The 72089-nt window shown below is 46.0% G+C and overlaps 1 protein-coding gene across 1 annotated transcript; it reads left to right on the top strand.

The window, feature by feature from the left end:
- Positions 1–26001: 26001 nt before the first annotated feature.
- Positions 26002–45943, top strand: LOC126541287 (uncharacterized). Its single transcript, XM_050188001.2, has 4 exons — positions 26002–26149; positions 36682–36749; positions 44628–44714; positions 45671–45943. Exons 1-4 carry the CDS (start codon positions 26067–26069, stop codon positions 45805–45807), a joined length of 375 nt encoding a protein of 124 aa, XP_050043958.1. The 5' UTR covers positions 26002–26066; the 3' UTR covers positions 45808–45943.
- Positions 45944–72089: the final 26146 nt, after the last annotated feature.

Below are 72089 nucleotides of genomic sequence, written 5' to 3'. Positions count from 1 at the left end.
CTCCATGACTGCTTAGGTTTCGACTGAATCAAACACTTTCTCGTAATCAATGAAAGCTATATATAAAGGTTGGTTATATTCCTCACATTTTTCTATCACCTGAATGATAGTGTGAATATGGTCTATTGTTGAGTAGCCTTTACGGAATCCTGCCTTGTACTTTGGTTGACGGAAGTCTAAGGTGTTCCTGATTCTATTTGCAATTACCTTAGTAAATACTTTGTAGGCAACGGACAGTAAACAGATCTGTCTACAATTTTTCAAGTTTTTGACGCCCCCTTTCTTATGGATTAGGATTATGTTAGCGTTTTTCCAAAATTCCGGTATGCTCGAAATCATGAGGCATTGCGTATACCGGGTGGCCAGTTTCTCTAGAACAATCTGCCAACCATCCTTCAACAAATCTGCTGTTACCTGATCCTCCCCAGCTGCCTTCGCCCTTTGCATAGCTCCCAAGGCTTTCTTTACTTCTTCCGGCGTTCCCTGTGGGATTTCGAATTCCTCTAGACTATTCTCTCTTCCATTATCGTCGTGGGCGCCACTGGTACTGTATGAATCTCTATAGAACTCCTCAGCCACTTTAACTATCTCATCCATATTAGTAATGATATTGCCGGCTTTGTCTCTTAACGCATACATCTGAATCTTGCCAATTACTAGTTTCTTCTTCACTGCTTTTAGGCTTCCTCCGGTCTTGAAAGCATGTTCAATTCTATCCATATTATACTTCCTTATGTGAGCTGTCTTACGGTTGTTGATTAACTTCGAAAGTTCTGCTAGTTCTTAGCTGTAGGGTTAGAGGCTTTCATACATTGGCGTTTCTTGATCAGATCTTTCGTCTCCTGCGCTAGCTTACTGGTATCCTGTCTCACGGAGTTACCACCGACTTCTATTGCACACTCCTTAATGATGCCCACAAGATTGCCGTTCATTGCTTCAACACTAAGATACTCTTCCTGAGTTAAAGCCGAATACCTGTTCTGTGGCTTGATCTGGAATTCCTCTATTTTCCCTCTTACCGCTAACTCATTGATCGACTTCTTATGTACCAGTTGCTTCCGTTCCCCCCTCAGGTCTAGGCTACTTCGAGTTCCTACCATCCTATGGTCCCTGCAGCATACCTTGCTGAGCACGTCCACATCTTGTATGATGCCAGGGTTAGCGCAGAGTATGAAGTCTATTTCATTTCTAGTCTCGCCGTTCGGGCTCCTCCATGTCCACTTTCGGCTATCTCGCTTGCGGAAGAAGGTATTCATTATCCATCATTATTCATTATCATTATTCATTATTCACTATAGCGGCTCCACAGCCACCGTAGTCCTCCATAAAGAAAGTAACAAAATCCCAATAAAGAAAGGCGTCAGGCCGGGAGATACTATCTCTCCGATGGTATTCACAGCGTGTTTACAGGAAGTATTCAGAGACCTGGATCGGGAAGAATTGGGGATAAGAGTTAATGGAGAATACCTTAGTAACTTGCGATTCGCTGATGATATTGCCTTGCTTAGTAACTCAGGGAATCAACTTTAATGCATGCTCACTGACCTGGTGAGGCGAAGCCGAAGGGTGGGTCTAAAAATTAATGTGCAGAAAACTAAGGTAATGTTTAACAGTCTCGGAAGGGAACAGCAGTTTACAATAGGTAGTGAGGCACGGGAAGTGGTAAGGGAATACATATACTTAGGACAGGTAGTAACTGCGGATTCGGATCATGAGACTAAAATAATTAGAACAATAAGAATGGGCTGGGGTGCGTTTGGCAGACATTCTCAGATCATGAACAGCAGGTTGCCATTATCCCTCAAGAGAAAAGTTTATAACAGCTGTGTCTTACCAGTACTCACGTACGGGGCAGAAACCTGGAGGCTTACGAAAAGGGTTCTACTTAAATTGAGGACCACGCAACGCGCTATGGAAAGAATAATGATTGGTATAACGTTAAGGGATAAGAAAAGAGCAGATTGGGTGAGGGAACAAACGCGAGTTAATGATATCTTAGTTGAAATCAAGAAAACGAAATGGGCATGGGCAGGACACGTAATGAGGAGGGAAGATAACCGATGGTCATTAAGAGTTACGGAATGGATTCCAAGTTAAGGAAAGCGTAGCAGAGGGCGGCAGAAAGTTAGGTGGGCGGATGAGATTAAGAAGTTTGCAGGGACAACATGGCCACAATTAGTACATGACCGAGGTAGTTGGAGAAGTATGGGAGAGGCCTTTGCCCTGCAGTGGGCATAACTAGGCTGATGATGATGATGATGATGGTGGTGATGATGATGATGATGATGATGATGCCAGTGCCATGACACGCTCGGCGCGTTTCGATTTGGTCACCTGGACAAGCTCAATCGTTGCAATTAATAGCAATTGTGCGTGTTCCCGACGTCTTCTGCACTTCGAAGAGCATAGATTGCGCTGAAACTTACAATAAGATTGATATAGCGTAATAAACAAAGCCACAAGGACGTCTGAATCCGCAAGCACGAAGATCAGACAAATCCATGCACTTCCCATAATTCCCATGCTGGTACAACGACTGCAGCGCCAGAGTTCCCTCTAGTAATTTTTGTAGGAAACTCTGTTTGACAGTACACAAGTATTGCGGCCATTGTTGCGTGGACGCATAGAGTTTCATATTAGTATAACTAGAGAGAAACCATCATGGGAATGATGGGAAGTACAGGCTACGGATTGGCATTCTGTTGACTGGCAAACTAGTCTACAAGTATTTTTTGGCCGTTTTGGTTTCGCTCCAAGCGGAATTGCTATAACCTGCAGTGGGACAGTGCAACGCAAAGCTTTGTTATGTTGTTCGAAGTGGCGATAGCGCGCTGGGCCAGCGTCTGTGACGAGGTTTGTGTCTAGGCGTTGTGTCAAAGCCCTGACGAGAAAGCGACGACATCGTAAACGATGAAAGAACATGTTTTGATCGTTTGGACCTTCATTTGTTAAGTGCGTTCGGTTGGTGCTCTAGCGTTACGTGCTTTATGAAACTTCAGAATACGAAAAAGAAGGCACTACTGATAGAACACATAGACCGTTGTACTTCTAGTGGCTTGACAACCAAATTTTATTGAGGGCTTCATTATGCATTGCTCGTTTATGCGCTCATTGGAATGCGTGTTTTAGGATTTCGAGAACACAAACTTACTTGTGGTAGGAAAGGTTGCTGCTTCCTGGTTGTAGCTTAGTGTCGCAAAATGGGTAAGTGCAAAGCCACGCCGGAACGCTTCGGCAGCGGTACGTCAATATAAAATATAGTTACGTGTAGAAAGACACAGATGAAAGAAGCTATTTACAGGATATTTACACTGGAGCCAGACAGCCAGGCCGACACTCGCCTGCGCCAAGGCACAGACCAACTTCATCGTCATTCTCGCGGCGGCTCGTCTCTTGAGTATCTCCCGATAATATCGTAATACTACCCCCTCGGCGGCAAAAGCGCCGTCACGGTGCTGGTAAATATCCAAGGCGCGTGGAGAGTTGTAGGGCTTAAGTCGGGCGACGTGGACAATGTCACTGGTTGTCACAGCGGAGGACGTAGTGGGGGTGGCTAGAACGATGTCATAGGTGACATCGGTCACTTGGCGGAGCACGCGATATGGGCCTGTATAACAGGAAAGCATTTTCTCACAAAGGCCAACTTTACGCCATGGTGACCAAAGCAACACGAGGGTGCCGGGCACAAAATGGACATCATGGTGACGGAGGTCGTAGCGTTGCTTCTGTTTGTCTTGAGACACTTGTAGACGAACGCCCGCAAATTGGCGAGCATGGTCAGCTCGCCCGATTGCATCACGGGCATAAGCCCTAGTTCAAGCTGTGGTGTACGGAAGCACAGTGTCTAGTAGTAGCTTCGGTTCTCGGCCACACAAGAGGTAAAACGGGAAAAAGCCTGCAGTTTCTAGACGGGAAGAGTTGTACGCAAAGGTAATGTAAGGTAGAGCCAGGTCCCAGTCACGGTGATCGTCTGAAACGCATTTCGATATCATGTCTGTAAGGATGCGGTTTAAACGCTCAATGAGGCTGTTTGTTTGAGGGTGGTAGGAGGTGGTAAATTTACGCTGTATTGAGCAGGCACGCATGATGTCGTCACTGACTTTGGCTAAAGACGTACGGCCACGGTCTGTTAGCAACTGACGCAGAGCCTTACGCATCAAAATGGTATGATGTAGAAGGAAGTCCGCAACATCAGTTGCGCAACTGGTCGGAAGAGCGCGGGTTACGGCGTAGCGGGTCGCGTAGTCAGCTGCGACTGCAACCCACTTGTTTCCTGATGTAGATTCCGGAAATGGCCCGAGAACCCCTAAGCCTAGCACGATGTAAGGGCTCCGTCGCAACCATTTTGTTTATGTTGGGATTAGCGCCCGAGGTTGGCGCGAGGGGCCTGCTAAGCTGGCAAAAACCATCGGTTGATAACGCTGCCACGTGATGCTCGCCGAGACAGTCAACGTTGGCAAGTCAGATACCTTGCAGTAGAATTTGGTTTGCCAATCAAATGTTAAAGATAGGTATGCGAGTGCGGTTCACAGTAATAGTAAGTATACTGTGAGCCACGGTAACGTCATACTGTAGTGAAATGTCGGGCAGAGGAGTGACGAGGTACTCGCCATCAGGAACTGGTGGGGAAGACAACAGTTCAATAAAGGCTATTGACTTTGGCGGCACTCGAAGAAAGCCGGTGGGGCGTAAGCGGCACTGGGGTGCGTCAGAAGGGTACGCGAGAATCGGCAACTCAAGGCGAAGGGTGCTGGCAGAGTAGTCAATAAGAGCAGAATGCGCGGAAAGAAAGTCGAGGCCGAGAAATAGGTCGTGGGGTCAATGGCGAGGCGACCGCACTTTGCCGCTAATAACGTGAACTTCAGCCCAATAAACCGATATTAGTAATAAGTATTTCATAGGTGTCTGTGGGGGTACTAGCAGGAAGTGAAATTTTATAGCACTAGTATTTTTTTTTAAATATCGAAAATTGTGTCTAGTTCATTATATTTTTCAACGCATGCCAAGCTCAATCCAAGCGATATAGAAACTGAGCACGCCTCACCACTACGTCACACGGAAACGTCTCCTGACTAAGTTTGAGGGATGGCATGTCGAAGCAACTAACGATACTGCACGTCGCGGCATGGGTTTGCCAAGCAAAACGGGCCACATGAGTATTTGCCGCGATGTTTAGTTTCAAACTCGGTCGTACGTCTCTTTACGAATCGTTTCTATCTGACATGATAGCGGGGCTGCCTTTTCTGTGCTCCCGGTGTGCTTGTTTTCGATATTGCGCTTTATTGAGCGTTGAAATTCGTTGATGAATATCTTGAGTGAAGGGCTATTTTCAGGATTCTTTTGATGAGCGCGCATTAAAATTTGACTGGCTCCAAGTTTCTCATTCAAACTACACTCAAAACACTAATAAAGTTGCAAACTAGAACGAATTTGTTAAGTGTTCTAAAACTAATACTATCACCGGCAATGTATGTCCGCCTCACTTAAGAAACTCCTCTACCGAAATTCCAAGTTCGCTACGCTTAGAGCTTGTTTTTATAAAGAATATGTATGCCAAAAACACGCTGTATGGCCGGCAACGAATGAACAGGGAAGCTGCCAACTGGGAAGCTGATTTTATTAAATAAACAATATGCGCACACAAGAAGAGTGGCAGTAATCTAAATAATGCTTACTGTTTTTTGAACTTCCATGCAAATTTGTTTGCTAGAACATCAGTTTGTTTTCTTTGTCCATCACTGTCTTGCTGTGCATGATCTAGGTTCTCTTAGAGCCTGCTGTGTCGCTTGATTCGCTGGTTGTGTTGTGTCATTGATTTCGCAATAATACAGTCAGCTTAAGGTGTATTTGTGCTAGTCACTGTTAACATATGCAATAGGCGAAATTTCAATGTTACTGGCATTTGATTCATTTGAAAAGATTGTTACCGTTACTTGTCATTGTTGTAGTGTTTTTACGCACTCTCTCTCTCTCTCTCTCTCTCTCTCTCTATATATATATATATATATATATATATATATATATATATATAGATATATATAATGAAAAAGCCAGTGCGCAAGGGCAGGAATTCGCTTGCATATAGTGACACGCAAACTGTTATGCACACTACTAATCTTCTAGTTTATACATTATTTGTATCTCAAGAACAAGAATAATTCTCCTATTTGGCGATAGTAATCTTTAATCTTTACTGAGCATTTACTGCATATAGTGAAGCTCACTCTACCACTAGAGCTCTTGTCCCATTTCAGGTATATATGTGGCCACTGTTGTCTTGTGAAAACCTTAGTTCGGTATGTGCCATTAGGAGTGTGTGTACGTATCAACAACCTTTTATATCGTGAATTAAGAACTCAGCAAGCTAAAATAGGCACAAATAATTTATTTATTAAGAGCAGCAACAGCACGCGCTCAGCTGCTACACAATAAAGTCTAACTTCATAAAGAGGAAATATTGAATACATGTGTATTAGGACGATATGTGCAGTGGTTCAGCTCTCGACAACAAAGAAATTACGAACATGGGTCACTGAACACACTGTACGGTTTAACAAAAAAGGCAAATCGTGAAAGCTGATTACGAACTACATCACAGTAGGTAGTGAATTAAGAGAACAAAATATGATATCAACATGAATGGTATGACATGGCACAATAGTATGTTACTCGAGGAGGATCACTCGACAGCAAAGACGCCATAAATCACACAATAAACACGAATTGCGTAATATATTTAAGACACCTTGGCTAAATAATAAGAATGTGTGAAAATGACGTATTCTGAGGTTTCTACGTGCCAAAAGCACGATATGATTATGACGCGCACCGTAGCAGGGGTACTCCGGAATAATTTTTTACCACCTGGGGATCACTAGCGTGCACCCATTGCAAGGTACGCGTTTTTGCATTTCACCCACATCGAAATGTGGCCGCAGTGGCTGGGATTTGATCCCGCGCCATCGGGCTTAGCAGCACGACACCTAAGCCACTACGCCACAACGGCAGCTTATCACAAAAAAATGTTCAACTGAAAAATTGACAAAGCAAGCTTAAAAGTGATTAGAGATGACACAGTTTGACATGGAGCTCAGTGCTGAGAAAATGAAACAGATACCAGACACCATGCAGTATACGTCTAAAGTAAGGGAACCGCTAATTTCATTCTTATATAACACAATACTTTACAACTGCTTCAACGTAACGCTACATGCCTCAGTATAAAGTGCAAAAATTGTCCTGGTACTCATTGACTGAAGCACTGCAGTGCCCATCACACACAAATAATGTTACTGCAACTATGCAACTTAAACTAAGATAACGATTTATCTCTGGCAACCGTCCTTATAAGCCACGGTTGGCAGTATGCATACAAGTTGATAAAACACATAAATAACTCACATATACTACATGACATGATTAGGACAGTTACAGACATTGTTTTTTACAATAAGGCTTCCTTTGAAACTGCACTAGCCGCACCGGTTTCGCAACCTGCACGGTGCCCAATCTGAAAATTATGAGAGGCCCCTTGTGAACCCAACCAGCTGTACTTTGCTGTCGGTTACATATAATACTTAGCATAAGTGAATCAAGAAATATCATGATGCTAACATGGATGGTTCGTGAATTTGTATATGATCTAACGTGAAGAGAACCACTAGGCTGCGATGGAAGCCACAAGTCAAGGAAAATATTTCAGTGGTATGATGTGTGACAGACACTTTGGCTAAAGGGACTAATAATAATAATCATACTCAATATCATCATGAGCCTGTTTTATGTCCACTGTAGGGCGAAGCCGTCGCCCTGCGATCTCAAATTACCCCTTTCGTGCACCAGCCGATTCCAAACAGCGCCCGCGAATTACCTAATTTCATAGCTTAACCTAGTTCTCTGCTGTCCTCGACTCCGCTTCCTTTCTCTTAGTACGCATGCTGTAACCCTAATAATCCAACGTTTATCTAACCGGCACATTACATGACCTGCTCAGCTGTATATTTTCTCTTGATGTCAATTAGAATATCGCCTATACCCGTTTGATCTTTGATCCAAACCGCTATGTTTCTCTCTCTTAACGTTATACCTAGCAATCTTCGTTCCAACGCTCTTTGCGCGGTCCTTAACTTGTTCTCAAGCTCCTCTGTCCGTCCCCAAGTCTCTGCCCCATATGTCAGCACTGGTAAAATGCGCTGATTGTACACATTCCTCTTCAATGATAATGGTAAACTTCCAGTCAGGATCCGACAATGTCTGCCGAATGCGCATCCACGCATTTTTATTCTTCTCTAAATTTCCTTCTCAATATCAAGGTCCCCTGTGAGTAAATGACCTAGGTAAACATACTCCGTCACAGACCTTAGACGCTGACAGGCCACCCTGAGCTCTTGTTCCCTTGCCCTGATATTCATCATTAACTTTGTCTTGTGCATAATAATCTTCAACCCCACTCTTATATTCTCTCTGTTCAGTTCCTCAATCACTTGTTGTAGCTCGTTCCCAGTGTTTTTGAATAGGACAATGCCATCTGCAAATCTAAGGTTGCTGAGCTATTCGCCGTCGATCGTTACTCCTGAACCTTCCCAGTTTAATAGCTTGAATACTTCTTCCAAGCATGCAGCGAATAGCACTGGAGAGATTGTGTCCTCCTGTCTGACCCCTTTCGTTATAGGTATCTCCCTGCTTTTCTTGTGTAGAATTAAGGTAGCTGTAGAACCTCTGTAGATATCTTAAAAGGTATTTACGTAGCGTTCTGTACTCCTTGATTGCGCAATGCCTCTATGACTGCTGGTATCTCTACGGAATCAAAAGCTATTCGTAATCTATGAAAGCCATATAGGAAAGCTTATTGTACTCTATGGATTTCTCGATGACCTAATTAATGACATTGATGTGATCCATTATAGAGTATCCCTTACTGAAGCCAGCTTCTTCCCTTGGTTGACTAAAGTCCAGGGTTGCCCTTACTATATTGGAGATTATTTTGGCAAATATTTTATCAAATACTGGGAGTAAGCTAATGGGCCTATAATTTTTGAACTCTTTAACGCCTCCCTTTTTGTGGATTCGTATAGTTTTTGCATACTTCCTCTTTTCTGGGACCTTGCAGTCCATAGACACTTCGTATAGAAAGCCGCCAGTTTTACAAGCATTATTTCTCCTCCATATTTGATTAAATCGGCTGTTATTCTATCTTCTCCTGCCGCTCTTCCTCGTTTCATGTTCTGCAAGGCTCCTCTGACCTCATCGCTAGTTATAGAAGCTTGTGTATCCTGTTGATTACTGTTTCTAATAAAGGTACCCTGACTCTTCTGGGAACTGTGCAGGTCAGTATAAAATTATTCTGCTTCTTTTACTATACTGACACGTGAACTTGTTTATGTTTTACTGGTGAGCGCTTATAACGTCTAAGGAAAGTTATCGCTAAGTGGCAGGACGCGTCTACATGTATCGGAAGTTTCTAGAATGCTATCGCTGCGTCTATCCGCTGTCTGTTGTCGCCGGACCTTGTGTAATCGGATTGCATGTATGCGCGACGCGAATGGTGTAGAACTTTGTGGAAGGCACGCGGGTCCCAGCGGATACACTGGAACATTTGACGACTGACCTATAAAAACCGACGCGCTTGACCCGCTGATCAGATTTTGACGATCACCGACTATGTTCGCCGTTGTCGCCGTTCTTTAAGAGTAGCCTGTTTTTGTGGGCACAGGTTCGCCCTATAAAAGTTAGTTTCGTTGTTCACAGTATTACTTCTGTGTTCTTCATACGTCACTCCACGTGACAATATCTGCGAGATTGCCGGTGATATTACCTAGTATTAGTGCATACATGTTCTTTTTCCTCTGCGAAGTTTGTTTCTCACTGATTTCTGGGTGGGTCCATTTTTTACTGCTACTTCAGTCTTTTGTAACGTTATAGCTTTGAATATCACTTATTTTCGCCTTGTTGAGCAGTTTTCACAGTTCCACGAGTTCTTTCACTTTCATTCTTTGTCCTTTCTTTATTAGCTCCTTTGTTACTTGGGAGAACTTGCCTGCTGGTTACCTTGGTGGCCTGCCTCCCACTTCAATTGTTGCTTCTGAAACCAGCCTACTTCCGGTTTCATTATCTCCATGTCATTTTTATCTCTCTGTTCTAGGCTGCATATTTGTTTGTAAGTAACAGCCTGAATTTGTCCGCTTTTACCCTTACTGCCTCTAGGTTGACCTCTTTCTTCTTGACCAATTTTACTATTTCTCTCTACAAATTGAGGTGAATCCTAGCCCTCACTAACCTATAACATTACTAAGTGTGGGCAAAATGAGAAATATCACAAATTGTCAACCAGACATTGTTACTGTCACAATGTAAACGGAAATGTCGCACTTTGACATGGCATATATCTCACCCGGTTTAAAAGTTAGCAGTAGATCCTCACTAGTTCGCTGTGGAACAAGAATACGAGATAAAAAATACCAAGTAGCGTAGTGTCCATGCGTTAGGATGATTGAAAGTGTAATGACCCATTCTTTTCAAGTTCTTCCTAATTACTTTCTTTCTTTAAGTGGAGAACGCACTGCCACTAAACTCCAGAAAAAAATACCGCCAAGCCTCAGAGCGCCCTAAATAGTTTAATATAGTAGCTTTTCTACTGCTAAACTCGGTTTCGTTTCTACTGCGACATAGCATGTGGCCATGTAAAAGCCGGACATCCTGATATTTTGACCCTCGCTTCGGCTCACTCTGCCATCCACTATGTTGCTACACCGGTTGTCAGAACGAGTAACAGCATACACTTGACAGCAAGTGTCAAAATGTCAGAATGTCCTGCTTTGACGTGACCCCCTACCGTGTCACGACGTCAGACAGTACCCTCCCGAGAAGACAACAAAAATGGCAAAAAAATCTATTATAACAAAATAGCTAGAGTTTGTGCACTCGGAGATTTATCGCAATAGATTCTAGAGCTTAAGGATAGTTAGCAATACCATGTCAGTACCGCTTTAATGCCAACGCAGCGAAAAAAATTTACTTGATGAACACTCAAGTAAAGAAACCTGCTTGAGTTTTTCATAAAGTCTGTATGTTAATTTTTTTCTCTGCTATGTCTTTAGAACTTTGTGTAGGATTTCTTTTCTTGTGTAAGATGGAAAAGTTAAATACAAAACAATAAGGGCGTTTTAGCTTTTAAAAATCTCTGTACAGACTTTATGAGGCTTTTTCAAGTCTTGCTGTGAGATGCTAAGGAGCACGTTGGAGCCATGATGTGATATGTGCCTCAAACGTAGCTGTTGTTCAACCTGGCAGCCAACTTCCTGCAGTTGAAATTGAATCGAGTGGAAAACAATGCAGTACTTCAGGTTGAAGTACCCGGTAGCTGGAGGCATGTGAATAACTTCAATGAATATTATTAAATAACAGATACAAACTCAATACACGGTTAATTATCGGTTTTCATTAACTAAGAATTAGCGGCATCGCCCCAAATGCATGTTACAGTATGTTTTTGAATGTGCCTATGAGCAGCGATTCATTCACAAAAGTTGGCTTCGAGAGAGCTGTACATGCCCCTTGTACAAATGGTGGAAGATCACCAGTCATGAATATCGCACTGAATTGAACAGAGTTGTGTTTTGGAGTTTTCGGCTAGAGCAGTCCCATCCATGTTTACCGTGATTCGGGTGATAGAGGAAAGTTTTCTGCGTGGCTAAGCGCATGCAACAGGCGCTTTCAGGTCACACACAAATTCAAAGTAGATTTACTAGCTTGCTCATGGCAATACCTGAAAACTTGTCGCTGCAGGTTTTGGCGGAACCTCTTAGGAGGTCGTCCCTGTCGTTTGCATCGTACGGACGATCCCAGAAGCCCCCATTAATACAAGTGTCTTCCGCCCAGCGCCTTCAGGAGTTTCTGCAACTTTAACCAGTCACTGCAGCATGCTGCATACCGAGTGAAAGATCGCGCGGCGCGCGGCTCGAAAATTGGCGTGGCACAATTTGTTATCGCATCGGCCCTGTCGCCGCTACTATCACTGACATCCTACTGTCCGCTTTCGGCACAATGCTCGCAGGCGCCGTTGTATAATGTTCTCTCCGGAAACCTGGCGTGGCTTCCGAAGTTCAGCTTTGAGATTTACTTTGAGGGCCTCCTATTAAAACAAGTGCCGTCAGGAATCCATGTTGCACGCGCGTGCGCACGCGCGCGCGCCCGCACGCCCGCACGCACGCACGCACGCCCGCACGCACGCACGCACGCACGTGCGTGCGTGCGTGCGCACACACAGTGCGTGGGCACACACAGTGCGTGGGCACGCACACACAGTGCGCGTGCCCACGTCCACTCTGTGTGTCGCCAACGGATCTCACACGGTATATATGCAGAAACCGGTATGCAAAAATGCATGATTAAAATTTCTAGCCAGTGGACCGCAAATAAAGTCTGCAATGGTTTACTGAAAATAGCGATGCTTTATCACACCGAGAGCTTCACTTGCATGAGACAGAAACATTGACGACATAACATCTCCTCACAGTCATTCGAGTGCCGTCATACCATCATCGTCACGCCGTGATCGTCGTGCCATCATGCCGTAGTTGTCCCACGGTCGACGTCGTATAGTGATCACCGTTCCAGCGTCGCCGTACATGGGATGCATATGTTCGAGCACCCCAATTTTATGCTCAGCTAGCCCTTTCCCTGGACATTGTGTGTAAGTTGGTTGTGTGTTCTACAAACAAGAATTGCATCGACAACTGAATCTGGCATTCACGAATTCTAACAGAATAGTATCTGCAATCTTAAACAATGAGAGCAATTAAGAGTTCGAAATTGCGTTTGCTTTGTATTTCTCGCTATTCTATTACACTCACCACTACTGTTATTGTCATCGACGGCCGAAAGTGAAGATTTCCCGTCCCCGTCAGGCAACCTCGTAATTTTCAGCTTTTTCACTGTCAAAGCGGCAAGAAAAATAAAGCTTTTCCTCAACCGGTTCCACTAGGATTCGAACCCATGGTATTACGGCAATATGCATTTGTGAGACCAGCGCGTTAACCACGTGTTATCGTCCTACAATTGTGTTGGGCAATTAGGGCAAGGTTTTGTGCTCCACACAGACAATATGAGAGCAGTAGAATCAGTGCATGCATTTCTGCGGGCATAACGAGCAATACCATGCGGGACGTGGGTTACGCTGTGTTGCGCATAGGCACTGTTATTCAAAAGGTGGTGGTGTGTTTACGAGTGATTTGTCTTTGCCACGCTCATGAAATCAGCGTTTGGGGGCACAAAAAGTCTACATGACAAAGATGACAATAAGCTTGAAACATGGCACATAACAACATAGAGGATGCGCCGAGAATAAGGTTGTTAATTGAAAGTAACGTCAAAAGTATCGACAACATCAATGCCAAGCCCACTGTCATAAGGAAAGCGCCACTTTGTTTATACAGTAATGCAAAGAATTCACACGCACCAAGTGCCTAATAGCAGTACGGCAAATGCAGACAAAAATGTATATATATATAGAGAGAGAAAAGAATAAATGAATGACCGGTAGAAAATAAAATTTCTTGAACTTTGTAGGTGGCACTGAATCATTGAGCTCGTCACATCAGTTGCAAAGTTTGGCCTCGGAGTCCGTAAATTCAGGAGGGACATTCGCAACGAGTTATCCTCACTTAAAAGCATGAAGCAATTAACACAATCTGCCTCTTCACCTGCAGCATAAATTTTGATTTACGGAACTGAATACAAAACAACGATGTAAGGAGGCAAATTTTGGATAATGAGAAATACCCCCTACAGTCAAAGTCAAGCATGTAGGTGCTTTGAAAATGTAGTACAGCCCAACGGAAAAAAGGAAACGTGACTGTTTTACATAAAGCAAATAAAGATAAACAGGCTTTACCAAGGTCATCGGAATGAAATACATTTAACTTGTAAAAGGTTCCAAAGCTGCGAAAAATGAAAGGTACAAACAAGCATTTGGCCGAACAATTGAGACTAATACATCTCAAGAGCTATGCGTTTTGTCTAAATAAATAAAGCCTTCTTAGGCAAGGGGAGTCTGAGAATACTAAAATATCTCCCTGTACGTAGGTTTGATTTTCACAATATGGATTATTATGCCATACAGAAAGAGGATGCGCGCATTAGAAAGAACAATACGTGAGAACTTATTTATTGCACACAATATCGCAAGTTCTATTCACCCTTTCAAATGTTATGTTAAGTAAAGTGTTTATCTGCATCCTTCCTCCACAAAAACACCCCAATCACTGGGGTTTTTACTGTTCCGCGTATTTGGTGGATGAAATAGTTTATGAAACAAGCAGGTAACCAAAACAAACAACCAAATAAGATGCCTGTCTTCCCTGCTGGTGAATGCTGCTGTCGAAGTAAATAAGTTCTGAGCCGAAGAAACCCATGAAATCTGCTCTCTGTTTTGTACTCTCTATTCTTGATCATGTGTTTAATTTCTTTGTGGGCTTTTATGGATTTAGTGTGCGCGTTCGTGACTTCTGAGTTTGAAATCTGGCATTCACGACAATTTTTGTTAGTACCTCTATAGGAACACTTGTATTTTGTGAATTTCCAAGTAAATTCTTTATGACCATGCATATGAACTCCTCAATTGATTTCGCTCAAAATTTCACTCTTATCCTTGTGAAGTTCCCATTGTTTTTTTTTTCACATAGAAGAGCAGTAGCCGATTACTCCTATATGTGGCAATACCATTTCAGTACACATATAAAAATATTGCTAGGAGAAATTCCAGTCACAAATTTTAAACAAGCTTAGATTTGTTTTGGTCTGTTGTTGAGAATCATATTCTCTCCTAGCTTGACAATACTCTTGTCGCTAAGATTTCAAGGTATGTTAACTTTCTTACTGTACTGAAAGGTTTGAAGCCTGAGAGAAGTGGCTCTGCTGTTAAAAATGTTCTGTGTGTTCTTATATAGTGCGTAGTAGGACTAGTTCACACTTGAGTTGCCAATTCATGGCCGCCTGCAATGCTTAGATATTCGTATCATTCTAAACGATAGCTCAATTTGTTCGCTGTACGCTCCTAGGAGTAAGAAGCTCTTGCTTGACTACCGTTCGGCGCACTAGAAGTTAGTTGATAGAAGTTAGTTGACTGCCTGATAGCTGCTCTCGTCAAATCTTGTGTGCACCAGGTTCTCTGCAGCGTTCAGCAACGAGTGAGCCCTTTATGTAGGGCCGGGTATCCCGATGGTACCTTGGTGTCAATCACTGAGAGGTTAATTGAAGGCGTAACAGCTGACTCGGCAGTTCCGCGATGCAATAGGGTACATCGCCGTGGGCGCCCTGTAGCTTTGTCATATACGTACACAGCGTGTGACACCGCCTAATAAAGGTGGTGAACAACTGCGGTGTAAGTGTTGTGGTTTCAGCGCAAGTAAAGATCGCAGGGATGTGCAGGTTAGTAAGAAACGCCGGGAGCCATGGCACATGCACTAAAGAGCACGTCACACGCGTTGTTAAGTGCAATATAGGGTGGTATACAAAATTCCACATCGCTGAGTGAAGTGTTATATAGGACAAGCAGGCACGTGCCTCGATGACCAGCTTAGGGAGCACCGGGACGCTGTAAACACTTTAGCAGGCGCTGGCCACTTGGCTGACCACTGACGACGATGTAATCGTAAATGCTCTCTGTGTTTTTTATAACACACAAGTGCTCAGACGGTTCGCTAGGTAGTTAGATGAGGACATGTTCCAGACATTTTGCATTTCAAAAGCTGCTGATGAATGCGTAAGTGCTCCATCATTGGCACTCGCTGATAAAGAAGTGCAGTGGCGGCGTAGAGGTAGAGCATCCACCTCGCGTGCAAGAGGATCGTGGTTCGAATCCCGATGCCGCGAATTTTCCACCAGTATAAAAAAAATCCGCGTGTTGGTAAAATTGCATAAACAGGCCTGGAGTGCGGCCTGATCCCGGTGAATAGAACCGGTAACACCCCCTCACCAGATCAGGATTGGCAACCCTGGTTCTGTGCTGGCCCCCAACCTCCTATGTGAATACAACAATCAAACCCCGGCCCTCAGTCCCCTACAGCTGCGAAGCAACTGACCACTGCGGCGGTCAAACTTGTGACGCCGCAGAGGGTGCTAAGAATTCCTGCGTCCGGACAGGCCGCCATCGGTATCTGAACCTGGCAACGTTTAATGCTTGAACGTTATCTAGTGAGGCGAGTCCTAGCAGTGCTATTGGAGGAATTATAGGGCAGTAAATGGGATATAATAGGTCTCAGTGAAGTTAGGAGGACAAAAGAAGAATATACAGTGCTAAAAAGCGGGCACGTCCTGTGCTACCGGTACTTAGCGGAGAGACGAGAACTAGGAGTCGGATTCCCGATTAATAAGAATATAGCTGGTAACATACAGTAATTCTATAGCCTTAACGAGAGGGTAGCAGGCCTTCTTGTACAGATTGAAGGTCGTACAGGTGTTCGCCCCTACATCCAGTCATGAGGACCAGGATGTTGAAAGCTTCTATGAAGACGTGGTATTGGCGATGGGTAAACTCAAAACAAAATACACTATACTGATGGGCGACTTCAGTGCCAGGGTAGGCAAGAAGCAGGCTGGAGACAAGTCAGTAGGGGAATATGGCATAGGCCCTAGGAATAGCAGGGGAGAGTTATTAGTAGAGTTTGTAGAATAGAATAATATGCGGATAATGAACACCTTCTGCCGCAAGCGGGATACCCGAAAGCGGACGTGGAGGAGCTTGAATGGCGACAATAGAAAGGAAATATACCTTATACTCTGCGCTAACCCTGTAACCATACGAGATGTGGACGTGCTCGGCAAGGTGCGCCGCAGTGACCATAGGATGGGAAGAACTCGAATTAGGCTAGACTTGAGGAGGGAACGGAAGAAGCTGGCACATACGAAGACTATCAATGAGTTAGCGGAAAGACTTAAAATAGAGTAATTCCGTATCAAGCTATAGAACAAGTATTTGGCATTAACTCAGGAAGAGGACCTTAGTGTTGAATCAATGAACGACAATCTTATGGGCACCATTGAGGAGTGTGCAATAGAAGTCGGTGGTAACTCCGTTAGGCAGGATACCAGTAAACTATCGCAGGAGGCGAAAGATCTGATCAAGAAACGCCAATGTTTGAAAGCATCTAACCCTACAGCTAGAATAGAACTGGCAGAACTTTCCAAGTTAATCAACAAGCGTAAGACAGCTGACATAAGGAAGTATAATATGGACAGAATTGAACATGCTCTCAGGAACGGAGGAAGCCTAAAAGCAGTGAAGAAGAATCTAGGGATAGGCAAGAATCAGATGTGTGCCTTTAAAGACAAAGCCGGCAATATCCTTACTAATATGGATGAGATAGTTCTAATGGCTGAGGAGTTCTGTACAGATTTATACAGTACCAGTAGCACCCACGACGATGATGTGAGAGAGAATAGTCTAGAGGAATGTGAAATCCCACAAGTAACGCCGGAAGAAGTAAAGAACGCCTTGGGAGCTTTGCAAAGGGGGAAGGCAGCTGGGGAGGATCAGGTAACAGCAGATTTATTGAAGGATGGTGGGCACATTGTTCCAGAAAACCTGGCCACCCTGTATATATAATGCCTCATGACCTCGAGTGTACCGGAATCCTCGAAGAACGCTAACATAATCGTAATCCATAAGAAAGGGGACGCCAAAGACTTGAAAAATTATAGACCGATCAGCTTACTGCCGTTGCCTACAAAGTATTTACTAAGGAAATCGCAAATAGAATCAGGAACACCTTAGACTTCTGTCAACCAAAGGACCAGGCAGAATTCCGTAAAGGCTACGCAACAATAGACCATGTTCACACTATCAAACAGGTGATAGAGAAATGTGCGGAATATAACCAACCCTTATATATAGCTTTCATTGATTACGAGAAAGCATTTGATTCAGTCGAAACCTCGGCAGTCATGCAGGCATTACGGAATCAGGGTGTAGACGAGCCGTATGTAAAAATACTGAAAGATATCTGTAGCGGCTCCACAGCCACCGTAGTCCTCCATAAAGAAAGCAACAAAATCCCGATAAAGAAAGGCGTCAGGCAGGGAGATATGATCTCTCCAATGCTATTCAGAGTGCGTTTGCAGGAGGTATTCAGAGACCTGGATTGCCTTGCTTAGAACTCAAGGGACCAATTGCAATGCATGCTCACTGACATGGAGAGGCAAAGCAGAAGGGTGGATCTAAAGATTAACTTGCAGAAAACTAAAGTAATCTTTAACAGTCTCGGAAGATACAGCAGTTTAGGATAGGTAGCGAGGCACTGCAAGTGGTAAGGGGATACATCGACTTAGGGCAGGTAGTGACCGCGGATCCGGATCATGAGACTGAAATAACCAGAAGAATAAGAATTGGCTGGGGTACGCTTGGCAGGAATTCTCAGATCATGAACAGGAGGTTGCCAATATCCCTCAGGAGAAAAGTGTATAACAGCTGTGTCTAACCTGTACTAACGTACGGAGCAGAAACCTGGAGGCTTACGAAAAGGGTTCTACTTAAATTGAGAACGACGCAACGAGCAATGGAAATGTGAATGATGGGTGTAACATATAGGGACAAGAAAAGAGGTGGTTGGGTGAGGGAACAAACGGTACTTAATGACACCTTAGTTGAAATCAAGAAAAAGAAATGGGCATGTGCAGGATATGCAATGAGGAGGGAAGATAACCGAGGGTCATTAAGGGTTACGGACTAGATTAGAAGGGAAGGGAAGTGTAGCAGGGGGCGGCAGAAAATTAGGTGGGCGGATTAGATTAAGAAGTTAGCAGGGACAACATGGCCACAATTAGTGCATAATCACGGTAGTTGGAGAATTATGGGAGAGGCCTTTGCCCTGCAGTGGGCGTAACCAGGCTGATGATGATGATGGTGATAACTAAGTGTCTTAGCTCGAGAAGAACTTATTCTAGGCTTTCCAATAACTTGTTATCTGCGCTTTTCCTTCTTATTAGGCTCATAGTTGCCTCCTACGTGGCGGATTCATTTATGGTTCTGCATGCGCATTTATTTGAGCATACGGTGGTCCTTTGCATGTTAAAAATTCTGGAGTTTCACGTGCCAAAACCAAGATTGGATAATGAGGCTAGCCGTAGTGGATACCTCCGGAAATTTGGACTTCTTGGATTCTTGATGTGTATCTAAGTGTAACGTTACGGGTGTTTTCGCATTAGGCCCTGTTAGGAATGGCCGTACGTGGTGACAACTTGCCAGCTATTTCAGCCCGCTGCATGTGTTCCAATCCAACCGGACGGGGCGCACTTCAGAGAACTGCGGATAACTGGCAGCCACGTGGCGCGGGGTCAGCTAAGGGGAGTTCTCGAAGGGAGGTAATTGGCGGAACCTCCCCATGAGCTTTTCGAGAAACCAGACAATGTACTATCCGGCCGCGTCGACAGGGACGGCTCAGAGTTCTACGAAGCCCCTCTGACGTCGGCTCCGGACCACTGAAACCTGTGCGCCACTGAAACCTGTGCAACACGAGTATGTGAGCCCGCCTCCTCCAAGAGGGCGGGTCATCTGCGGTGACGTCGAACGGTGACGTCGAACGATGACTGGACGAACGTTTCCGTGCACTTGGAATCAAGGGAGGACCAAGTGTTTATAAGCAGCGTTTGCCGGCTGCTAGGGTGTGCTCATCGTTATGCTCGTTGTCATGCTCGAAATGGACTCGTGAGCTGTGTGCTCGTAAGCTGTTTGCTGTATGTTAGTCTTGCGGGCTCCATATGGGAGTCACGCTAGACTGTCGATGTATGTCTTGTCTAAGATGTAAATACTGCTAATAAATGCTGCTCGCCTAGCCCTGTCGCACCAAGGTCCTCCCAACGACTGCGACCGCTTCAAAATCTTACAACTGAATGGCAGCGGTGAGATCGGCCTACGGCTCCGAGATCGGCCTACGGCTCCTAAATCGGCCTACGACTCGGAGACAGCAACGGAGCTGATGGACGTTGGTACATGGTGCACGACCGGTATCCTGATCAAGTTGGAGGCGACGTAAGATTGACCACCTCTTGCAACTGACTGGGTACGGCGGAGAAGGACTGGTGATATGGTGCTGCTTCAGTGGGTGAGCGTTTGGTTTTGGCTGTAAGATTTACCAGGCTTCAATTTCTCTGTGTTTTTGGATTTGATTCGCTGGGGATCTTTTACTTGCATTTCGATTTGCGTGGGTATCGCAGCAAGTATTGTGTGACAGCAGAGCCAAAGCTTAAAGTAGCGACCATGGTCCTAATGTGTTTGACGAGAGCTGACCTGTTGTGGTTGTGTGAAGAGGTCGAGGTAAACGTAGTGGAGGACTTGACGGAAGCAGAGATTCGTAAAACCATTCTCGAAAGTAACAATGATTTGAAATTCATCGAACAAATGGGTAATCGAATTCTAAGTAAGAAACGGGAACAGGAAGCAATTAGGCAACAACAGGAAGGATTTAGGCAAAAACAGGAAGAAGCTAGGCAGGAACCAAAAGGTATTTCGCAGGAAGAAGGCCTAACAGAAGTAACGAGGCAGTACATTGATGCACTGAACAAAGAGATTGAAGGTTTTGAGCAGTTAATTGAGCAAAGTCAACAGCGGCTTGAAAAATTTGTAGGCTGGACGCAGCGAAAATGGCAGGAAGTAAATAGTAGATTTCAGTCGAAAGCCAAGGAAAGTAGTAGTACCTGTGAGAGTAGCAGCACGTTCACAGGTGAACTCGAAGTGCTAGCAACTAACGATACCTTAGTGGCAACAGAGGCCGTTAAAGGCCAGAGTGAGAGCGACGAGGTGCTGTGCCAACAGAGGACTGTAGGGACAGCTAGGCCAGCTGCGAAGAAATTGGCACAGTTACCGTGCGTGTGCGTCGCTTGTAATGTTAGCGAGGTTGCTAGTGAAGTAAAGAGTACTGTTGACCCGACAGACGCGTGCGCCCATGTCGAGCCAGGTCTGCCAGCTGGACGATGCAGTTGAGAGTAGTTCTCGGGATGGCGAGCTCCGTAGCTCACGAGAGAACAACTGCATTGTTCAAGGATAGGTGCGGCTCTCCGCCAGTCTAGGTAGCCAAGAGAGGAATGATTTAGTTAAGGATCATTCAGGCTGTGCGGGTAAGAGACCGATCCGGGCCGACAAGATGTGTAACGGCTAGCACGAGGCGCGAGATGACGGCATGAAAGAGAGTCCAAGGAGAAAACGCCGCAGAAAGAAGCGCCGAAAAGATCGGAATGCGGTGGCTAATGTAGCGAAGCCAAAGACGGCGACAGGCGCGAAAAGGCAGGGCGCGGAGAAAAGAAAGGTGCGGTCGTCACTGACGATGTTGACACATCCTAATCGTTCGAGCCACCGGTCAAAGGGGGACCGAGAAGCATGTTCTGCACGGACGCGGACAAAGGGCACGGGGCAGTTAAATTCCTCGTCGTTCCGTCGTTCTTTTCGAAGCTCAGCGTGTAGTACAAAGAAGCGCAAGATGGCAAGACGAGACCAGGTGGGGTGTAGCGACGCGGTCAATCGAGGTCGTGATGAAAGCGGGGCGCCAGGACGCAAATTGGCATTAAACTGTAACGTCTTGGGAGAGCTGACAGTGAGTCAGCCCTTTTATTTTTCCTCGGTAGCCAGAGTAGCTTTCGGACCACGACCACCTCGAGTACGGCTCAAATAGTATGAGTCAGTTGTAAATGTTTGAAAAAGAGAGGCCAAGAGAGCTTCCGTAGAAGGAAAAAAAAAAATGCTGTTTTGTTTTATTGTTGAGCATTTGGAAAATATCGCGATTTAAGACTACAATTTCTTTCAGTATGTAAGGTATGAGCTTTGTTTATGTTTTGTTTAAGAAGCTCCGAGAGTTGAAAGACGCGTTTTAAGTAAACCTGTAGTTTAGGGAGTTGTTAGTTAATAAGTAAATAGGCTTTCTTTTTTTGTGTGTGTGAGTAACCTGAATGTCAAGGTTATCGTTGAGAGGCCTATGGTAACGCGCATGTGTTTTAGTTAACCTTCCATTTTTATGTGTCTTTTTATTTTCTAAGGTTAAGCGCGTAGATTTTCAGTTAGTGCATCCTTTGCACTGAGAAGAGCTCTTAGGTCCATTAGCGCGTGTCCTGTGCGGATGGAAGGAAGCAGAAGGTTTATGACTGGGTTGCTCGTATGTGTGGAGGGCAGCCGTATTCTGACCTCTAGTACGCGTGCGTAGAGCTAGTTAGTAAAAGACACATTTCTTCAAAGGTTCGTCTGTATTGCGTAAATTACGCAAGTTTGGTTGTTTGTTTAAGGAACGTGTCCTGTGTGGATTAAAGGAACAAATCTGAGCAAGCATTGCAAGTACGCGTTTTGAATAGAGACTACAAAGGTATCGCGATTGTATTTACGTACCTGCGGAGTTGGCCAGACGGTTCAGTGGCAGCAGTACATGAGATAAGTACGCCACTGTGATAGCATAAGAACAGGCGGTTCGCGAAGTTAGGCTGCTTAAGTTATGTTTGGGTATTGGTGTTTGAGAGCCTTCGGTTTAATTCTGCGTAAACCTTTGCTCTTGTGCAGCGCGACGGTCGGGTTTGGTCGAACTCAAGAGGAACGTGAACGCTCGCTTGGGCGGCACGAAATTTGGGGCGAAATTTGGGGATTCCCAGTTGAGTGACTTGCACTGAAATTTTGATAGGAGGCCTGGTGGGTTAACAGGTGATTCCGGGCGTTTGCACGCTGAGTGGTATTGTGTCGCCGGATCGACTCTTCTGTGCCAGTTGTTGTGGGATGGTTGAAGGCATTCCAAGTACGCAGGGGTTGCAGAGAGCAAAGCCATTGTCTTGCTCGCCAGCCATTCTCTTCCTGCCCAGCTGTTGCCAGCACTGGCCAGGCGAGCTTTTACGGGCCATGGAGGAGCTGTTAGGAATGGCCGTACGGGGTGACAACGTGCCAGCTATTTCAGCCCGCTGCACGTGTTCCAATCCAACCGGACGGGGCGCACTTCAGAGAACTGCTGATAACCGGCAGCCACGTGGAGCGGGGCCAGCTCAGGGGAGTTCTCGAGGGGAGGTAATTGGCGGAACCTCCCCATGAGCTTTTCGAGAAACCAGACAATGTGCTATCCGGCCGCGTCAACAGGGACGGCTCAGAGTTCTACGAAGCCCCTCTGACGTCGGCTCCGGACCACTGAAACCTGTGCGGCACTGAAGCCTGTGCAACACGAGTATGTGAGCCCGCCTCCTCCAAAAGGGCGGGTCATCTACGCTGACGTCGAACGGTGACGTCGAACGATGACTGGACGAACGTTTCCGTGCACTTGGAATCAAAGGGGGACCAAGTGCTTATAAGCAGCGTTTGCCGGCTGCTAGGGTGTGCTCGTTGTTGTGCTCGTTGTCATGCTCGAAATGGACTCGTGAGCTGTGTGCTCGTAAGCTGTTTGCTGTATGTTAGTCTTGGGGGCCCCAAATGGGAGTCACGCTAGACTGTCGATGTATGTCTTGTCTAAGATGTAAACAATGTAAATAAATCCTGTTCACCGAGTTCCTCTCTACGACCGTCAACTCCTTGAAATGGTGGCAGCGGCGAGATCGTCCGACGACTTCTACATCTGTTTGACAGCGGCGGGATCGTCCGCCAACTTTGACAGCCCCCTCGAAATGAGGCTGCCGTGGCCGGAATGCATGTTTTTTATGTGTAAAGCATGCTAGTTGATGTCTAGCGCTCTGTCCTGTGCCACCTTGTTTTCTCTGTAGTCTTGTTCGAGCTAGTAACCATGTCACAGCAAATGCATCAGCACCAACTAGGCCAACTTTATCCGTGAATTACATTACATTTAATTTAATTTAATTAATTACATTCAAATGGGGGAACCAGCATTTTCTATCACTGTCCAGTTGTGAGCTTCGGCTATGCTTTTCTTTATTGCGATGCAACAGTTCCCCCCTTGCACGTATGTTTGACCAGTATGCTTGTTTGACCAATCAAATGAAACAGATAGCAGCACGTATTAGACACATTGCACAATGCTTTTTCTCATATCCATGATGCAACTTTCACTTACCTCTGTATTTGGGACTTCATGTCACTCATTCTCCACTGCAATCAGAAATGGCGGGAATCTACTGAATCCAAGTGCATGCCTCAAATGTGGCAGACGACTAGTTAAACCAAATGCTGCATCAAGCGCACATGATTAAAGCAGCAAAAAGATAGGAGACGTAGAAGGAAACTATAGAATAAATTATCACTCTGACGTCTAGTAGACATATGAGAAATTGAGCGCTTGTAATTGAAACTGTATCTGTTGCTCAAGCTATCACGCAGAAAGAAAGAAAACGCTTCGCTGTGGAAATATATAAGCACTTGTACTCATTCAAGGGGGCAAAACTTGGTCATTGTTTGTTCGCCAGCTAAGCGAGAGAGCTAAATGATGCGCCTTTTTTGTAGAAACATGCAGTCGCTGTTTTCTTGTGTCTTAGTTATATTTTCAGCACTATTGCTAGAAGTGCCTATCGCTTCAGGCAAAGCAAAGCACCAACTGAATCACGATGTCACGGATGCATTTAAGGTACGTACGCAAGAAATCGGGCTACGGTAAGACTTTAGGACGTCAGCAGCAAACTGACCGTCTGTACTCGACTTAGGGAGCTGAATAAACCGAAGCACAGATTTTGTTCTTGTTTGGGCCTTCCCACTTTTCATAACAATCACTATAGTCGAGTGTAAAACACGGCAGGCATTCCGTTACCCACAGGCCCTGCATTTCTAACCGAAATGATTAGTGCTTTTATATCCTTCCTAGAGATGCCTGCAGCTAAGCGTTTAACGTTTCACCACTACAGTGATCAATTGACACGACTATACTGAACTGCGAACAAGCTGCAAATCCTTTGGCATAATTGATCAGTGGTGAAAGGTAGTACTGATAGGTAATTCCACCATAGAATTTTGCGTTAGTCATAGAATTTACGGTGCAAAATACGCGCTTCTAAAAATGAATATTTTAAGATTATGGATCATGTGAATTCTGTCCCGTCCTGCAGAACAAGCTTCAAATAACAGATGATGTCAACATTAAAAGCAGAGGGCTGGAAGACACCTGCGTACTTTATGCGCGGAAGTAGTGTCAAAAGAACGGAAGGATTATGAAGTTGAGAAAGCGTGCCGAAAATCGGGAGCACTACCGCCAATGAGTTTTTTAAAGTGCACGGTGACTCTAAGTTATTTATTTAGAGGTTAGACACCCGAACTATATTTGTGGCCCGTGGTCCTATGACCAGCAATGAAACATTACAATAATGCGGATACTGCCATTAAATCTGTGAAAAATTGGGATTATGAGCAGTGAAACGTAATGAATATTGGGGTGCCTGTTTTGTTTACTATAAGGCAAGTAGGTGTTCTTCTAAAAAAAATCGGCTATCTGATTGGCCGTTTAGTAGGTCTCGGTACAAGAGTAAATATTGCTATGAAAGTGAATTTTGTGACTCTGGCTGTATTCTTTGAAAATGACAAGTTGGTTTGCATGACCAGCAAACGAACAAACCGAAATTTTAAGGGTCAGTCTTGGCAAGTGAAGGAACTGAATTAGAATTTGGGGCCAAAATAACACTGGACATTCACCGTTCAAACATGCGCTTCTATGTGGAAGCCAAAGATCCTGCTCCCTGCATATACTGTTAGGAACCACTTAGTTGAACGCCTAACTTCATTCCGTGTCATGAGGTAGAGGTTAATAGAGGAGAACATTAGATTGATACAGCTGTCCATATGCAATACCACTATGCAAGACTTAAATATTTATGAGTACTCGCAGGCAGTTTCGACGCTGTATCTAGGTTTATCGCCAGCAACAGGAGAGAAAAACGTAGTTTGAGATCTGTAATAATAAACATTTAAATCTTTTTAGAACTCTGAGTAACATACGGAACACAGTTTGGTACAAGGCCTCTGCATAACTGCTCTGCCACAATATAGACAACATTATTACTACTAGTACGAGTACATTCGGTTCAATAGCACATTAATTCTCTTGATATTGCAGGTGTTTGAGGTCTTCCCTTACGCTGTTGCCGCGTTTGATGCGGATGACGATGGAGATCTGGACTGTGCGATGGCCGTGCGGCAACAGCTCGATGAGGACCAGAAGACTGCTACCTACGTATTTGTGCTACCGCCCGTCAATGGACATCAACCGTGAGTTCACATAGGTTGCAAATGGCAAGCACCTGGAACGGTTATGTGGTGGTGGTACGTTTATATACGTTAGCGAATAAAATTGTGGGACAGAAGGTTGTGAGATTCAACAACAATAAGTAGGCGAGTACAACAAAATAATTCGAATAAAACCGAATTGCGATATGTGAGAAAAACGACTTGTGCATATCGGATGAAATTCTAAATTCTAAATTGAAATATGTAGGTTCAGTGAATACTTTTCGGTAAGCAAAGGCTTATTTACCTTATTTTCTACATTTATTGTCCTTATGAACACCACCTGCCCTGTAAAGCTTGCAAACGAGACAGAAAGGAAAGATACTCGTATTTGGTGCACCAGGAAACTAACAGTAATAAAACAAAGAGAATGCCACCAGACAGAGTAACGCTGTAGACCCTAGTGCTCGGTGAAAGAACTAAGAGCAATAATAAAGCACCAAACATCGTTTTAATGGAATCCAAGCACAGTCATACATACCAAAGGATAGATTGCTATGCCTAAATTGAGGCAGACAATTCATAGGGGGCCTTCTTTCAGACATGATTATTGAACAAATGAGAAGTACTGCGCTTAAGGTATTTCCTCCGTGTGCTCAGGAACTGGTGCACCTTCACAACAACCATCTTGCTCGTGCAATAGAAACATTCGGGAGTGTTCTGACTCCGTCAGCCTTTCTTCCTCTAGGCCGCAAAGAGTTCTGTTTTCTCTTATATCACTCGAACGCAGCGATTATGACACACTTGAATGGGAAATTCCGGAATAGAGTACAAAGAAAACAGCAAAAGTATTCGATTTGTATTCTAAAATTTAGATATTCACGCATCACTGATGTCAGCGAGCATTGAAGTTAATTACTTGTTAATTTTATTTAAATGTAGCAATAGCAGATGACAGTTTCTTCGAGAATGCTATAAGCATTGAAAGTTGTAGTAAGGTATGTCTTTGTGATGAAGGCCTCTCAGAAGTCTGGCGTTATGAGTGGTGCTGCAATTGTTCCGCCTAGGCTGTGTACTAGAAGAGGCCGAAAGAAATCTCGCGGCCTTTGTCATTGCACAAAGAAAAGATTACATATATTTATTTCGACGTTTACTGTCTGTTTCGCAAAGAAGAGTCTACACCCATGAGCGAAAGTGCACTGACCGCCGGGTTCCCAGAAAAACAGAATTTCTTCCTAATTAACGCGCATCACTGGAGATAAACGAGGGCACTAGAAAACTTGTAATGCCGAGTTTAGACCGCAGTCTTTAATATTTAGTCGCATTGCCAGACAGAGCAGAAAATGAGTTTTATCCCACAATGGCTGGTACGTATAGTTTTGCTCATGGCTGTACATACTATGGTGCCGTATCCACACATGCACGGAGCTTGTCAACAGCAATGCTAATGTGCGTTCGCACACTACTAGGAGCGGATGCATTTTGATCAATTCGCCGGGGAGATTTGTACTCGTAGCTTGGCTCCGGCAGAGTTGATTAACTGGAGCGTGACTACGTATACTGGGCTTCATCGCTTCTGCAAACAAGCGCACTCCACAACTTGGGAAGCCTTCGAACCCTCCACGCGCGATCCGCGCATGCGCTGTCGACAGCACAACAGCACAATGGTGCCAACGCCAATGAGCACGCTTCGAGCACCCGTATTATTGCAGTCGCAATTATAAAGAAAAGGGAACTGAAAATGGACATAAGGACAAGTTGCAGGAATGATAGAAAGCTGTATATTCGTCAATTTTTTATTCCCATTTCGTTAATACTTTTGCCTATCGTTATTATAACTGTTGCAGAAACGAGACGAGACAGCTGCGTTCGATGCGAACGAAATCGAGATTCTTCTTTTTTTTATTGATTTTTCTAGCGCGCGCGCCTTTGGAGCCCGCCGTCTTCTTCTCTCTCGTCTTGCCCGCTCCCATGAGTTTCAACAATAACGGTTACTTTCCCATGTATCCCAATCTTGGCTTCAAAACCGACTGACTTGATGTAGTTGCGCATTTGTGCGGCTTTTGAGAGCAGGAGAACATGATAGGCCGTGGGTCTGAAACCTGCGTTACTTGATAGCAAGCTTGATCACAGCGAATTGCTTGGCTCGCAGATGCATCTACTTTTTATTCACTATACAAATGAAAACTAAGAAAGGACAGCAGACTTGTGCATACGTAGCAAAAAACCAATCCTACTTCCTGCGAAGCGGGTTGTTTCGAGAAGTTGGAATTAAAATTTCGGATATCTATAAGCCGTGCACATAATTTAAAATGTGGCCCTTATGCGTCTAGTACTTGTGAAAGCTTTCTCGTATGCGACGCTTTCGAGTATTCGTGAAGGATTTTCTGAAGAAATTCATCCACACACATTTCACTTCACCAGAACATTCGCTGACACGTCCCTGCTCCTGCCTCTTTTTGTGAGCGTTTATCTCGGTCGTATTCATAGGTCTCATATGACAGCAGTATCACTGCGACATTGTTCGTAAACACACTTATGACTCTGCGGATCACCCGCATATATTGACACGTGTACTTATCTTTATCGGGCGACCACGCTTGGCCGCCTAATAAATGTTATCGCACAGCGCAGGACGAGCGCAGCGCTGATCAGATTTTTCGACGATCGCCGACTGTGTTCGCCACTCTCGTTGTGCTATAAGTGTAGCCTGTTTTGTGGGCACAGGTTCGCCCAATAAAATCTAGTTTTGCCTTTCACAGTATTGCTACTGTGTTCTTAACGTCATCACCACGTGACAATATAATGTTCTGATGGGGCCATAATTAGTCAACACACTTTGAGCTTTGCCTGCATGGTAACCACAACCTGTCACTAATTCTGAAAAAAGAATGATAGCATAGCTTGTTTAGTTCACCGGGCATGCCGGCGCAAACCTATTACAAGAAACAAAAAGAGAACAATGTCGATTAAGCAATTTTCTGCAGGATAGGATAGGAATAAACTTTATTTTTCCAACGGTTATTGATGTTGGTGCCCCAGTGCTAAGCTGCCAGGGGTCCATCGCCCGAGGAAAATCTTCCGAGATCCTCGGCAACGGCCCTGGCCCGCCGGAAGGCCCACTCCTCATCTTTGGGTGGCTCGCTGAGGAGGGCGGCTTGCTATCTCTCAGAGAGGCGCCCCGCTTCAGAGGGTCCTCCTGTTGAGTTCCCCCTTCCTCCTGGTACTTGTTCCTCATGACGTTGGCATTTCCAAAGCACATGGGCCATATCGGCCCGTTCGCGCTCGCACCACGGGCAGCCGGGTGACGGGTGCAGCGCGGGCCACAGACGGTGCAGGTGGTAGGGTTTGGTGAAAGCGCACGTCTGCAACCATCTCAGGTCAACCGTCTGGCACCTGTCCAGCCACCCGTGGGGTTGTGGATATTTCCTTCATTCTTTCCTATAGTGACCAAGCACCTCTCTTTACGTTGCCGGAAACTCCTTGACATCGCAGTCGTTGTCCCCGTGATCTCCAGCTCCATCCGCGTCAATTTGGGTTTTATTGGTAACGACAGCGGCGGCGCCGGATGTTGTGGCCACCGCCGTTGCCGTCACTCCTCCGCTGGGGTCCCGCACAACAACGGCAGCGGCTACCCTCTGGGTGACCGCGTCGCGGTGGGTAAGCTGCCTCGCGAAGAGGTGGGCGCGCTTGTTGTGGTTGGGTGGGGTGTGGGTGCGTCCTCGGCCTTAGCATTGTTGTCATTGTTGTCGCGGCTGTTGTTTTTATCACAGCCAAGCTCCCCGACGTGCGTGGGGAACAACTTGAGGGACTTGTTTGTAATCGTGCCGGATCCGAAGTCCCCGGCCCGGGCGTTGAGCATGCGCGCCACATCCGCGGACACCCAACCTGAGGTGTAGTTTCGAATCGCTGATTTGGAGTCGCTGATGATCAGGCTATCCTCCGCACCTCCGTGGAGTACTGCGAGGGCTATGGCCATCTCCTCCGCTGCTTCGGCCGACGGCAGCCTCGCTGATGCCATCGGCAGTGACTTGCTTTAAATATGCGCCACGCGCTGCACTCATGATGATACTCATTTCTCCGAAATATAAACTTGGTGTCACGCATAATTTTCCCTCGACATTGGGAAGCATAGCTTATCATGGCCGCATGACTCTTCTCACTCTTAATTAGAAAGTATTTGGGAAGGCTGGATTCAACCCACACGCATTTATCTAGCCCACAAATTGGCCATAGCATTCTTTCTAGTTACAGTAAATTTGATCGTGGGCCTTTGATCCAGGGCCCCGGCATAAATTCTTCGCCGGTCCTAAGAGAGAGAGCTGCGTAAATTAGTACTTGAGGCGCTGGCAGAGGAGGCAATGTGGCCTCGTCGCGGTTAGCCCACTCTGCGGGCATGACGTGGCATTTTGGGTCATCCAGGGAGTGTGCGATGAAGACGTTCCTTTAACACATCCATAACACTCCGCAGTGCTTCAAACATAATTTATTGGAAATGCTGTAAGTTAACTATATCTACTTCGCACTTTGCCCACACATAACCTATAATGTGGCCTATATTTTAACCAAGTCTAAACTTGGTGTTACGTAGACTTTCCTTAGAACACTGGGAAAGGCAGCGTGAAATGGCTGTATAACACTTTTCCGCACTTGCTTAAGGAATTTCTTAAGTTGGCTGTGTTTGATGCTCATGCATTTGACGTCGAAACCAAATTTGCGGTGCATTTCTGCACAGTTTACAAAATTCTGTAAATGTCTGTGGTGTTTGTAGCTATGCCAAGGCAGCGTAATGAACTTCACGCCACTCGTAAAATACAGACATAATGATCCAAAGCACTTGCACCCATAACTTATGGCAAAAAGCACAATTACCCCCCCACTTTCAACTTTGCGTACACATTGCCCATAACGTCGCAATTATTTGTGTAAAAATAAATGAAATGCCTTGTTTGTTTCTCTAACTGCACCATGAAAACCAACTGCAAACTTCGTATACAACATGAAAATAGAGAAATAACTATGGTTCTGCAATTATGTTAAGGCTTCTAATTAAGCAACAGATGTGAACGTTTCGCCACAGATTATAGTTCACATTTACCTTTTTCAAGCTAAATTTAAGTTGTGTCTGGTCCTGTTGTTTTAGGTCTCCAGAAAACATGGTGGACGACTGCAGTGAGAGCATCTGGAATTCTTGAATAAGTAATTTTCCGCAAATACCTTACCCAGAATAAGCCATCGTGGTTCATGATTCACATGTTTGCCATTACAACGAACAATCAATAACGCGCCTCGTTTACTACATCGTAGAAGACCTGCAAAACCAACTACTCTCCTCGGATAAAGCATGAAAACCTGGAGAAACCGAGTAATTAGTAATTACCTTCGACGCCCAGAATTGATCCCCAGAACTCTACCTCTTCGTAAACGCTTACCATAAAGTTGCCACATTTTCTCCAAATTTGAAATCTATGCCAACTTCGATCCTCCCATGGCAGTGAGGAAAATATAAAATTTCAGACAAGGCCTTTAGACGATCGAAAACGTGGTTTCAGCCACTTTAATTTAACCCTTTCGGCCTTGGCAGTATCAACTGACCACAGGAGAGTGAACGTCCCACACTATTCTTGAAACAAAGTAAACAGAAAGAGTTGAGCTTTCGACGTAAAGCCAGCAATGTGCTCAGGCAAAGCCAGAAGTTTAGGTGGAGTGGTGCAAGACAACCATTGTTCTGCGGAAAACAAAGATAATCAATAGTAGCATGAACACTCTTCCTTTCACTTCAGGACATCGTCAGCGCCAAACTTGGGCATCTGGCTTCACGATATTATTAGTAGCGGAAGATTGAAATGCTATAGCGAGTTGTCCTATCCATGTGACTGCTTTGTTACTAAGAAAGGTCTGCTCGTACTTTTTAGGCAGTGGACATAACGCAGGGCTCCAAAACCATTTGCGATCGCAACTTTTCCCCATAACCTCTTATGCTGCTCCGACGGGAATGTCTTGGCACTGTAGAAGCGGTCGGGGACATGCAAGTTGTGGGCGTTCCCGATGACGGTTACTGTACTAGTTTTAGTGCGCTTAGTCCTGTGTATACGTGTGACCTATCGCCAGTGATGTGTTCGCTGCTTCTACTGACGATGACCTTACAGTGGTCCAGCGGTCACAGGTTCTTTCACTCCCGACGACTTATTGAATTTAACGTAATGTCGTTTGGACTTTGTAATGCACCGGCAACTTTCGAGCGCATGATGGACAAAGTTCTATGTAGGTTTAAGTGGCAGACTTACTTGTGCTATCTTGACGACATTGCAGTTTTTGCTGCTGGATTCACCGCGCACCTTCAACCACTCCGGTGTGTTTGGACGTGTTTAACAAACTGCAACTAAGCCAAGGAAACTGCTGATTCACTGCTTGGCAGCTGACAACTCCAAATTACGCCGTATCCAAGGACGGAATACTGCCCCATCCAACCAAACTTCGGGCCGTGGCCGAATTCCCTAAGCCAACGACCGTCAAAAAATTGCGCAGTTCCGTATAAGTCTCTGTTCTTACTTCGGACGCTTCATCCGCAATTTTGCCGCCGTCATACCGCATCTATTGAAGATATTTAGAAGCAGCGGACGCCTTACTTCGCGTTCGTCCGAGTGTCACGAGGCTTTCAAAAAGTTTCTTCCTTTGCTAACATGTACGCCAATTTTGCGCCATTGCGACCCGACCGCCCAAACCAGCGGTGTTGCCCTCGGCGCTGCGCTTGCCCAGCGCAAAGAAGGGTTTCCTGAGTATGTCGTGGCTTATGCAAGTCGAACGCTTACGATAGATGAGACCAATTACACTCCGAGGGAAAAAGAATGCCTGACAATCATCTGGGCTCTTACGAAGTTTCAGCCTTATTTGTACGGCCGTGGGGGTCCACTCGTTGTAGGCACGGACTGTCATGCACTATGTTGGCGGTCGTCCTTGAAAGCTCCCTCAGGCAGACTTGCCCGATGTGCACTTCGCCTGCAGGACTATCATATCCGCATGCTGTACCACAGCGGACGCCAGCATTCTGACCCAGCGCCCTCTTGCGCTCTCCCTTACCTGACGAGAATGCCTGCCATTCACTATCCTAGTTTACCGTTTCTTCGCTCGACTTTACCACCATCACTTCTGATCACGGCAACGAGCATTGCATTCCCTCTCTTATATATTTGCTTTCTTGCTGCTCAGCACAGCCAGGCACTCGCTCGTTGCCTCCTCAAGCCCACAATTTCGCCATTCGCGACGACCTGCTTGGTCGAAGCAATTATAATCCCGACGGGCGCCGGTGTTTGTTTGTAGTGCCTCGCAGTCTGCGTTCCGAGATATGCGCAGCTTTCCACGTCGATCCACAGAATTCACACTCGGGAGTTTTCAAAACGCACCAGCACCTTGTAGAATGGTACTTCTGGCGAGGGATGTACAACTACGTTCAGAAGTTCCTTCGCTCTTGACCCGATTGTCAGCGCCGGAAATATTCACCCCGTCTATCATCAGCCATTTTGCAGCCTTTACCTTGCCCTACCCGGCTTTTCGGGCGCGTCGGCGTCGATTTGTATGGGCCCGTTCCCCTGAATATGAGTGGAAACGGCTGGGCCACTGTGGCAGTCGACCACCTCACGCGATACGCAAAAACTGCCCCCCTGCTGGCAGCTACAGCGTGCGATGTTACCTCCTTCCTGCTTCGTTGTTTCACCCTGCGTCATGGAGCACTTCACGAACAGCTCAGCGATCACAGACGTGTCTTCCTGTCCGAAGTAGTTGCAGCCAATCTTAAAGAGTGCCACGTTCTCCATCGTACACCTACGGCGTACCAACCTCCAATCAATGGCCTTACGGAACGCTTCATCCGTACGCTCGGCGACATGCTTGCCATATATGTCGCCTCCGACCACACAAATTGGAACGTCATTTTGCCCTTCGTGTCCTACGCGTACAACACCGCTACTCAGAGCACCACCGGCTTTTCACCCTTTTTCTTACTGCACGATCGGCACCCGTCGCACACCATCGAAACAATTCTACCATATATACCGGCCGGATACATATGAACGTGCTCCGGTTTCTGCCACGGCAAGACATGCTGAAGAGGGCCGCAATCTCGCTCGGGCCTTTACCTTTAATGACCAAGAGCGCCAGAAGACCACTCAAGGTGACACCGCTTCTGCGCCCACCTTCCTGGAGCGCTTGTGTGGCTCAAGGTTCCTTCCCCTGCACCTGATCTCTCATCAAAACTTCTACCCAAGTATGAAGGACCCTACCGTGTCGTCGAACGCGCATCCCCCGTGAACTGTACGTGATCGAACCCATTGAGCCATCTTCGGACATGCGTTCTTGTTCGGGAAACGCTGCTCGTGCTGACAGTCCGAGCCCTGCTCTAACAGTCGGTCCCAAACGCAGCTGATCGATAAACGCCTCTATAGCACAATAAACATATGTTGAATAGCGGCTCAAGAAAAAAAATGAGCAAAGTGAGTTTCGCTACCCATTTAACAGTTCATTTTGCTGTGTGCGAATTCGACGCCACCAGGGCTGAGTGGTTTTTAAAACTGAAGTTGCGAGTTGTCAGTTCATTTATTTCTTCATGTTTCCGGCACTGTTTTCTATAAGCACAATGGGCATGTTTATTACTTTCGACATATTTACTCGTTCGGGAAAGTTACTTGTTTGAAAAGCTACAAAAATCTCGACTTTATGTTGCATTTGTATTCTTCAATAAAGACAATGAAGAATATTTGAAATCGTGTGCCAAAGTTTTCGCTAAATAAAAAAAAATAACCTGAAGATTCTTTCCAGGAGCTGGGCCTATGGATATCAAGAGCTCCGCGTGAACTGTGAATTAGATTTGAACGTCTCAGCACCTGGCATTAGCCTATTTTTATTTGTTACAGTTATATTTCCTAGTTTGAACACTACCGAGCAAGCATTACGATAGAACGTAATGAAATCGAAAATTTATTCCACATTTCCAGCCCCTGCTATATAATATATAATGAAGCAGTACGTTTTTTTGAAGAATACATCAAGTCTTGATTCCCAACATTTGAGCCCTGATGGTGTCATTTCACGCAATGTCCGTAAATTGGCTAAAAATTTTAAAATTAGATTTTCTTTCTTTTTGTACCATGCTTCTAAGAGCTTTGTCACGCTAAATATGTGAAGCAAGAAGATCTCTGCCTAAAGAAAAAAATGCAGGGCCGAGAGCGTCAACACCTTATTAACATACACATTGAAAAATTCGCCTGCATATCTAATATCTACACACAACCACAACAAAGGCTATGACGTATTATCCTCGTAGTCCTTTAGCAGGTGCATCTAGGTAGCCTTGACAAAATGCGTGGTCACCCGGAGCCCCATATTATTATGCGCGGTGTACACAGCCTAACACTTCAAGTTAGAATTTCAAACATATGTTTCGTACAGTTGCACGAAACGTACTGGGTAGCTGATTTCGCGCGCAGCAGGTGATATGTTTGCAGGAAAGGAATCTGTGGTAATTGTGTTTGCATGAATGCGACAGAGATGTGTCACATCGCCTTTACCGTAGGAAATTCGTGCAGCAGAGGCAGCCCCGTTTATAACGCACATCACGTAATTGCACCATGTTGCAATCGATTGAGGCGCAGTATTCGTGCAAATGACTAGAGCATAGCTTGCAAAGAGACACATGAATATAGTTACGACTGCTCTCTCACCAGCTTGCCACCGACGCTCTGGATGCAAACGGGTACTTGGCGTCGAAAACTAAAATTTAATGTGAGAGACCGAGTGAATAAACTCAGTCATTTGCTTACGTGTAATGGAGACGACGACATCTATACTGTTAGAGACAAGAAAAAGGTAAAGCGCTCTTCCCAAGCAACGTCCACGCGAGCAAAACATAACGGATCGCAAAAGGCGCTTATTCAGTCGTAGTGTCGGATCGGCAGAGCCAAATTATGATTTGCTGTGTCAAATAACTTGCATAAATTATTAGTAAAGCACATTGCAGTATTTATTAAGCTTAATGAACATGGAGTAGTTTCGAATAGTAACGTCGGCATTCGAAGCATCTGTGAACGCCGACGGCACCTTTATCGTCATTTAACATTTTGTTAGAACACGAAGTTCCTGAGTGTTCTTTCAATAATAAAAACTATCCTTGAAGACTCCTGTTCTTAATGCCGAACTTATGTACGCTTAAGAAAGGGGCTCTGACTTCAGCATCTTCTGTAACAATCTCTGATTCGCTAGCTTAGGAAAAAAGGTGGGGACAAGTTCGCGTTTCTAGGCAGGTGCACATGGAAGTGGCACAATATGTGCCGTGTGCCAAACACTTCGCAAGTGGCAGTACCTGCACGAAACATTTCTTGGGAATAATGAAAGGAGCGAAATGCACAACAATGAAAGCAAGAAAGACATCCTAGTTGCGAGACAGACATCCTTTCGAATTTACTTGAGAAGTATGAATGATTGACTGCTTCGAAAACAAAAGAATTATACTGCCCCTCGAACACATTTGGCTTCATTTTGCCTAAGAGATGCATGAGACGGAAATTTTGTATATCTTTCAGAGAGAACCACACCTACCATTTAAAGGAAGGATCAACAACCGACAAACCTGTCTACACGGTGGACGACGGTAAATATGAAATGACGATTAAGATAAGCTCTTAAAAGTATTTGATAGAACTGGAGTAACCTGGAAAGTGTGGCGCTCAATATCGCTAATACCCTCTTTACCACTAGTGAACGACGGAAACTCGCCTTAATTGGTAAGAAGTTTTGAATGGTCGCTGTAAAAAGTGTACTTTACAGAAATATCTACATGTCTAGGCGTTTGAGACGTGTCCTCTGTTCTCCGCACCTTTTTAGACGGATTCATTTTACAGCAAAGCTGTTAAAGGGAGTGCCGCAACAGTTTTCATGTGACGGTTGTGAAGGCCGGCGGCGTTATGCGTTGGCGTGACCCGCATCACGTGTCAATCAGAGGACAGCCAGCAACGCAGCCTGCTTCGCGGCCCCGATTCACTTAGGAATGTAATTATCAAGAGTTGAAAATAAAGGGGAGCTCGCTCATGCCTCACACAAATGGACAGAAACTTCTTTGCGCAGTTTATCTGAGCCAGTAAACCGTAATTTCTGTTTCGCAGGTCCCGTTTCATTGCCTCCCCGGTGTAGGTTAGCTCGGAAGAGCTCCAATCGACAATTATTCATTTTTAGTTCGTCTCGTCCTTCTGTTTTGGATAAGATCATCTTAAGCATGTCACCGAACTCTGAACTCAACCCGCTTATTTTGGTGTTGAGGTTTTTAAAGTGAAGCTTTCTTGCCGATTCTGAGACACTTTTTCATGTGTATCTTGATCCGAACACTGAAGGCGTTTTACGAAATAATGTTGCCATCGCGGAACGCTGCAGCCAGGTAATTTACCGCTTAAAGCAGAGAGTTTAAAACAATAATTACTAGAAGAAGCTGTGGCCCTTGTGTAAAGGGTAGCTGTGCAGGGCAAATCAGCCATCATGTAAATGATGTTTACTACATGGATTTGCGAAAACTTCATGGTTTCGCTTTAAACGAATGTCTGACTTTGCAAGTTCATCAGTACGGCCCTATATCAATCATTACGGTCCTATATTATCAGTACCGCTGAAGCCGAAATAGAGGAGGAGATGAGTACTTAGCTGCCCCTTTCCCTCCCCTCTTGTAGCTAGCGCACGTCTCCCTGCTCGCTGCCTCCTCCCTTGAGCGCGCTGCCGCATCAAGCCACCATGCTTCTCGGCTCTCCATCGCAAGCTTCCTTCCAGTGCACCCACAGCATACAGTGCGCGGTCACGGCGTTATCGCGTTTGGACTTTATAGGAAACATCATTGTGACAACGACGGCAATGACGACGGCAACGGCGGAAATTCGCCTGGTGTGTCCATATATTTACTAAGCGTTGATTACGCGTTCGCGTATGAGCGCGCGTGTAATCGCAAAAGAGATAGGAATTCTAGAAATGTCTTTTCGATAAATGAGAATTTCATTCAAGGTCTCACCGTAACGTGCGCATGCAGCTGTCTAAACATCACGTACATCACAATCAAACTTCGCCATAACATACGCGTTAGCGGTGCTAACTTGTGGTCAATTTTTTTTTCCTGGAGGTGTCGTGGGTATCTTCATTGTTTTGCCCAGGAGGATCTCACACAAAATTTTCTTTAATACTCCGTTAGACCTAAGCTATTCTACACTTTTGTGTCATAAGCCAAGTTTATCACTGACCAGAACGCGTCAGTGAAAGGGCGGATGTCTGTTTCGTTCAGCCGCAATGGGCTAACACGGCTGCTAGGTGGTATGGCTTGCTTTACGAATATCACACCGTTCGATGCAACTGGTTCTGATAAAGTGGGAAAGAATCACTGCAGCTAGCTCTAAAGAACAAAAAGTGACGCGGTACTACGTGTTTTTTTAGTTACGTCAAAACGAAAGAATTTTCTCGGCCATCATACATCTCGCGGTTGGTCAGCGAAGGTATAGAAATGGTCATACAGACTAGCACAAATGCAAATAAGATGCCTCAAAAAATATCGTTTGAAGGAGTTTGGTAGGGCCCCGTATTCACAAAACTTCTGTCACCTAAGTGGAGCCTACATAAGACGGGTGATCGACTTGCTATATCAGAGATTGCTGTCGGGACCTGCTGATGTTCGAATGCTGACCCATGAGAAACAAAATGCGTAAATGAAAATCTTGAGTTTTCCATTGCAAAACCACGATATAAATATGAGGCCCATGGGAATGGACGACTTCAGATTATTATTGAGCGCCTGAAGTTCTTTAGCGCTCACGTAACGCATGACAGACGAGTAAGTGTTCTTGCACTCCGCTGCCAGCGAAATGTGCCACCACGGCAGCTATTGTACCTATGATCTCATTGTCATCAGCCAACGCCCTTGGCACCTAGCTTCCTCCGGTTTGATTGCTAGTGAGGGAACGCTCTTGCGCAAGATAGATTTTGGGAATGCGGGTAGAGTTTATCCGGCAGCCGGTCACAATGTGTTCTTAATAAGATTTCCGCCAGTTGTTCCGAAGAAAGAGCTGCATTCTGCTTGATTCACAACGGACGACGTCCCTGATATTGGCGACGAGGACTTACGGAGTCGCCATTTCTTGGAAGTTCCTCGCTCGCGTAGTATGAGGCATAACGCGAGGCACTCCTCATCTATGTTTGGCTGTTGCCGCTCATTAAAAGCAGCATGCGGGAGCCCTCCTGAACATTTCTGTAAGCACTCTCGAAACGCAAGAAGTTCTCTCCTGTCAGCATAATACTCTTCGAGAAACAGAAAGCACAGAATGGTTCACAGCCGCTATCTTTTTTACTGAATACGTATTCAGGCCGCGTATAAGGAAACCATATCTCCTGGGCGCAGAGGAGAAGGAGCTGCGCGCCTATTGGCTCTCGCCGCAGGCCACTTTCGCAAGCATGGCGGCACCCAGGACCGCGGCCTCCGACGTTGCCTCCGAGATTTAAGTTTGTGTACGCTCCGACGCTGGGCTGTCACTGCGGTGAACGCGATGCAGCAGTGGGCACTGACGCCCATTTGGTGATAGGAGCGCGCATCACTTGCATTGTGGTGTATCCGAGTCACGTGAACCAACTTGAAATGCTTCAAGAAACGCCTGTGCAACGTTGCGCAAGGATTGTGTGCAGGCCCTTGGCAACGCCACGCCTCGCTTCCGAATGTTGCTTCGCTCCGTTTTCAACGACTCCCAAAAAGCGTTCATGCGGCAAGTGGACACGGGCCACATGGAAAACATAAAACTATATGATCGGAAAGAAAGAAGATGGCGGCGTCATCATCCTGGCGCCACAAATAGCCGATACCGTTGCACGAGCTTCTTTAACGAGTCCGGCGATATATGTGCTGCCGGCAACTGCATAAATCACTGCAGCCACATACAGACAAGCTTTTTTTTTTTGAACTAAGACAAAAAAGACCTGTCAGTAGCAGAATCTACAGATCTCATGCAAGTAAATTATGCTTGCAACCGACAATGGGGTTGTAACCGGCAATTCGAAGTTTTATTTACAAGGCTGCGTTGACATATTGCAACACTTACTTTTTTACTTGCGCAGATGTGGTCTGGCGGTATTCCCTTTGTGCTACCTCTGCAATCTACCAATCATTTCTTTTTATTTTCGTGTCGGCGGTTTTCTACTCATCGAAAACGATGTCGAGAAATTTCGCTTCAAAATCTAGGACTGCCTTTATGCAGTACTGTCCATTGCAGCAACGATATTAGGATATAGCCACAGGAACGTATTGCAGAGCCATTTTTAATTTCCCATGTGACACAAGAAGACTGCCTTATTAATATTTCGTAGTTTCCATATTTGATTTACTTCTACTTCATCTTTAGAAAATTGAGAAGTTCAAAAGAAATTCACAGTTAAATTATTATTAATTTATTAGTCAAAATTTAAGTTGCTGATCTTTAGGTATATCCTTTTAAGTATACCATTTTAATTATATTTCAGTAATAAGTTCTTGATGCTACTCCTATGAAGGCAAGGCTGACTATGGTATTAAAAACTACTTTATGTGATTTATAAATAGTTTATTTCTGATTTTAGATTACTCATTTATTTTCGTTATTTTTGTGTTATTTATTTATTCACCAAGTTATTTAGTTTTTCAATCGCATTACTACCCGATTCGTGCCCTATGCCCCCGTAGTGGGTTTGTGCTCTGAATTGGATAATAATAATAATAATAATAATAATAATAATAATAATAATAATAATAATAATAATAATAATAATAATAATAATAATAATAATAATAATATAATAATAATAATAATAATAATAATAATAATAATAATAATAATAATAATCACCGTCACCATGTGTTGAGGCCACAACAATAACGACGACGGGGAAGTTTTTGTTGCAGTTCAAAGTGCACATCTCCGAGAACGCTAGTACGGTCAGGTAAGAAGACGCCGCATACGTTAGCGCGAACTTGTGCAATATATTTCGACGCCACACAGAGTGACTGAGTGCACGCAACGCAGAATGAGAAGCGCGCATATATATGCAGATGCGTGTCCAACCAGCCTTCAAAGCATGCTTCAAACCATAAGCATTTTCCTCATGCCGTGCGTGCGGCTTAGCTCTGATGTTCCATTCTTCGTGGAATCTGATTTTCTTATACCCGCTATGCGTAAAAGAAAAGTACGTGGCCAACGCGTAACTGTGTCGTCTCTTATTGGAATAAAGCATCGACCAAGCGGGAAAGTCTACTAAAACACCGAGCTTTGCTACGATACTTCAGTTACGAAAAAAAAAAAAAAAGAAACAGCAACTTCTAATTGCTTCAGCGCACGGCACTTGTGTAACGCGGCGACGCATTTGCTGTAATGCAGTAAAGCGAGTGAGACTTTGTGCGCATGCGCAGTGTAAGCAAAATACGTTATTATAAAAACTGTAAACCTCACTTGGTCATGCTTCTAGCCTTGTTACCCCAGGTGCTCAACTGAGGCCTCCGCGCTGAAGCATACAGTGTGTTGCAGTGAAGCGAAGAGAGAATTTGCGCGCGTCCTAAGTGTAAGCAACATGTTATAAAAACTGGGAGCCACACTGGGACACGGTCAGAGTTAAGCCACACGCGTGGCAGCAGGAAAGTGCGTATGGTTATAAACATGCTGTGAAGGCTTATGGACGAAAACCTGCATATATATGCGCGCTTTTCATACCGCGTGGCATGTACTCGGTCACTCCGTGTGGCGCCTAAATATTTTGGACAAGTGCGCGCTCCGCGTAAGGTATGCGGCGTTAAGTCTTACCTGATCGTACTAGCGTTCTCGGAGATGTGCACTGCGAACTGCAACATAAACTTACCGTGTCGTCGTTACTGCTGTGACCTCAACACATGGTGATGATGATCATGCCACCGCCGTCTTCTTCCTTTTCGCTTTAGCGCGTGTCCACGTTCCGCATGAATGCTTTCTTCAGCGTCCTTAAAAACGGAACGACGCTGCTTTCGGACGCCAGGCGTGGTGTTGTCAAAAGCCTGCGCACAACCCTTGCGCAACGCTGCAAAGGCGTTTGTTAAAACATTTGTAGTTGCTTCACGTGCCTCGGATATACCACGATGCAAGTGATGCGTGCTCCTATCACCAAACGGGCGTCAGTGCCCACCGCTGCATCGTGTTCACCGGGCCCACATCCCACCGTCGGAGCGTAAACGAACTTAAATCTCGGAGGCAACGTCGGAGGTCGCGGCCCTGGGAGCCGCCATGCTAGCGGAAGTGGCCTGCGACGAGCGCCAATAGGCGCGCAGCTCAGACCTCCCGGTGCGCAGGGGATATGTTTTCCTTATACGCAACACGGCCATGGCGGCAGCATCTCGATGGGGGCGAAATGCGAAAACATTCGTGTACTTAGATTTAGGTGCACGTTAAAAAAACGTCAGGTGCTCCAAATTTCCGGAGTCCCCCAGTACGGCGCGAACTACAATGAGATAGTGGTTTTGGCACGTAAAACCCCATAATTTTAATTTTTTTTAACCGAACACGTGTAGTGAATGCCCTCAGAGCGCGGTCGCCGCGATGGAGCCCCTCGAACCGGCTTCTAGCATGAAGGGTACGCAGTCGCTGAGAGCAAACTATGTAAAATATGTTGTTATAGTGGGCTGTCTGCATAATAAAATGGAGCATAACAGAATGAACCCTCAATGCAGCGATCGCACGATTTGCAGCGACCAACTGCGCGTCAGCATGCATGCCTGCACATAATGTTTTGCTTTCGCTGCGAGCGCGTTTTCGCAATTTTCCGTGAGTGTTATGCCGTAGCATATGACCCTTTGACAGCACACAAGCAACCGTTGTTGCATGGACGATAGCAGAGCTGCTAAAAAATAATTTATAACTAGTTACTTCCACACACGCCTACGGCGACTTGTTATAGGCGGTCGCAACGATTCAATCTTTCTTTTTTCTATTTTATTATAAATTCTTGAACTTTTCAATATCATTATTTCTCAAGTTGCATTGCGCTGTACGTTTATCAGTCATCTCAGCGAGCAGTTTCCCACAGCTTCTTTTTGTTAATCCCGTATACATTTATAGTTTGACGCTAACAAAAACGCGAGCATATGCCTTTTTCTTAACTTGCTTTTAACCGTTCCCTTTCCATTGCAGTGAACTTTCCAGCGCCTAGCATCAGCAAGTTGATAGATCAATGCTTCATCCCACTGACTGGCAGCGCGCGGGCGAGCGTCGCAATCCGCGCTTTCTTTCAATTACTGAACGTCGCAGCCCCGACGTGTAGCAGACATGTTCATCCCGGAAGTATTCGCGATCCAAGCTTCACGCAGCTTCTTGTCCCGCGGCTACGTGTCAATAAGGCTGACACCGGACTCCGTTGCGTACGTCCGGCACTGCGGCACCGAATAGTAGCCTGTCATGTTGTACGCCTTCAAAGGCAGCCACTACCAACTATAGGGCTTTCAAATGTTCTCAAGCAGACACCCGAAGCGGGAAGAGCTCCCCACTTAATCAGAATCTCAGTGCAGCTGGGACTTTAAACTTTCGTTTTCAGCTTGCTTCGGCGCCTCCGAAGCAGCCGACGTGGCCGCTTTGTTCGCGCGATCCCTCATACCACGTCAAGCCGACGGCAGCGCCAGCTTTTCCAGTGGTGGAGCTCGCCCCCAATAGCGCCCCACACTCAGACGGGGACACGGGCGCACACATACATACATATGTGGAAAATGAGAGCAAATGTTGTAAGGTTTTATCAGAGGTGGTACTTATGCGCGGTAGCTTAGAACTCTTGCTGCTTAAGTTTAATGGACATTTATGGTAAACAAATTTAAAAAAAGCAAGGTGTAGAGCAATATGGTATATAAGTGTGATTATACTCAGGATTACTAGATGAAGTTCAAAGCGCAATAATCAGTGGACGGCTCTACAAGTCCTATGTTCCAGAAATGTTCTCTAAATATAGTGCATGAATAAAAAGCGTTTTTATTAGTCAGTAAAACAATACAGGCGCATTGCCAGTGAGACGTACACTAACTTCCAAAAGTTTTGTCCCTGCTACCTGCATGCGCCTGTGACGTGCAAGGATGAACAAAAGTCGTTTTATTGACTTTTTAGGTAATGCCAAGGAATACTGCACACCAGTGAACAGCTCGCCTGTTATATGCAGTGAAAGCGTCGGACAAGCTGAACGCTTCTAAAAAATTCACTTCCTGACTTTTTTTACAGTCGCATTGACCGTAGTGAGATTTTCAAATATTTCCGCCAAGCAGCTGAATTCTCGAAATTGAACACGTAATTTATGGACCGAGCTCGCAAAGTTTTTGTTTGTATCAGTTATTTATTATTGGTTGGTCGCCTTCGCTCATAGCTTCTCTGGTATCATGGTTGGTGGGAAATTGTTCTTACGATCAATTATAGCGTAAGGCCTGAATTCCAGTACAAGCCTAGATGCGCAGTTGATTGCGCCTTATTTTTGTTTTGTTTTTCAGGTGCCGATGGTGAGAAAACGGCGAATTTGATCTATAGCAACTATGAGAATTGCGCCGTAGTGGACTTCCCGTTCAAGATGAGACAAAGTAAGAATCTGCAATTAACTAGGCTAATAGGCACACAGAGTTCATTGTTTAGCAGGGAGGATATAGAAGCGGCATACTACGGTACGCAATTTCGTTATAATTGCATGAAGCCAACAAACTATGACCTCAACGAGATCACTGGATGTAATATTTATTGTTATTGATTTGTAAAGTTAGTTACGGGTGATGATTAACTATTGTCATAGACTTCGTATTCCTAACAAGAAAAGAAAGTCGCAGTTTCAACCGAGAGACAAAGTAATGATTGCCTTACAGAATTAGTAGACAGTTATACGAAGTAAGATTAGTAGTTTTATCAATTGTGTAAGCTGCTCTAAACATTCGCGTATTAACAAAATTAACAAACATGCTTTCACGCGCCCAGGCGAGTACGAACCCATCTCAATCAATGACTGCGGAAACTCGCTGTCAGAACGCTGTTGTGCTGAGAAGTGGCAGCTGTGGCGAGACAATTCCCTTCCGTGCTGTCTCTCACTTCAGTGCGAACTAGGTGCACGAGCACTCAGCGCATACGAAGCTATCAGCTACCTCGGGCCACGTAGCCTTCAAAGCTATCGCACATGGCTCGCAAGGTAGTGTCAGGATGGCCGTGCTCAGCCGGCGCAGCCAAAATGGAAAAGGAGATGCGCGCGCACCTGCTCCCTTCCGCCCCCTCTTAGCGCGCGCACACCTCCCCAATCCCCGGCCCTCCCCCGTACGCACGTGAGCAGACCGCGCGCGCTTCCCGCATTCATCCCTAGGGCGTACGGGAAGACGCTGCCCCATAAAGCCTCCATCCTCCTCGGCTGACCCTTGCAGGCTGACCCTCACAAGTAACGTGTGATAATGCATAATTCACATACTCGTGTCGTCATGAGGTAATTTATTTAGATGTTTTTCCCCTCTTACGCTCGAGCAGCATTCACAGCGGGAGCAACTTTCTTTTTTTTTTGCAGGCTGTGGTCTATGGGTCACCAAAGATGTGTTGCACAGTTTCCCGCAAGAATGCATTGACCAGTTCGAGGACAACTGCGACAAGGCGGTCGCGGTGTTCGACGACGAAACTTGCAAGGGTGTGTTGGACAATATCTAGAGCACTTCTCACGCGCGTGTATTTTTATGAGCGTTCGGTCATTAGTACCGAATAATAAATTGCTCCATCACACGAAACATAACTCTCCCGTCGATTATTTATTTCTAATCTGTTTCCCCCTTGTCCACCCAGTCCACCCTATCCCTAGGGAAAAAGAAGTGGCATGTCTATCCAACGTGCTGTTAGAAACGAAATGACGCGAAACTTGTTCATATTAGCGAATTAGCAGCAGGAGTGGGTAACACGAGCTCCAACACGTTGCTACCTGTCTGTGTTGCGACGACGAAGGCGATCTACGATGCTTGCATAGAGAAGAAACATGGCACAGGGTACTATGACACATATATAAATATATTTAAGGCTTTGGACATTCGCGTCACTGTGACACATCCATTCTGGAGGTGTAGATGAAAGTAGGCACATCTGCATTGGCCAATATTGTATATAACAAGATGAATAAAAAAAAATTAACGGAGGATTTATGTTTTCGTGGGAATAAACGAAAAGTGTGTCTGCGTGACGTTACGTCGCGCATAATTGGAGTGGCGTGAGCATTGGAGTTTCCATGATGGCCTTATTCAGTCCGGTGTCGCGTTGACAAGGGGTCGTATGCTCCCCAAGCGTTTCGACAAGATACAGCGAGTCGTAGTGCACTTTCTGTGGTCACATGGAGTCAAAACAGTGAGCACCCACCGTAGGCTGTAGGACCTTCCCCTTTGTTCCTACAGGCTGACCTGGCCCCATCTAATTACCAAACCTACCGCTTTTTCGCTGAGGCAGTGAATGGTCTTTGGTTTAGGTCAGAGAATGAGGTCCAGCTGAGGTGTGAACATAGCTTCATCACCAGCCAAACACTTCCTCGCGGATAGGATACAGAACCTGATCGCACACTACCAAAAGTACATTGCCACGCAGAAAGAATGTAAGAAAGAATTCATTTGTGTAGCTACTCTTCCTGTGTGTATAAATAAAGTTAAGCAAAAATTACCTCCACATTTTCGTTTACCGCTGCATATCCGCAACATATCCGCAGGTGAAGTGACGAAGAACGCCAAACGCAAGGGAAGAGGCAAACCTTTTAATCGGTTTCCTCACTATCCAAAGCACTTAAGCTCCGCATATGCGATGCGACAATGGCTACACGGCCTCGAGGCATCTCCTACTGCTCTTACAGTTATGCAAAGTCTACTAGATAAAAAGAAGTAAATAAAGTTCAGTGGACGGTTACAAATGTGTAACGAGAACGTTGTTTGTATGAGAGAATGGAACTATTTGGAGACATGTTTACTTTTGTGGCGTTTATGTTAATGTAGCAATGGCGGTCTGTCGATCGCTGAAGTGAGTTGTTATATGTTGTATGTGCTAGAACAAATCGTTGTTTTGAAAGCGAGATCGCTGGACGTTCTTATATATGTGATGACGGTTATCAGCTGCGTGGCCGTGGCTAAACTCAGAGCTGTTCGCGGAAGTCACTGTCTCGCCTATGCTGCTGAGATGAAGGAGGGGAAGAAGCTTGTGCGCTGAGTTCTAGGGATTGGTTGCGGACAGATGAGGTAGCTCGCGTTTTCGAATTGACTGCAGATACAGGAAGTACAACCGAAATATCGACAGGTCGATTTCCGGAAAGTGCAACGAGGGGAAACTGCAACGAGTATTACCTGGTCCAACCGAAGCCCACCGAGCAACCGATGGCCCACTGAGCAGTTGCAGCCAAAGGGGTTTCCCAGAAACTGTTTGGACAGTGCCAGCGTTCAAGCGTCTGTTTTCAGTGGTGTAATTATTGGCCGACTCTGGCACCTGGCTTCTGCATCGGCGTATCAAACCGCAGGATGTTGAAGTCTCGGTGCATGCTGAGGCCTCTGCGATTGACACTCCTGCTTAAACCGCAGGCTTATCGCATGTATGTCACTTTTCTTGTGCTGGCGGCTCGAACATATCACTCATCTTGCTTACGTCAGCCTGCTGCTGCTTTCACGGAACGTAAGGCAGGACTGTTGTGGCAGGACAGGCATCTCCCCTACCGATCTCGAACTCACTGGACCACTTGGAGGCATAAGGCTCCTGCTTCCTCCATGAAATTTGACAATACTGTGGCAACAGTCGGTTGGCTTGTTAGCGTGTTTCTGTTTACGAATTGCTAATACTAACTATGAGCAAGGCCATATGGTGGTGTACAAGGGAACCGAGCTTGGTGTGGCGAAATCCAAACTGTCTTTTTTTCATAGGTGGAAGCGCACGCGTCAATAAATGAAAGCACCTGATGGCGCTCTGATGAGCTACCTTCTGGCGCGCTATCAAAGCCTGCCCATGCGAACGACAACATCTGCGAGCAACGTGACGCCTCATGCACTCTCGAGCACCTTTCTCGCAGGAGATGGCACCGTCGGCTCGTAACTGAGTAACAAATTAAGAAAAACTAGTGCTTTCATAATAAGCGCTTCAACATTGGACCTCATTTATACTATATGGTGCTCTCCCTACACACGGGGTAAAGCTGAATAAGGGCGTCATGTTGGCAAAAGATCCTCTGCCTGGCTTACATTGCTGAGCCTTTGGCGTCTCTTCAGGCCATACGGCCCTTAGCCTCTGAGGTGCACAGCAAGGTTTGGCTTTGACCTGCCCATCTCGCCCGCGGCTCTGCTACTACTACTGATTATGGCCCCAACTCTTGCTGCATGTAACGCGTATGCCTGGGAGAAAACTTATGATTCAAGTTAAGCGCATGAGAGCTTATCACGGCTTGTTTTGTAACGAACAAATGATTTTGAATAGCTGTTGCAGACTTCCTTCGGACGACAGTGCTGACGGAGACCCACAGGGAATCTCTAGCGACTGCCACTTGAAACATACGGATAAAAAAAAAACCTCAACTGGAGCACTTTTGTCAAGCCCATCGCGACATTCATCTAACAGGATGAGTTTACGGACATCTGCGCAGTGGCTGAAGTCTTATAGTCTTTGTTATAGTGCTCACTCAAATCATCAGCAGGACTTGCCCTTAGTGGTAGCACTTCCCGTTGCTGGTTTTATTGTGCTAGCCAATGGGAAACGTTGGGAAAATACCCTAAGTGTTTGACTATGAGCTGCCGCGTGTGTAATTAATAGATGTTTCAAACTGGTGGGCTGCAAGTATGCTTCACTTTGTCAAACCAACTTTTTGCGTTCACGTGCAAGTGTCGCAAACTCGCGGCTTGACTGTGGGCCTCGGAGCCCTTGCTTGCGATGTGTATGGCTCTTGTCAAATAGGGCGCGAACAAAACAGTACATAGTAATGCCAGTGGCAGACGGTAATTTGAGACCTCTTGAGTACATTTGTATAACGGTTCGCAAAGCGCACCGTTCCTTTGCTTCTAGCAGGATTGATCAGAATGGTGCTTTCACTGAGGTAAGCAGATTCTGACCAATGACGTTTGGGCAAGCTCGATGGCATCCTTCTGAGCAATCATGCTAGGGCAAGCGAATGGTTCGGTTTCCGAACTGTTAGAAGATTGATCCCCTGATTGAGCTGTAGCGTAAGTGCATCTGTAAAACATGCAAACATTTTCACTTTCTTCCTGTGCAGAAAAAAACAATCATCGCTTTGCATGTATTTCTACCCTGACTTGCAGTCAATTAGAGCGTCCATAGCAGCCCTCCTCTGTAATAAGAGCTGGCAAAATGACTAATCCAAGAATATAGCAGAATTAGCCGTTTCCCAGAGTCGCACCCTGAAGGTGACCACCCGTAAATAACGTCTCGGCAATCTGCTGCTGGCATTGGTGTTGTTCCCACGTACACTATCAATCTGTAAACGCACAAACGTTATTGCGGAGTCGCTTTGTTTATACATGCCTCTGAGCGCAATTGAGGAGTAAACGTCAAGCTAGCGTTATCTAATATTTCAGTGGGGGCTGGCAAATAAAGCTATTAGTTTCCCGCCACTCTCATCTTGTCTACCATCGAGGTGCGCAAGCGGGCTTTCATAAACTCGCACTCAAGCGCTTGTTAACACGACAGCTATAAGGGCTCCGTGACCCGGACAATCCGGTGCCGGTGCCGGTGTCGGCAGAGCGGTCTGTGAGCGAGAATTGCCGCATAAATTTTGGTATATGTATATGCCACGCTTTGTTATGTTACATCTGGCATATGCGGTTATACTGCCCCACCATTCTATCACTACTGTTGTTTGTCCATACTTTGCCTTACATTATTGATCAAGTTATTCCTCGGAAAATTGAGAATGACAACCCAAAAACAATTGTAATGAAACAAAACACAGACAACGCATACCTTTTATGTTTAATGTTCTCATATTGCAATAATAAAAGTGCGCAATAATAACAGAGTCCTGCAATTTATGTAATTATTTTTGGCACGCCTGTGCACAACCTCCGGGGTCAGCCCACGCATGAGGCCGCGTTTCTGCCGGAAAGCTCGCCTTCGTGCATAGCGTTCGCCGCCAGCGTTTTCCGGTAAACCTTGCTTGTACATAAGATGAAGTTGCGAGACAGCGTGAGAAGCAGTCGGGGATCTTTGAATGCTAACGCGTTCTATTCTTAAAGGCGAAGCTTAACCGTCCTGCAAGTTTTTCTGCTCGTACGCAGGCGATCCTTAGTCGTTCCGAGTCTCAGGTGTAGCTGGCGCTGATTCAGTGAGCAGCAGTGGTAACCACAGTCATTGGGATTCTGTACTAAGACTCCCGACCATATCAATCGTTTGAATTTGAAATACAGCTTATTTCATGTTCCAGAGTTGTTGAACATCTGGTGGCTGCCAGGCCACTGTTCCTTCTTCTGTGTAACATGTCGTGGCCGCATTTCCTTAGAAAACTAACCGTCCTATAGGCGAGATGATCATGATGGCTGCTTTAAGCTTAGGATGAAACACCGAATTTTTACATGACACTGACATCCAACCTAAGCTATGATGATAAATAACAAAAAACGCATTCACAAATGCACAAATTTCAGGAGACTTGCAGAGGGAAATTATCGCACTTGGGGCAGCTTCGATGGAATTAAGGGATCGTGGGACCGTGCCCTTTATTGTTGCTGCACAACTTTGTTTTCTTTCTCTATGCACGGCTGTTCTCACGTCAGCAACAAGTACTCACTAATCACTTTCTTCTTATCTTTTTCACATATCTTTCTTTATGAGGGCGCATGGTGCAGAGATGGCTAAAGAGTCGCTTCAGATAATTTCGTTTTATCTGTGAACAATGGGAAATTATATACGACGCTTCTATGAACTTCAGCTTCCATCTTGGATACTAAATAACTTGTTAAAATAGGTCGGAATCTGAGGTAAGCTGTCTTCCATGCCTCAAATGTTCCTAACTCTTCTTGCCCATCTTTCTGTTGTTCCCTTCCTTATTCTCTACCTTTCTTCTTTTTCCTCCTTTCTCCCTACCTTGCTTCCCCATTAGTTCCTTGGTATTTCCTCCTTTTTATTTCCTTCCACTTTCTTCGTTTCTACCTATCATTCTTTTTTCTTCCTTCTTTCGTTTCTCCTTTCTTTCTTTCTCCTTGGTTCATTTGTTTCTTGTATTCTTCGAACATTGCGGGTAATGCACCAAAGTTTTGTTAGTCCAGTAACTTTATTGCTTGTCATAGAACTGGCTCGATGCTATAGCGTATTATATCCAATTGTAGAGGAAGATATTCCCTAGGTTGTACGCAGCGAGCCCGGTCACCACGCTAGCCGCCTGCATAAGGGCGCCCTGTTCATCATCGCGCGGCAGATACCACAGAACTTTGCTTACGTGGAGCTTCAATTACCGCCAGAATACTCATCTAGCCAGAGTCAGGTATATAAACGTGTTCTCGTCTGCTGGATTCTTCGTCAGCGAGCTGGGGTTCGCCACATCGCCGCGGTGCGTGGTCGCCCGAAAACTTGTTCAATAAAGCGAAACAGTTCTACAAGCCACGACGGGTATACGTACTTGTACTCGTAAACTGCAGATGAGCTAGTCATAAGCCGATGTGTCGTGATGTCCGTAATAGTGATGCCACTCATCACCTGTGTATTCTTGTAATACAGTCGTAATGCTCAGATTTATTTTCACAAAAGACGGCTGCTGTAGCGGGGACCCGCCTCGTGGTCTCATTCGCGGAGATCACTATACGAAACTCTTTCACGGTTAGAGCACAATGGCTCGGAAGGCATGAATTTGGCAACGGTATGGCGTTTGGATCAACGCTGGTCAGATCGCTACGTTGCGTGCGCGCAGCCCAGCGTGGTTGCACAGCCCAGGCACAGCCCAGGTGTAAACAAGAGAGGAGAATCTGCTCCGACAAAATGGCAGAGTAAAGTCAACTTCTGGCGTCATGGAGGCTTCACAAGGAATAGCGCGTCCGCTTAGATTTTCCTTCCTCCATGCAGAGCCGCAACGTCGACGCCATCTTGAGAAGTTCGAGCGTTTACCGCGCCGAGCACACCTCTGCTCTATAGAGGCGCTTTAAAACTTCCCGCCCTGCGGAAAAAAGCGAAACTGAATAAATAGTTTGTTTGTAACCCATTACATGGCTTTAGCGGCACAAGTGTACTCGCACCGCGGGAATATTGGGGACGAGGATTTACGGATTCACTATCTGTTGGAAACGGCTCCCTTGCGTAGTATGAGGGATCACGCGACGCGCTCCTCATAGATTTGGCTGTCGGCGCTGAACAAAACGATCATGCAGGAGCCCTCCAGGACATTTCTGTAAGTACTCTCGGAACGGCGGAAGTTTTCTACCGCCAAGATAATAATCTTGGGCAAACAGAAAGCACAGAATATGTTACAGACGCTACCTTTTTACCGAATGTATACAGTGAACGCCACTGCGTGCGGTCGCCGCGATGGAGTCTCCCGAGCCGGCTTCTTGCATGAAAGGTAGGCAAATGCTGACAGCAGACTATGTGAAATATGTTCTTATAGTGGGCTGTCTGCATAACAAAATGGAAAATAATAGAATGAAGCCTCCATGCATAGATCGCGGGGGTTCGCAGCGCAGTGGTTCTTAGCTACCGACTGCGCGTCTGCATGCATGTCGGCGCACAATATTTCACTTTCGCTACAAGCGCATTTTCGCACTTTGCCATGAGCTTTTATTTATGCCGCGGTATTTGAGTATTTGACAGCATAGAGTTTCCTACAAAAATTGCTAGAGGGAACTCGGGCGCTAGTGTCTACGGGAGCTGCAATGGGAGGGGTTGTACCAGCATGGAAATTATCGAAAGTATATGGATTTGCCTAAACTTCGTCCTTTTGCCTTCAAACGGCATTGTGACTTTGTAAATTCGTCATTTTCAACAGTGTATTGCGTAATAAATACTTAAATATACATCATTAAAATTGTCCGACGACAGGATTCGAACACAGGAACTCTAGCACAGAAGCCTGATATTGAAACCATTAAGCCACGGGCGCATGTGACGACTAGCGAATGAAAGGACCTTATGAATTTATCGAGGGCATGCCAGTTCCGTGACACGCTTGGCGCGTTTCGATTTGGTCACCTGGACAAGCTCAATCGTTGCAATTAATAGCAATTGTGCGTGTTCCCGGCGTCTTCTGCACTTCGAAGAGCATAGATTGCGCTGAAACGTACAATAAGATTGATATAACGTAATAAACAAAGCCACAAGGACGTCTGAATCCACAAGCACGAAGATCAGACAAATCCATGCACTTCCCATAATTTCCATACTGGTACAACGACCGCAGCGCCAGAGTTCCCTCTACTAATTTTTGTAGGAAACTCTGTTTGACCGTACACAAGTATTGCGGCCATTGTTGCGTGGACGCATAGAGTTTCATATTAGTGTAACTAGAGAGAAACCATCATGGGAATGATGGGAAGTACAGGCTACGGATTGGCATTCTGTTGACTGACAAACTTGTCTACAAGTATTTTTTGGCAGTTTTGGTTTCGCTCCAAGCGGAATTGCTGTAACCTGCAGTGGGACAGTGCAACGCAAAGCTTTGTTATGTTGTTCGAAGTGGCGATAGCGCGCTGGGCCAGCGTCTGTGACGAGGTTTGTGTCTAGGCGTTGTGTCAAAGCCCTGACGAGAAAGCGACGACATCGTAAACGATGAAAGAACATGTTTTGATCGTTTGGACCTTCCTTTCTTAAGTGTGTTCGGTTGGTGCTCTAGCGTTACGTGCTTTATGAAACTTCAGAATAGGAAAAAGAAGGCACTACTGATACAACACATAGACAGCTGTACTTCTAGTGGCTTGACAATCAAATTTTATTGAGGGCTTCATTATGCATTGCTCGTTTATGCGCTCATTAGAATGCGTGTTTTAGGATTTCGAGAACACAAACCTACTTCTGGTAGGAAAAGTTGCTGCTTCCTGGTTTTAGTCTAGTGTCGCAAAATGGGTAAGTGCAAAGCCACCCTGGAACGCTTCGGCAGCGGTACGTCAATATAAAATATACTTACGTGTAGAAAGACACAGATGAAAGAGGCTCTTTACAGGCTATTTACACTGGAGCCAGACAGCCAGGCCTACACTCGCCCGCGCCAAGGCACACACCAACTTCATCGTCATTCTCGCGGCGGCTCATCTCTTGAGTATCTCCCGATAATATCGTAATACTACCCCCTCGGCGGCAAAAGCGCCGTCATGGTGTTGTTAAATATCCACGGCGCGTGGAGAGTTGTACGGCTTGAGTCGGGCGACGTGGACAATGTCACTGGTTGTCACAGCGGATGACGTAGTGGGCGTGGCTAGAACGATTTCATAGGTCACATCGGTCACTTGGCGGAGCACACGATATGGGCCTGTATAACAGAAAAGCATTTTCTCACAAAGGCCAACTTCACGCCATGGTGACCAAAATAACACGAGGGTGCCGGGCACAAAATGGACATCACGGTGACGGAGGTCGTAGCGGTGCTCCTGTTTGTCTTGAGACACTTGTAGACGAACGCGCGCAAGTTGGCGAGCATGGTCAGCTCGCCCGATTGCATCACGGGCATAAGCCCTAGTTCAAGCTGTGGTGTACGGAAGCACAGTGTCTAGTAGTAGCTTCGGTTCTCGGCCACACAAGAGTTAAAACGGGGAAAAGCCAGCAGTTTCTAGACGGGAAGAGTTGTACGTAAAGGTAATGTAAGGTAGAGCCAGGTCCCAGTCACGGTGATCGTCTGAAACGCATTTCGATATCATGTCTGTAAGGATGCGGCTTAAACGCTCAGTGAGGCCGTTTGTTTGAGGGTGGTAGGAGGTGGTAAATTTACGCTGTATTGAGCAGGCGCGCATGATGTCGTCAATGACTTTGGCTAAAAACGTACGGCCACGGTCTGTTAGCAACTGACGCAGAGCCTCACGCATCAAAATGGTATGATGTAGAAGGAAGTCCGCAACATCAGTTGCGCAACTGATCGGAAGAGCGCGGGTTACGGCGTAGCGGGTCGCGTAGTCAGCTGCGACTGCAACCCACTTGTTTCCTGATGTAGATTCCGGAAATGGCCCGAGAACCCCTAAGCCTAGCACGATGTAAGGGCCCCGCAGGGATGTAGGGTGGCTGCAGGTAGCCATCGGGGAGCTGGGAAGGCTTCAGGCATCGTTGGCAAAGTTCACAAGCGGCGACGTAACGTCGTACGGAACGGACAAGGCCCGGCCAGAAAAAACGGCGACGTACACGGTCATAGGTTCGAGATACGCCGAGGTGTCCTGCCGTCGGTGCGTCGTGAAGCTCTTCTAGAACGGTTGAGCGGAGGTGTTTAGGTATGACAAGTAGGGAACGCAGAGACGTCAGGATGAAGGTTACGACGGTACAGAGTATCGTCGCGGAGGACGAAGAGGCGTAGAGTGGCGTCGGCCGGATAGTGTTCAAAACGGTCGATGCGTCATCTCATGTTGGCGTTACGACGTTGCTCGTCGGCGAAATAAAGCAGCTGCAACACAGAGAATACACAAGCAGCACTGGTAATATTGGAGGAGTCAGGGTCATCAACATGGTAACGCGACAGGCTGTCAGCGTCTTGGTGCAGGCAGCCAGACTTGTAGACCACAGAATACGAAAATTCTTGTAGTCTCAAAGCCCAACGACCAAGCCGGCCTGTAGTATCTTTATGGATGAGATCCAGCAGAGAGCATGATGGTCAGTGACTACGGAAAAAGGGCGACCGTAGAAGTAAGGACGGAAATTGGCAACCGCCCAGACAACAGCAAGGCATTCTCGTTCCTTAATGGAATAGTTGCGTTCCGATGGTGTGGGGAGGCGGCTTGCATAAGCAATAACGCGATCCTGGCCACGCTGACGCTGGGCTAAGACGGCACCTACGCCATGACCGCTGGCATCTGTACGCAATTCTATAGGGGCATCAGGGTCAAAGTAGGCGAGAATGGGTGGTGAGGTTAGAAGAGTGACGAGACGAGGGAAGGCGGCGGCTTCTGAAGCACCGCACGAGAATTGTACGCCTTTCTTCAAAAGGTCAGTGAGGGGTATAGCAATTGATGCAAAATCCGGAACAAGACGACGAAAGTACGAGCATAGCCCCACAAAACTTCGAATGTCTGCGGCTATCTTCGGAACCGGAAAGTTTCGAACAGCGCGAGTTTTGTCAGGATCAGGCTGTACTGCGGAAGCGTCAACGAGATGGCCCAGAAGAGTAATTTGACGGTGGCGAAAACGATACTTGCACGAGTTAAGTTGCAGCTCCGCCTTTCGAAATACATCAAGTATAGTTCTTAGACGCTCAAGGTGAGTGTCGAACGTTGGCGTGAAGACGATGACGTCGTCGAGGTAGCAGAGGCATGTGGACAATTTGAAACTTTGGAGCAAGGTGTCCATCATACGCTCAAAGGTGGCAGGGGCGTTGCATAATCCAAACCGCAGTACTTTAAATTGGTATAGGCCATCAGGTGCGATGAACGCGGTGTTTTCTCTGTCCATATGTTTAGCAGCAATCTGCCAGTATCCAGAACGAAGATCAACAGAAACGAATTAGCAGGAACCGTGAAGGCAGTCAAGGGTGTCGTCTATACGTGGGAGGGGGTAGACATCCTTCTTAGTAATGTTGTTCAGATGACAGTATTCTACACAGAAGCGCCATGTGCCGTTCTTCTTCTTAACCAACACCACAGGTGACGCCCATGGACTGGAACAAGCCTCAATGATGTTTTTGTCGAGCATATTGTTCACTTCACTTTGAATTACTCGGCATTCCGACGCACAAACTCGGTACGGTCGTCGGTGAACTGGCGTAGCATCGCCAGTAAGAATGCGATGCTTAACCGCGAGCGTCCGGCCGAAAGGCCGATCATCGAAGTCGAAAATATCTCGGTAGGACGATAATACTTCGCAAAGCTCTTCAGCCTGCGCAGAGGACAGGTCCGTCGCAACCATTTTCTTTATGTTGGGATTAGCGCCCGAGGCTGGCGCGAGGGTCCTGCTAAGCTCGCAAAAACCATCGGTTGATAACGCTGCCACGTGATGCTCGCCGAGACAGTCAACGTTGGCAAGTCAGATACCTTGCGGTAGAATTTGGTTTGCCAATCAAATGTTAAAGATAGGTATGCGAGTGCGGTTCGCAGTAATAGTAAGTATACTGTGAGGCACGGTAACGTCATATTGTAGTGAAATGTCGGGCAGAGCAGTGACGAGGTACTCGCCTTCAGGAACTGGTGGGGAAGACAACAGTTCAATAAAGGCTATTGACTTTGGCGGCACTCGAAGAAAGCCGGTGGGGCGTAAGCGGCACTGGTGTGCTTCAGAAGGCTACGCGAGAATCGGCAACTCAAGGCGAAGGGTGCTGGCAGAGTAGTCAATAAGAGCAGAATGCGCGGAAAGAAAGTCGAGGCCGAGAATTAGGTCGTGGGGTCAATGGCGAGGCGACCGCACTTTGCCGCTAATAACGTGAACTTCAGCCCAATAAACCGATATTAGTATTAAGTATTTCATTGGTGTCTGTGGGGGTACTAGCAGGCAGTGAAATTTTATAGCACTGTATTTTTTTGTAATATAGAAAATTGTGTCTAATTCATTACATTTTTCAACGCATGCCAAGCTCAATCCAAGCGATATAGAAACTGAGCACGCCTCACAACTACGTCACACGGAAACGTCTCCTGACTAAGTTTGAGGGATGGCATGCCGAAGCAACTAACGATACTGCACGTCGCGGCATGGGTTTGCCAAGCAAAACGGGCCACATGAGTATTTGCCGCGATGTTTAGTTTCAAACTCGGTCGTACGTCTCTTTACGAATCGTTTCTATCTGACATGATAGCGGGGCTGCCTTTTGTGTGCTCCCGGTGTGCTTGTTTTCGATATTGCGCTTTATTGAGCGTTGAAATTCGTTGATGAATATCTTGAGTGAAGGGCTATTTTCAGGATTCTTTTGATGAGCGCGCATTAAAATTTGACTGGCTCCAAGTTTCTCATTCAAACTACACTCAAAACACTAATAAAGTCGCAAACTAGAACGAATTTGTTAACTGTTCTAAAACTAATACTATCACCGGCAATGTATGTCCGCCTCACTTAAGAAACTCCTCTACCGAAATTCCAAGTTCGCTACGCTTAGAGCTTGTTTTTATAAAGAATATGTATGCCAAAAACACGCTGTATGGCCAGCAACGAATGAACAGGGGAGCTGCCAACTGGGAAGCTGATTTTATTAAATAAAATATATGCGCACACAAGAAGAGTGGCAGTAATCTAAATAATGCTTACTGTTTTTTGAACTTCCATGCAAATTTGTTTGCTAGAACAGCAGTTTCTTTTCTTTGTCCATCACTGTCTTGCTGTGCATGATCTAGGTTCTCTTAGAGCCTGCTGTGTCGCTTGATTCGCTGGTTGTGTTGTGCCATTTATTTCGCAATAATACAGTCAGCTTAAGGTATATATGCGCTAGTCACTGTTAACATATGCAATAGGCGAAATTTCATTGTTACTGGCATTTGATTCATTTGAAAAGATTGTTACCGTTATTTGTCATTGTTGTAGTGTTTTTACCCACACTCTTCCAAATTAGATGCCACCACATAAAGAGCGAATGAACCATAGAACTGACACTGCATCACTAGTACATACATATATATATAAAGAAAAAGCCAGTGCGCAAGGGCAGGAATTCGCTTGCATATAGTGACACGCAAACTGTTATGCACACTACTAATCTTCTAGTTTATACATTATTTGTATCTCAAGAACAAGAATAATTCTCCTATTTGGCGATAGTAATCTTCAACCTTTACTGAGCATTTACTGCATATAGTGAAGCTTACTCTACCACTAGAGCTCTTGTCCCATTTCAGGTATATATGTGGCCACTGTTGTCTTGTGAAAACCTTAGTTCGGTACGTGCCATTAGGAGTGTGTGTACGTATCAACAACCTTTTATATCGTGAATTAAGAACTCAGCAAGCTAAAATAGGCACAAATAATTTATTTATTAAGAGCAGCAACAGCACGCGCTCAGCTGCTACACAATAAAGTCTAACTTCATAAAGAGGAAATATTGAATACATGTGTATTAGGATGATATGTGCAGTGGTTCAGCTCTCGACCACGAAGAAACTACAAACATGGGTCACTGAACACACTGTACGGTTTAACAAAAAAGGCAAATCGTGAAAGCTGATTACGAACTACATCACAGTAGGTAGTGAATTAAGAGAACAAAATATGATATCAACATGAATGGTATGACATGGCACAATAGTATGTTACTCGAGGAGGATCACTCGACAGCAAAGACGCCATAAATCACACAATAAACACGAGTTGCGTAATATATTTAAGACACCTTGGCAAATAATAAGAATGTGTGAAAATGACGTATTCTGAGGTTTCTACGTGCCAAAAGCACGATATGATTATGACGCGCACCGTAGCAGGGGTACTCCGGAATAATTTTTTACCACCTGGGGATCTTTAACGTGCACCCTTTGCAAGGTACGCGTTTTTGCATTTCACCCACATCGAAATGTGGCCGCAGTGGCTGGGATTTGATCCCGCGCCATCGGGCTTAGCAGCACGACACCTAAGCCACTACGCCACAACGGCAGCTTATCACAAAAAATGTTCAACTGAAAAATTGACAAAGCAAGCTTAAAGGTGATTAGAGATGACAAAGTTTGACATGGAGCTCAGTGCTGAGAAAATGAAACAGATACCAGACACCATGCAGTATACGTCTAAAGTAAGGGAACCGCTAATTTTATTCTTATATAACACAATACTTTACAACTGTTTCAACGTAACGGTAAGTTAAGTTTTTGTGTGTTCTTTTCTCCTTGAAGGCGACCAAAGTCTCTTCAAGGTGAGTATCGGCGTTGATGAAGCAGGAAACAGGTTGGAGGTAACAAAACTTGAAGATATATTGCAACGGAAATATTTACACAGTCAAATACAGAGTTAGCAAAAGAACACTGATACAAAACACACAAGTAAACAGCGCCTTACTCTTCTACTTTTTCTTAAGTTAGAGCCTAGGACAACTGTCACTACATACGACCAACCAAGTCTCACTGTTCTACCACTAAGTGGTTACGGCCCAGACTAGCATTGCATCGTACGGAGTCTTACTGTTCTATCAGGTTTAGTGATTACAGCCTAGACTGATGAACAAGCACCTCGTCTCGATTGTTATAGTCGGAAGAGACAAAGAAAAAGGGCGGTAGGGTCGTTAGCCCATCCCACGGAAGCAGTTGCCAATGAGAGTTGACAGTTTCTTAAGCCACAACCCAAAGGGATGGGCTTACTCTCAAAAGTAAATGTATTGGAAAACCACCCTGTTTTCCCTCTTCCCACAGCTTCGTTTCCCTCTCCACGTGGTCAGTGACGGCCTCGGCACACACGTCAGGCACGCACGATTTATTGAGGCCATCGCGCACCTCAGCGGCGTTTCTAGCCAGCAAGGGGGCTCGGGCGCTGGTGTCCCAACACCGCGTACTGCAGTCCCCCTCAAGGTCTTTCCTCGAAGAAAAATAATGACCGCTGGCGGCTTCCGGACTCGGTGTTCTTAAACGAAGTTCTCCGAACGCGGCCTCCGCATGCGCACCGCGCCCCTCTCTACGGCGCGCACTGCAAGTTGTAACACGACACCAAGCGGGCTCTCCTCAGTGCTCAAAACAAGATGCACGTGGCTGCCGCCCGAATGCGTAGGGGCGTGAACCCCCCCCGCTCCGTACGCGCAGCGCGTGGTCAACATTGCTAGCAGCTGCGTCTCTAACCAGCAGGGCACTCAGGAGCCGGCGCCACAATGTCGCGTATACCACGTCCCACTCGAGGTTTGTCCGCGTGGCCCTATTATGACCATCGGCGGAATGTCAACAAAGCGCGCGTAAGAGCATGTTCTCCGAATCCGTTTTCCGCCTTCGCACCGCGCCCCCCCCCCCGGCGCGCGCCTCGGCTCGTCACCCGACACCGCGCGGGCCGTCCGACCCCTCACGAACAGAAACGGTTGCTGCCCGACGCGCTGGGGAGTGGGCGCCTCCCCATTCACAAAACACAGGGGCAACTCGCGGCACTGCAAAAGTATATACAAAACAATCATGCAGCCCTGCACCCTCCATTCTGCATGCTCGAGAGATGAGCGGCCTAACACGTTCCCACTAAAGAGTATACTGGGCTGATTTTCGCTCAGTGATACGATAAATCACTGCCGCGATTACGTAATGAACTTTCTAACCACACCCTGGCCTAATTACATCACAACAACAAACACCTTCAAATAACAAAGCAAGAAGAGAGTAAAAAGAAATACACAATACATGTCATCAAACAAGTAAGCACACGATTGCGGTTCCAAACTATAAGAGCACTCTAGTGTCTCTGTGTCTTGAATCGGCACTCACAAAGTCCGCAATATACAGCGCCAGGTGAGCAGGAACATTCACGCCCATCCAGTTGGCATGGCACTATAGTATTACGCTGGCTTCGATCCATGAGCTGTTGTGAAGCCTGGACAAAGCATCCGCGTTACCATTGCTGACACCCTTCCGATGTCGTACTGACACGTGATATCGCTGTAAAGCCAGCGCCCATCTTGTCAATTTTGCCCCGTGTGGAGTCGAAGTTGTAAGGTACGACAATGGATTGTGGTCGGAAACAACGTTTATCATGGCACCAAAAAGCCAGTAGTCAAACTTCTTTAAGGCCCATATAATAGCAAACGCTTCCCTCTCAATTGTCGACCATCGCGTCTGAGTCGGCGTGAAGCGGTGGCTGGCAAAAGCAATAGGCCTGTCCTTTCCCTCGGCTGTCATTTGCGTCAAACAAGCGCCCGCCGCCGTAGCTGATGCGTCTGTGAAAAGCCAGTAGGGCTCAGATGGGTCCGGAGCGCTGAGCGCCACGGCCTCGTACATGGACTGTTTCAGTGTCTCAAACGCCGTCTGAGCTTCCTCCGGCCAGGGTATGCTATTGGGTACCGCTTTCTTCTTTAACCGCGTGAGCGGACTCGCCACCTCTGCACATTCTCTGACGCACTCGCGATAGTAGCCGCACAGTCCTAGCAGGCTGCGTAGCTCCTTTTTAGTGCGTGGTGGCGTCACATTCTTAATTGCAGCTATTTTCTCTGGGTGTTCTGGGGTTGAGAATCTTGGTGCGCAACCCAATTTCTCGAGCATCGACTGCGTGAGCGGTGATTTGAAACTAGTGCCCTGGTCGGAACAGATCATTTCCGGAACGCCAGTGCGACTGAAAATTTCAATCAACGCGTCGCAAGTCGCCTTGGCAGTCAAAAAGTGCAGTGGGACAACCTCTGGCCACCCTGTGCAACTGTTCACCAAGCATAGCGCGTACCTATGACCTTTCGCTGACGGTGTGTCTAAGGGTCCAATGACGTCTGCATTGACAAATTGAAAAGGGTTAGTTGGCCTAGTGGGAGGAGTTTTAGGTACTCTGTCCGTGCGACGCCTGTCAGAGTGAATTTGACAATCATGGCATGAACGACAATGCTCTAATACCTCCTTCTCCATCCCAGGCCAAAAAAAATTATACCTAATACGCACTTTAGTTTTCCTTGGCCCTAGGTGCCCTCCGCATTGTGACTCGTGAGCTAAACGCATCACCTCACTGCGCTTGTCTTTGGGAACAACTAGTTGTCTCATTCGGGTGCCTACTATTGAGTCCCAGTGGTGTAAGATTCCATCAGAGACGAACATGCCGGATTTCCCACTCCGAGCATCTTCCCAACCTTTCTTTAAGGTAGCGTCAGCTAGCTGCACTCTGCGGAAATCTCCCCTCTGGATTAATGACTCATCGCTCTCTTCATCAATTTGCTCAACTTCCCCAGAAACACCTTCCTCCTCCAAAGTAACGTTGCAGGCCACTACCTCGGCTTTCTCATTTGGTCGCTCTATCCTCTGAGTAGGCTCGGCCTGTGCTACAATGGATTCCAGAGAGCTGCTGGCCCTGAACAAGTGTTCCCAATCTTGCTTGGTCAACAAACAATCTGTGCCCTCGACGAGCTCATTAGTCAACGCGCAGAGTAGGTCAATGTTCTGAGGCTCCTCCGCCATTTGCGGGTTATTTAACTTTACCGGCAACGTTGCTAGCTTTGCCTCGATAGTTTTACCAAATGCAGACACCAATCTTATTGTGCCTGACGGCTGCACGATACTTTGCGGAAGCAGACTCTCACGTATGACCGTTATTTCACTCCCCGTATCTAAAATTGCATCTGTGGATACGTTTCCGCATGAGATAGGGATTAACTGCAAGTTAGTCATGCCTTCACCTTTGTGTTTCAAGGCCTCTGCCTTTGCAGTCAAGACTCCATCAGGTATCTCACTTCCTGTCTCGTGGGCTATCGCCACCCTTTGCGCCCTCTGTCTTGGCTCAGTAGCCTTCATTGGCTGATTTTCCTTGTCACTAGACTTCAGGCAATCCTTAGCGAAATGACCTGAACTGTGACATACGTGGCACTTGAGAGCGCTTTTCGCTACTCGCGTCGGCTTTTGCCCCATCTCTGCCGCTGATGATTTTGAGGCGTATCCCTTGCCTTTAGCTTGTTCCAAAGTTTGTAGTACTTTGGCAATCTCAGGTGGCTTAAGCCATCCCTCGCCTTCTCGTAGCCTCACGTATTCAAGACCCTCTATACTAAGGCCCGCTTTTATACGATCCGCTACCATGAGTTCTGCCATGACTTCTACGCTGTCGGCCCCTCTTACTTGAAGGTAGTAGGAGAAATACGTTTTCACTCGCGACGCGAACTGTGACCACGTCTCCTCCTTCCGCTTCACTGCTCTCTCAAACCTCTGGAGATACTCCGCGGGAGAAAGCTTCAGTTCCATCAACACTGCCTGTTTAACTGACTAGTAATCTGTACTCTCTTCCTGGTTGAGGTTACGCAGTAGGTAGCGAACGCGCTCAGTTAGAGCTGGCATTACTAAATGCACGCGACTCTCATACGGTACCCCGTAAGTAGCAAAAAGTCTTTCTACCTCCTCAAACCATAAGGGTACATCCGCGTCACACGGCAGGCGGAACCCTTTCAGCACTTTTGCGCATTGCTCGACGGCGTCGAAGCCCATTCGCCTCCGATCGCCCCGCTCCGACCCAGTGCTGGACGACGTGCCATTGAGACGTTCAGCATTCGTCCTTGCTTGCAACAGCCTTTCGTACTCAATCTGAAGCTGTATACAAGTAGTCTGAGCATTGAGCCTTTGAATTTCAAGTTCAAGCGTTCTTGTATCATTCGGAATTTGCAAAGGCTGAGATGCCTGCTGCGACAATTCCTGGCTCTGACTGGGTACTCTAATTTCATTTGACTTATCGGAATTTAGCATATCATCATTTGATAACTCCTGATTCCGATCCATTTCCGCCACAATCGCACCCTCAACTCCGTTAGACTCCATTGTCTCTGCGCCCCTGCGTGTCCTCACCATCTGCTCTACACATCAACTGCCATGCCAACTTGAGAAAGACGCAAGAAATCCTGCTCACCCGTTGCTGAATGCACTGTCGTTTCCGGATCTCCTCCACGGTGCCAGGCTTGGCTGCTGTGGGATCTTCTCGAAGGTGCAGGAGGTGGTCGTTGGATGGCTTGATCTTCTCACCACTGGTCCAGCATTCGATGTTGTAGAGCCCGCCGATCCTGTCGACTGCGCCAGTTAAGTTTTTGTGTGTTCTTTTCTCCTTGAAGGCGACCAAAGTCTCTTCAAGGTGATTATCGGCGTTGATGAAGCAGGAAACAGGTTGGAGGTAACAAAACTTGAAGATATATTGCAACGGAAATATTTACACAGTCAAATACAGAGTTAGCAAAAGAACACTGATACAAAACACACAAGTAAACAGCGCCTTACTCTTCTACTTTTTCTTAAGTTAGAGCCTAGGACAACTGTCACTACATACGACCAACCGAGTCTCACTGTTCTACCACTAAGTGGTTACGGCCCAGACTAGCATTGCATCGTACGGAGTCTTACTGTTCTATCAGGTTTAGTGATTACAGCCTAGACTGAGGAACAAGCACCTCGTCTCGATTGTTATAGTCGGAAGAGACAAAGAAAAAGGGCGGTAGGGTCGTTAGCCCATCCCACGGAAGCAGTTGCCAATGAGAGTTGACAGTTTCTTAAGCCACAACCCAAAGGGATGGGCTTACTCTCAAAAGTAAATGTATTGGAAAACCACCCTGTTTTCCCTCTTCCCACAGCTTCGTTTCCCTCTCCACGTGGTCAGTGACGGCCTCGGCACACACGTCAGGCACGCACGATTTATTGAGGCCATCTCGCACCTCAGCGGCGTTTCTAGCCAGCAAGGGGGCTCGGGCGCTGGTGTCCCAACACCGCGTACTGCAGTCCCCCTCAAGGTCTTTCCTCGAAGAAAAATAATGACCGCTGGCGGCTTCCGGACTCGGTGTTCTTAAACGAAGTTCTCCGAACGCGGCCTCCGCATGCGCACCGCGCCCCTCTCTACGGCGCGCACTGCAAGTTGTAACACGACACCAAGCGGGCTCTCCTCAGTGCTCAAAACAAGATGCACGTGGCTGCCGCCCGAATGCGTAGGGGCGTGAACCCCCCCCGCTCCGTACGCGCAGCGCGTGGTCAACATTGCTAGCAGCTGCGTCTCTAACCAGCAGGGCACTCAGGAGCCGGCGCCACAATGTCGCGTATACCACGTCCCACTCGAGGTTTGTCCGCGTGGCCCTATTATGACCATCGGCGGAATGTCAACAAAGCGCGCGTAAGAGCATGTTCTCCGAATCCGTTTTCCGCCTTCGCACCGCGCCCCCCCCCCCCGGCGCGCGCCTCGGCTCGTCACCCGACACCGCGCGGGCCGTCCGACCCCTCACGAACAGAAACGGTTGCTGCCCGACGCGCTGGGGAGTGGGCGCCTCCCCATTCACAAAACACAGGGGCAACTCGCGGCACTGCAAAAGTATATACAAAACAATCATGCAGCCCTGCACCCTCCATTCTGCATGCTCGAGAGATGAGCGGCCTAACACGGTACATACCTCAGTATAAAGTGTAAAAATTGTCCTGGTACTCATTGACTGAAGCACTGCAATGCCCATCACACACAAATATGTTGCTGCAACTATGCAACTTAAACTAAGATAACGATTTATCTCTGGCAACCGTCCTTATAAGCCATGGTTGGCAGTATGCATACAAGTTAATAAAACACATAACTCACATATACTACATGACATCATTAGGACAGTTACAGACATTAATGTTTTTTACAATAAGGCTTCCTTTGAAACTGCACTAGCCGCACCGGTTTCGCAACCTGCACGGTGCCCAATCTGAAATATATGAGAGGCCCCTTGTGAACCCAACGAGCTGTACTTTGCTGTCGGTTACATATAATACTTAGCATAAGTGAATCAAGAAATATCATGATGCTAACATGGATGGTTCGTGAATTTGTATATGATCTAACGTGAAGAGAACCACTAGGCTGCGATGGAAGCCACAAGTCAAGGAAAATATTTCAGTGGTATGATGTGTGACAGACACTTTGGCTAAAGGGACTAATAATAATAAACATACTCATTATCATCATGAGCCTGTTTTATGTCCACTGCAGCGCGAAGCCGTCGCCCTGCGATCTCAAATTACCCCTTTCGTGCACCAGCCGATTCCAAACAGCGCCCGCGAATTACCTAATTTCATAGCTTTACCTAGTCTTCTGCCGTCCTCGATTCCGTTTCCTTTCTCTTAGTACGCATCCTGTAACCCTAATAATCCAACGGTGATCTAACCGGCGCATTACATGACCTGCCCAGCTGTATTTTTTCTCTTGATGTCAATTAGAATATCGCCTATACCCGTTTGATCTTTGATCCAAACCGCTCTGTTTCTCCCTCTTAACGTTATACCTAGCAATCTTCGTTCCAACGCTTTTTGCGCGGTCCTTAACTTGTTCTCAAGCTCCTCTGTCCGTCCCCAAGTCTCTGCCCCATATGTCAGCACTGGTAAAATGCGCTGATTGTACACATTCCTTTTCAATGATAATGGTAAACTTCCAGTCAGGATCCGACAATGTCTGCCGAATGCGCATCCACGCATTTTTATTCTTCTCTAAATTTCCTTCTCAATATCAAGGTCCCCTGTGAGTAAATGACCTAGGTAAACATACTCCGTCACAGACCTTAGACGCTGACAGGCCACCCTGAGCTCTTGTTCCCTTGCCCTGATATTCATCATTAACTTTGTCTTGTGCATAATAATCTTCAACCCCACTCTTATATTCTCTCTGTTCAGGTCCTCAATCACTTGTTGTAGCTCGTTCCCAGTGTTTTTGAATAGGACAATGCCATCTGCAAATCTAAGCTTGCTGAGCTATTCGCCGTCGATCGTTACTCCTGAACCTTCCCAGTTTAATAGCTTGAATACTTCTTCCAAGCATGCAGCGAATAGCACTGAAGAGATTGTGTCCTCCTTTCTGACCCCTTTCGTTATAGGTATCTTCCTGCTTTTCTTGTGTAGAATTAATGTAGCTGTAGAACCTCTGTAGATATCTTAAAAGGTATTTACGTAGCGTTCTGTACTCCTTGATTGCGCAATGCCTCTATGACTGCTGGTATCTCTACGGAATCAAATGCCTTTCGTAATCTATGAAAGCCATATAGAAAAGCTTATTGTACTCTATGGTTTTCTCCATAACCTAATTAATGACATTGATGTGATCCATTATAGAGTATCCCTTACTGAAGCCAGCTTCTTCCCTTGGTTGACTAAAGTCCAGGGTTTCCCTTACTATATTGGAGATTATTTTGGCAAATATTTTATAAAATACTGGGAGTAAGCTTATGGGCCTATAATTTTTGAACTCTTTAACGCCTCCCTTTTTGTGGATTCGTATAGTTTTTGCATACTTCCTGTTTTCTGGGACCTTGCAGTCCATACACACTTCGTATAGAAAGCCGCCAGTTTTACAAGCATTATTTCTCCTCCATATTTGATTAAATCGGCTGTTATTCCATCTTCTCCTGCCGCTCTTCCTCGTTTCATGTTCTGCAAGGCCCCTCTGACCTCATCGCTAGTTATAGAAGCTCGTGTATCCTGTTGATTACTGTTTCTAATAAAGGTATCCTGACTCTTCTGGGAACTGTACAGGTCAGTATAAAATTATTCTGCTTCTTTTACAATACTGACACGTGAACTCGTTTATGTTTTACTGGTGAGCGCTTATAACATCTAAGGAAAGTTATCGCTAAGTGGCACGACGCGTCTACATGTATCGAAAGTTTCTAGAATGCTATCGCTGCGTCTATCCGCTGTCTGTTGTCGCCGGACCTTGTGTAATCGGATTGCATGTATGCGCGACGCGAATGGTGTAGAACTTTGTGGAAGGCACGCGGTTGCCAGCGGATACACTGGAACATTTAACGACTGACCTATAAAAACCGACGCGCTTGACCCGCTGATCAGATTTTGACGATCACCGACTATGTTCGCCGTTGTCGCCGTTCTTTAAGAGTAGCCTGTTTTTGTGGGCACAGGTTCGCCCTATAAAAGTTAGTTTCGTTTTTCGCAGTATTACTTCTGTGTTCTTCATACGTCACTCTACGTGACAATATCTGCGAGATTGCCGGTGATATTACCTAGTATTAGCGCATACATGTTCTTTTTCCTCTGCGAAGTGTCTTTCTCACTGATTTCTGGGTGGGTCCATTTTTTTACGGCTACTTCAGTCTTTTTTAACGTTATAGCTTTGAATAACACTTATTTTCGCCTTGTTGATCAGTTTTCACAGTTCCACGAGTTTTTTCACTTTCATTCTTTGTACTTTCTTTATTAGGTCCTTTGTTACTTGGGAGAACTTGCCTGCTGGTTACCTTGGTGGCCTGCCTCCCACTTCAATTGTTGCTTCTGAAACCAGCCTACTTCCGGTTTCATTATCTCCATGTCATTTTTATCTCTCTGTTCTAGGCTGCATATTTGTTTGCAAGTGACAGCCTGAATTTGTCCGCTTTTACCCTTACTGCCTCTAGGTTGACCTGTTTCTTCTTGACCAATTTTACTCTTTCTCTCTACAAATTGAGGTGAATCCTAGCTCTCACTAACATATAACGCTACTAAGTGTGGGCAAAATGAGAAATATCACAAATTGTCAACCAGACATTGTTACTGTCACAATGTAAACGGAAATGTCGCACTTTGACATGGCATATATCTCACCTCGTTTAAAAGTTAGCAGTAGATCCTCACTAGTTCGCTGTGGAACAAGAATACGAGATAAAAAATACCAAGTTGCGTAGTGTCCATGCGTTAGAATGATTGAAAGTGTAATGACCCATTCTTTTCAAGTTCTTCCTAATTACTTTCTTTCTTTAAATGGAGAACGCACTGCCTCTAAACTCTAGCAAAATATACCGCCAAGCCTCAGAGCGCCCTACATAGTTTAATATAGTAGCTTTTCTACTGCTAAACTAGGCTTCGTTTCCACTGTGACATAGCATGTGGCCATGTAAAAGCCGGACATCCTGATATTTTGACACTCGCTTCGGCTCACTCTGCCATCCACTATGTTGCTACACCGGTTGTCAGAACGAGTAACAGCATACACTTGACAGCAAGTGTCAAAATGTCACAATGTCTTGCTTTGACGTGACCCCCTACCGTGTCACGACGTCAAAGACAGTACCCTCCCGAGAAGACAACAAAAATGGCAAAGAAATCTATTATAACAAAATAGCTAGAGTTTGTGCACTCGGAGATTTATCGCAATAGATTCTAGAGATTAATGATAGTTAGCAATACCATGTCAGTACCGCTTTAATGCCAACGCAGCGAAAAAACTTTACTTGATGAACACTTAAGTAACGAAACCTGCTTGAGTTTTTCATAAAGTCTGTATGTTAATTTTTTTCTCTGCTATGTCTTTAGAACGTTGTGTAGGATTTCTTTTCTTGTGTAAGATGGAAAAGTTAAATACAAAACAATAAGGGCGTTTTAGCTTTTAAAAATCTCTGTACAGACTTTATGAGGCTTTTTCAAGTCTTGCTGTGAGATGCTAAGGAGCACGTTAGAGCCATGATGTGATATGTGCCTCAAACGTAGCTGTTGTTCAACCCGGCAGCCAACTTCCTGCAGTTGAAATTGAATCGAGTGGAAAACAATGCAGTACTTCAGGTTGAAGTACCCGGTAGCTGGAGGCATGTGAATAACTCCAATGAATACTATTAAATAACAGATACAAACTCAATACACAGTCAATTATCGGTTTTCATTAACTAAGAATTAGCGGCATCGCCCCAAATGCACGTTACAGTATGTTTTTGAATGTGCCTATGAGCAGCGATTCATTCACAAAAGTTGGCTTCGAGAGAGCTGTACATGCCGCTTGTACAAATGGTGGAAGATCACCAGTCATGAATATCGCACTGACTTGAACAGAGTTGTGTTTTGGAGTTTCCGGCCAGAGCAGTCCCATCCATGTTTACCGTGATTCGGGTGATAGAGGAAAGTTTTCTGCGTGGCTAAGCGTATGCAACAGGCGCTTTCAGGTCACACACAAATTCAAAGTAGATTTACTAGCCTGCTCATGGCAATACCTGAAAACTTGTCGCTGCAGGTTTTGGCGGAACCTCTTAGGAGGTCGTCCCTGTCGTTTGCATCGTACGGACGATCCCAGAAGCCCCCATTAATACAAGTGTCTTCCGCCCAGCGCCTTCAGGTGTTTCTGCAACTTTAACCAGTCACTGCAGCATGCTGCATACCGAGTGAAAGATCGCGCGCCGCGTGGCTCGAAAATTGGCGCGGCACAATTTGTTATCGCATCGGCCCTGTCGCCGCTACTATCACTGACATCCTACTGTCGGCTTTCGGCACTATGCTCGCAGGCGCCGTTGTATAATGTTCTCTCCGGAAACCTGGCGTGGCTTCCGAAGTTCAGCTTTGAGATTTACTTTGAGGGCCTCCTATTAAAACAAGTGCCTTCAGGAATCCATGTTGCACGCGCGCACGCACGCACGCACGCACGCACGCACACACGCACACGCACACACACGTGCACACACGCACACACACGCACACACAGTGCGCGCGCCCACTGCGTGTGTCGCCAACGGATCTCATACGGTATGCAGAAACCGGTACGCAAAAATGCATGATTAAAATTTCTAGCCAGTGGAGCGCAAATAAAGTTTTGGTGAAAATAGCGATGCTTTATCACACCGAGAGCTTCACTTGCATGAGACAGAAACATTCACGACATAACATCTCCTCACAGTCATTCGAGTGCCGTCACACCATCATCGTCACGCCGTGATCGTCGTGCCATCATGCCGTAGTTGTCCCACGGTCGGCGTTGTATAGTGATCGCCGTTCCAGCGTCGCCGTACATGGGGTGCATATGTTCGAGCACCCCAAATTTATGCTTTTATGCTTTCCCTGGACATTGTGTGTAAGTTGGTTGTGTGTTCTATAAACAAGAATTGCATCGACAACTGAATCTGGCATTCACGGATTCTAACAGAATAGTATCTGCCATTTTAAACAGTGAGAGCAGTTAAGAGTTCAAAATTGGGTTTGCTTTGTATTTTTCGCTATTCTATTACGCTCACAACTACTGTTATTGTCATCGACGGCAGAAAATGAAGGTTTCCCGTCCCCGTCAGGCAACCTCGTAATTTTCAGCTTTTTCACTGTCAAAGCGGGAAGAAAAATAAAGCTTTTCCTCAACAGGCTCCAATAGGATTCGAACCCATGGTATTACGGCAATATGCATTTGTGAGACCAGCGCGTTAACCACACGTTATCGTCCTACAACTGTGTAGGGCAATTAGGGCAAGGTTTTGTGCTCCACACAGGCAATATGAGAGCAGTAGAATCAGTGCATGCATTTCTGCGGGCATAACGAGCAATACTATGCTGGACGTGGGTTGCGCTGTGTTG

Source organism: Dermacentor andersoni, chromosome 2, assembly GCF_023375885.2.
Source record: "Dermacentor andersoni chromosome 2, qqDerAnde1_hic_scaffold, whole genome shotgun sequence".
NCBI classification, from domain to species: domain Eukaryota; kingdom Metazoa; phylum Arthropoda; class Arachnida; order Ixodida; family Ixodidae; genus Dermacentor; species Dermacentor andersoni.
The sequence above is the reverse complement of the archived record's forward strand: the minus strand, read 5'-3'. Positions and strand labels throughout refer to the sequence as shown.

Coding starts and splice junctions, on each gene's coding strand:
- LOC126541287 (XM_050188001.2), top strand. CDS start 26,067: ATGGCCGTGCGGCAACAGCTCGATGAGGACCAGAAGACTGCTACCTAC. Junction 26,150..36,681: donor CCCGTCAATGGACATCAACC/GTGAGTTCACAT, acceptor TATATCTTTCAG/AGAGAACCACACCTACCATT. Junction 44,715..45,670: donor CCCGTTCAAGATGAGACAAA/GTAAGAATCTGC, acceptor TTTTTTTTGCAG/GCTGTGGTCTATGGGTCACC.